Below are 70,970 nucleotides of genomic sequence, written 5' to 3'. Positions count from 1 at the left end.
TTTCATAATACTCATGCTTAGAAGAAGAAGGCTTTATGTAAAGGCAGATCACTTCCCAGTGAACATGAGAAACCACTTCACTGTTCCCCAGCATGGATAAAGAATATCAGTATTTTGAATGCTGTTAACAACCACAATAGAGCCCTGTCTCTAGACAGTGAAGCTGATCTGAAGGCTGGGGTGAGGAGGCTGGATGTTTACCTTGTAACATTTAAACTGGAAACTTACACCCTTTTCTTCCCTGGCCTTTGCTAGCATAAGATATGGAAATCTATTTTTGGCACCAATCTCAGGAGAATTGAGTTGAAAAAATAAAATGTGATTGATAAAAGCATAAAGGCACTTGGGCCAGATTCTCATCCCCTCCAGCAGCCACATACCTGAGCCTACATACAAATGTCTTCAGCATCAAAGGCCCTTTGGATTTATATGCCTCTGTAAATGATTTAAAATCGGTCCAATTTTATCCAATGCCCAGGCTGAATGGTGTGCCCTGAGGACAGTCTGGCTGGAGGATGCAATGTAATGAACTTGTACAAAATCACCCCTGTGGCTCATCCCTCATTAAAACAAGTGTTAGCTGAGGGAGGCAGCCTGTTTTGTACTCAGGGGAAGGCAATAAAGCTGTCTGAAAGAGCCCCACTCAACATTTCCGTTACTGCTCACTTTGTCTTGACAACCTTTTAAGAAACTTGTCTTCTTAAACATGATAAAGCCTCTGTTAGATGTTAAAAGGGCACCTTACTTAGCTAAATTGAGTTTTAAGAGGAAAATGGAACAGACTACAAAGTAACAGCCTGTGCATGGCCTAAGGCAGTGCATTCTTTAATCCTGTACTTTGTGTAGCATCTTTCTCCAGAGAAGAATTTTAGACATGCATTTGTATATTAATTCAAAATACATCCATTCCCAAGACACAAACAGCAGTGAAAAATATTCACTTCATTTGTCAGCTTCAAGTTCAGCTCATGTCAAATACTCCTATGCTTGCGAATAAGAGGGAAGGTTTTTCCTGAAATCTTTGAGACCCCCTCAGCCCTTTAGGAGAGCTCCATACAGCCAGCTCTTCCCTCAGGACTCTCCAGCCAAATGGCACACTACTGATTCCCAGAGGCCAGGACAAAAGAACTGTCACACAATGAGCTGTGTCAGAGGCTTGGAAACCACCTGAGCAATGTTCAGATGCCTGACAAAGGTTTCTGCAGATGGGCTAAGTGTTGGCCAGCTCAATTCCAGCAGGGAATTTGCTAGGTTTATATGGCGACCTGGATAAAACTGCATGGCTTTGTAATGGTCTCTCTCTTATGTCAGAAGACGTGATCCCATAATTATTTATCCATCCAATTAATCTTGGCTCCAGAGAGTGGTCCTATTCTTCAGTGAGTGTTCTTCAAAAGACCGTGACAACATGAAATAAAATGTCTGATTGCTCCAGCAGCACCCAGCTTTCCTGTATCCGGATGTGATTTCTCCTGTGGCTGAAGCCAAATCCACCCGGACTCTCCACTGTCCAGTGTGTATTGGAAGGTGATTTATGGGCTTCACACCCAAAATAAAATTATTGACCAAACACACTTGAAGCTCAGCTAAGAAGAAAACAGAGGATGTGTATTGCAGGCTTTTCACAGGGGAGTGATTATCTGGTCCAGTTGGAGGATTTGCCATTCCCCCTTTGTCGTGCAAACAAGAAAAAGTCAGGAATTTTATAATGGCTCTTTCTGTGTAATGTGTATTAGAACCTGCATGGCACTTTTGAAACGTCAAACAGAGGATTCAAAGAGGCTGCAAGGGGTGAAGTATGAGCAACTCCCAGTTTTAATAAAAATCAGTACTTTGTGGAGAGAGAATCTCTATATTTAAGCTTTTAATTTTCTTACAAGCACTTCTGTAAGACATTTTCTGGGCACATCCATGCAATGATTTTTGGTAAATAAGTCCAATGGGATCAAAGAGAAAGTGTGAAAGGCTTACCCTAATTATGTAGCTATTATCCTGGGAAACAAGACTGTCTGAAATGTATTTGCAGTATTTGAGGATCTGAATATTAAACTACTGAAGATCTAATTGCCATGGACATAACCCTTTTGTATTACAGCTGGGCCCATATTAAAACAGCTCGTGCTTGAGTGATGGGAAAGGCAAGAGTTTTTGTGTGCTCCAAGAAGTGCCCATGTTTGTGCAATATGTTTGTCTTACCAAGATGGGAATACAGCTCTGGGTAGATTTTTGCTCTGTTTTTCCATAAAGTCAGTGCCTTCTGAATCTAGAAGTGTAGAAGTTAAAAATAGTGGTTAAGATGCAGGTGTATATATATGACAAGTTAAAAAAGAATTCAAGTACAAGTTCTGTTTCACATGCTTTTTCAGCTTCAAACACACCAAGTTTTACACAGCTAACAAAACACTGCAGAAGAAGCTGGACATGTTTAGAGGCTTCAAAATTGGAAGTAAACTGCAGGCTATGAATGAAGGCATTCCCCCCTCAAACTGCCTCACCAATGCACCCACCAGCCACCCAACAGTGCTCCAAACTGAATATTCCCGGCAGCAAACCCAGGCTACACACCTTAAAGTGTGATTTCACAGGAATCTTTAGCCTCTTTCTAGGTTGTCATGGCCTGTGCTGGTGGTGGGGCCTCTATTCCTCTGCAGGGACTGGCCCTGAACCAAACAGCTCTAGACAGAGAGTGTGGAGCTCACCAAACCTGCTCAAAGCACTGTTCAACCTGGTCTTGAACATTTCTGGGGACGGGGCAGCCAGAGCTTCTCTGGGCAACCTGTTCCAGTGCCTCACCATCCTCACAGTAAAGGATTTCCTCTTAGCATCTAAGCTAAGCCTCTCTTCTATCACTTTGAAGCCATTCCCCCTTGTTCTGTCACTACATGCCCTCTCCAGCTCCCTTGTAAGCCCCTTTTAGGTACTGGAAGGTGCTCTAAGGTGTTTCCAGAGCCTTTCCCTTCTCTAGGCTAAACAGCCCTATCTCAGCCTTCATAGGAGAGCATGAATAGCTTGCTCAGTATACAAAGACAGAATAGAAGCACCTAGGACTTCTGTAAGCCAGTACAGCTCACTGGAGTTTGCTCCCTGTGGCCTCAGCTTGTTCTGCAAGTATCTGACATGGAAAAGTTTCCAGAAGGTAAGGCCTGATAACACAAGACACCTGGATGTCTCCCAGGGCTAGACTGAAAACAGCAGAGCTACTCAATGCAGTTGTATTGATCTTTCTGCTGATTATAATTTGTTGTAAAAATTTGACCTTGTTAATTTTTGTACCAAAAGGATTTATGCTCAGTCAGGTATCACCTGACTTACCTGCCCCCCATGTATTCCCTTTCCCCTTCCAGTGGGTATAAAGTCATAAAAGGAACATTAGATTTGTGTTGTGAGCTCTGGCTAACTTGACTCTGAGAAATAGAACTTCCTGTCCCGTGTCTGAGATGAATCGTGGTTGCTCTGAGTGCACACATCTCATTCTAAAGATGCTGCAACCTCAGCCTCAGTCCCTAATGTTTATTCTCCTGCTGAGGAGCCAGTTTCTGTAGCAACTCTTGTGGTTCAAACAAACACCTGCTTCAGCTATACAGAAGTCGTCCAGCTCATTTAATCTAGGCAAGGACATGAGACTGTTTTTCCTCATCACCTCATCGCCAGACTGAGCTGACCATTTCCAATGGAAATATCTGAAAGATCACATCCTATTGGGTTCTTCTCTTCTGGTGCTGTGTATCCCAGATTGCACTGACATAAGCACATCTTCCATAGGCAGCTTCTGCTTTTACTCATGAGCTTGTTTTGGTCAGATGGCCAGGACAATAGGCTGTCTGTCTGAGGAGCAATGGATAAAATGTCCAAAGTTCCCTCATGTCCTTGGTCAGCTGATGTCAGCTGGCTCGCCCACAGGGGTTTGTGTTGGCAGTGTTTGCAAAGTGCCAGTGTTCTGGCAGAAAGGAGATCTTCAAGATTTTTTTTTTTTTTTAACAGAAAAGCAAACACAACTGTTTAAATACAGCATTTTCTATGCCTTCAGCAATCTCCTCCCCACCACCCTAGTCTGTTCCTTGTTTGTAGCTGAGGAAGCAGGACTCATCACCCCTCTGATGGCTGCAGCATAGGCTGCTGGCAAAAACACTGACATTTAGCTAATGTAGCTGAATCAGATAAATAAGCATACAGCCCTGAATTGCTTGCTTTACATCACAGTCCACTACATTAAGGAATATTCTAATTGCTGAGAAATACTGAATTCTGTAGGAGCATCACTTAATTTCTAATCAGACGCCATTTATCAGCTAGTTAAAGTGCTGCTTTTCCCTTGCAACTGTATATATAGTGTAGAAATTTATCAGCTTTTTTTTAAAAGTATGTTTTTTCTGCCTTAATGTGCAGAATCAATGTCCCAAAGCCATTACTGATTCTGTGCCAAGTTTGTGTGTCATTTGACATTCCAAAAACTGAGTGATGTCCCCATTTTCCTCTCATGCTAATACAGTTGGAATACTATTCGTACTGCATCTATGGCACTGAGTAACCTGGCTTAATTATGGATTGTATTTCCTCCAGTTAATTTTAGCTCTAATAACTTTTGCTTCACTGAACAGAGCGTCCTCTTTTGCTAAGAAAGAGAGAAAATGAATCACTTTTCCCCAGCTCAGATAGAGAAAGAATAACACTATATTCTAGCAGCTGTAGTTTATTTCTATTACCAGGAGAAGCTGTAAAGGCAGAAAGATTATGAAATGCATGTTAATGAAATTTGAATAATTTGCATTACTAACTTTGCTGGGAGATTTTTTTTCTACAGGCCAAAAATAAAGATAAAAGGCCAAGATGAGTGAGAGCTAAAAAGCAACCTTTTCTGATAAAAATGATGAGTTGCTGTGCAAAACAGTAATTTGTTAGTGGAGTGCAAAAAAACTGTAAAAAGGGCTGCTACTTGCACAGAAAATCACAAAACCTAATGCAAGATTGTAGAAGGCAAAATTAAATGATAACACACAGATGACAAGACAGAATTGATAGTGTCGACTTCTGGTACGCCACAGAGTGAAGAGCAGCTGCCCAAAGGCTTCTGCTAGTCCTCACTAAGATATTCAAAATTAGCTTGGGCAGTGCCTTAGCAAATCTACTGATTGGCAAAAAGGTACCTGCAACAATAGGAAAATGAGCTAAACTACTCACATGGTTGTTTTCCATCTGTCACATCTGCTGCTGAAGTGACTCTGGGTGTATTGCATGTCTGTGGGCTTTACACCATGGAACTTAGATGTATTCAGTTTCAAAAACAATTACTTGCACATAGCTTTTGTCCTTGATCTTAACAGCACATTAGTGCTGTGATCAAACGAATGATGAGGTAGAGCTCGGAATGGGTCCAGCAATAACACCAGGCCTGGCTGGCTGAGCTCTGGGCAAGCTGGGCTCATACAGAGAGAACATGTCTGAGAGGCTTCCAGGAAGCTGGGAGTTTCAAGAGGTACAAAACCATCTTGGAAATCATGATCTGGATCAGACTATACTCCCTCATCCTGGTGTTTGATGCTCATTAGTTTTAAACAGAAAGAGGCTGTAAGCATTGCACTGAACTTTTGCAGGAAGATTTTCTTTGTCTTCAGAATGCTGATGTCTCTTCTGAGAATGGTCTTAAAAGCCTGTAGATTATTTGAAATGCATTGTAAAAGATTTTAGATCTGTTAATAAAATTTCAAATCACTAACTCATTTTTAAAATATAGTGAGCTGGTTACTATTACTGGTGATTTATTATTTATCCTCTTCATTCCATTCCCCTTCTGTCTAGATTGGGTAGTTTGTCATACCTTTGAGAATTGCACAACAACAAATATCAAAATAGCAGCCTAATTTACTTTTGTTTTCAAATAATGCTGCAACATTCAGAAAGAAGGATGTGTGGATAGACTGCTCCTACTCAAGCAGTTACTACGAAGCTGTTTTCACTTATTTATATTACCATGGTATTGATTTTTAACATTTTTGAATGTTATTACCATTTAATTTAAAAGAATTCAGAAGAAAAGGACTGTTAAAAACACCATTTTTTTGTGTGTAGTTGACGCCAAAACAGAACATAAAAGGATATTTTACTTCATGGCACAGGAAATTATGTAATTTCCTGCCATGCACTCATATCTATGTAAAAAAGGAGTATAAGGTCTCGGATATAACATGGCCCTTAAAAGAGCAAAACATAAAGCTCTGTGATCTGACCAGTTTTAATCCTTTTAGCATTCATACTGCAGCACCATGGGAGATGCATCATGGTCATTTGATTTTAAAAGGGAATTTAGCCACACTTGGTCAGGTCACTTGAAGCGTGAAACACAAACTTCAGTTGTTTGGTGTTTTTTTTTCTTTTTCTTACCTTACCATTTGCTTATTCAAAACCATTAATCCAGGAATGGCCAACATTTCCACATAGCAACTAAACGCATTTCTGAACCTTAATTTTGACTTTGACACGTGATTCTGCAGGAAATGCCATGAATTTGAAGCTGGCATCTGTCAGCTTTCCAGGCTGAATAACTAAAGACATGGATACTAAAATTTAGTTTATCTATGCAGCATGGCTCTTAGCTTCAGCAGTTGCCAGTGCAGAATCCAGGGTCTTTTGAAAAAATCATACACATGGAGAAGATTTTTCAAAGGTACAAGAAGGAATTTAGACTCCATTTCTCACTGAGCAAAACTTGGGTGCTTAGTCCCTTTTCTCTGCTCTGATTCTAAAATAGAGCAAGGAATATTTTGACTTGTGACAGCAAAGCTAGAAATAATTACTACAATTTGAGCAGAGACATAGATAACCTGAGAATAAATTTGAAATGCTTGATCATTTTGACCAGCTCTGTTGGAAAACCTAGGAAGCAGAGTACAGGAAAACAATGTTTTCAAGGAAGTTCAGTTTCTGCAAATCCAATGGGAAGAATCTGAAAATCATTACATGAAGCAGATTTGGAAAACTGTCTCGTAAAACTCTTTGAAGGTTTCACTGTTTGATTTGTTTGCAGTCCCTTATGGTAGGAAAGCTTAACTCTGGTCTTCACCGTGTTTCCAGGCTGGTAAACTGTTGAACATTTGCTGTAAATGAGAAAATTCTGTGATTCATAACAGAACATGAAAATATACTGTTGCTTGGGTTGCCTTGAAAAGGATCTAGAAACCACAGAAATAACAGAACACAGTGGTCTTGTTTCCTAAGTAGAAGTGGTTCCTTAACACAATTTCATGTCCATTGAGAAATACTCTCACTATGATAATTTGAATAATAAGTTCAAGTTCTTACACTGATGTATGAAACTCTTGTAATCTTCACAGGAACTATGGCGCAAAGAATTTACAATCACCCTGGCTCACTGTTGCCCAGAGCAGTTGGCAATTTGGGGCCTTAAACCTCAGTTCTGCTCATACCAGGGCTCTGCATACAGCACCTGCTCTCTTAGCTGTGCCTGTACAGCCCCAGGAGCTGACCCAGACAGGGTGCAAAAGAAAAGGTGCACCATGTTGTGAAGGCAGGAAAAGTTTGCCTAGGTGCTCCCATGTAACACTGATCTTTTCTTCCATCCTGGACTTTATCTCATTCCAAAAAACCATAACACTTTACAGGACCTGCTCCTCTCCCAGATTAATTCTGGCCACTCACTCTATCACTATCTAATATATAACTGAATATATAAACAACTAATTCAGTGAATCTAAATATAAACAACTGCTTTACTGAAACTGTGCATAATATCAGTAGGAAAGGAGAGCTGAAAACATCTGGGCTCTCTTCCCAGTTCTGTCCCTGAGTCAGGACTATGACCTTGAGCAAACTGCCTTGTCCAAAATTTTCAAGTCTGTATTTAGACATGAAAATAAATAAGCTGATTTTCAAAGGCACCAGCCAAGCACAGCTTCTATCAACAAAACTCTAATCACCTCTACTAACTCTAGCAATTACTGTACTTAAAGTATCTTAGTAAAACAAGCCATGTCCCTCTTGCCATCTGTTACAGGGAAGAAAGTTTTCCATTGATCCATAGATCACCTGTGTCTAAGCTGCTCAGTTTGCAGTGACTACATTACTTTCCCTTTTTACACAGATTAGGCCACAGTCATGAGGCCATGTCAAACATGCCAAGTCCAGCTAGAAGAGATGTGAGGAAATACCTTTATATCCTTTGCATACCTTGGAAAGGAGAAAGATGAAGCAGAAATAAAACTGATTTAGAGAGAGTAAAAAAAAAAACCACAGGAAAGGAAGTATGCAAAAGGATGAATGGGGGGAGGAAATAATACTACAGATAGAGGGAGGAAAGAGTGGACAGGGAGGGACAGGAATGGGAATATCAGAATGTATGGTGATAATATGTCCAATGGGTAATCACACACTAAGGAATGAACAGAAGCAATTCTGCCTCCCTAAAGTGGAGGTGCCAGAAAGCACACAGCAAGGATCCACGTGCCTGTGGTGTGCCTCAAGCAGCAGTCATGCACTTGGAACTGGTTGGATGCTGCTGCTCCCCACAATTTCCAGTGGTGTTTTACAAAAGCCATGCTCCATCAGGTTCAGGAGCTTCCTTGCTGGAAAAGGCCTCACTGCCCTTGGTCGTGGCTGTTTGCTATGGCCACAGCTCATCACATCTTCCTGTGTAAGCCACTTTGCATCCTGACACCAAGTCAGCCCAGGCACTTGCCCTGCATCCCTGGCACCTGACCCCCTGCTTGGGCTCACCAGGATCATCCTGCTGTCATTAGTGCCCCCCCCGTGCTCTCCTGCTCTGTCTGCAAAGGAGTCAAGTCACTGCTGCTGTGGAAATTGTAACTCAGACCTTGCCAGCTCTTTGAAAACCCCACAGTTTGAACACTGAATTCTTTTCATCTGTAAGTGGAAAGGGGGAATTCCTGCCCAACAGAAGAAAAAAAAAAGACTGCTCATTATGAAAGTCCTTAAAAAAACTATTTAATCTATAAACTTATAAATTATCAAGCAGCGTGTTTGATGCTGACATTTTAAGGGAAATCAAGCCAGTAAACCAGGAAGTGTTGTCACCAAGGCCTTGGAACAGGGTTTTTATGTCTAAAAGCTGGGAATCTCCCTGGACTCTCTGCAAAGAGCGTGGACAAAGCAGATCAACCATGAGTAGTTTCTTCAAAGCTGTCAAACTGAGCGGTGTTTGGAACAAAAAAATAAAAAAGGAAAAACTAGTGTTCTTCTTCTGACCCATTTGGATTAAAACCAGGATTTCAGATCTAGCTTCACAAAAATTTAGTCTCAATCCAAGGTTGCAGCAAACCCAGCTGAATTGACCCACCAATGGTTTAGACTGCAAGATCTCCTGGAGCATTTTGTGGCTCCTGCACAAACAACTACTCATCTTTGTGCTCCAGGGAAAGCAGAACCTGAGGCAAGGATACTAAATTTTGTCCAGGGCTCACCTCAGTACTGTTGCAAAAGGAGTCACTGTGTACAGTGAGGACACCTGTGGAGCAGAGAGGCTCTCAAGGACACTGGAGTTGTTCAGTAAAACCAATGTGTGTTGTATCTGGAAATGGGAAAACTTTACAAGCTCTGAATGGTTTGATATTTCATACTGGTAAGAAGCACACCTGGTGCCTGATAAATCCAATAGCTCCTGTGGCCAGGTGCCCTCCTCGTCAGTGGGACAAACCAGATTGTGCCAGATGGTTTCTCCATCTCTCTCTTTCTCTCAGCAAGCTGACTTAATTATGGTTAGTGCTGTGCCACCTATGCATTAAGTCCCTTCAGCTTCTATACACAGGGGGTAAATGCACGGATAAGCATTAAGATAATGTGTACATTCAGGTAACAATGAAGTCACTCACGTTGCAGGCCACCTTGCCCTACTTTTGTACCAAACTGTGTCACACTAACAGTGGTTGCATTGCGACAAGCAAACAATAACCTAACAATCCTATACATCAGCAAGGGATTCTCCACACCTGCGACTACTCCAGAAAAACCCAAGGTTTAAAACCTCACCCTGCCCAGAGGCGAGTGATGAGGAAGCTCATGGATTCACCACTTCATAAATCAAGTTATGCAAAGTATGTTGCAATAAGCCTACTTTTTCCTCCCGTGCTTTTCAGCATTGCTATTTTAGACTGCAGTTTCCTGTGTGTTTTAATAAAATCCAGTTTTCATCCAAGTATAACTTGATGAAGATGACAAGAAAAATGAATCATGCTCAAGCATCAATACCAATGCTGCATTCACCATTTCCTATCTGACATAAAAAGGAAAAGAAAAGAAAAGCAAATTTCTATCAAATACCAGTAGATACGTTTGGTTAAATACATTGTATAATAATCTGTTGTATTGATTAATGAAAATATATTCCAACTTTAATGCAAGGATATTTCTACCTTGAAAGTCAACATATTACCTATGAATGAGAAGCAACATGACAAAAACCATTAAAAGAATAGAAAGAAAAGAAGGGTAAATTGTCAATTTAAATCACGACTTGCTGCCTGCTGATTTGTACTATGACATTTAAATCTGTGTATCTGTCTAGATTTTTCTATTTGTTTTTATTATAAACATTTTAATGCTCAGACCTTACAAAGGAAAATCCCATAATGCCCACACTGCGTCCTGTGGAGTATTGAGGCTCGTAAACAGATTGCCAGATGAAGGCAAAGATTAAAAGATAGCAAAGGGCTGCCAGGCTGGAAGCCTGAATTAAATCCATTAAGGTGTATTTGAATAGGCAGATAAGTAAGGAACAGCAAGCTGGGCTGATGAGTTTCTTCAGAGAGAAGAAACCACGGCGGGAGTTGCCATGCATGGCAAAGCTCAGGCCACCTGCTACTCACCTCCAGAGACTATTGAAGTCCTGTTGGGAGTTCACCCATCAAGGGATGTCCTGCTGTGATAAATCAAACTAAAGTGACAAGGGAGTTCTTCAGCAATAATAATGGCTTAAGAATAATCATTTAATAAAGTCAGGGCAGAGTCACACGTGGAAGTGTAAATACCCTGCACACTTGTTCAACCTGGTGCTAAAGAGCTGTTGAAGTAGATATGGAGAAAGCAAAATGAAAGAAAGACGGAAGGATTTCAGAGTCTATTGACCTGCTCCCTAGGTCCTGAGGGTGGTTTCCCATCTGCTCTAGCAACGTAATTAAACGTTTGTGAACTAATGACAGTATGTGGCTTTTGTCACCAAAAGAACAGACAGTGGTAAACAAAACCCTATTTACAAGAGGTAGGGAGGAGGGAAATGTGACTCTGATGTTGAAATTAGAGATAAACAAAATCACACCACTTAGCTAAAGAGCCTGTCTAGACAGAGGAAGAACAAAAACAAACGACAAAAGCTCGATGTTATTCTTGTGAGAGAGGGAAAAATTATTTTGTAGCTAGGCAAAAGTCATCACACTGAAGAATGTCAAGACTACAATGCTGAGATCACTGAATATTACCTATTTTACACTACAGAATAAGATAATCAAACCAGAGCAAGGTCTTCTTAATTTTGAAAAACCTGGTAAGAATCAAGAGTACAAACATCTTAGGAAATCAGTGAGAAAACCAGCCAAACAGATTTTGATCCTAGAAGTGCAAGATCTGCAAGCATACACTGAGGCTTCACCTACATGGTAGATCTAGTCTGCTGCACCTACATCAGTAAAACTTAATTTAAAAGAAAGTGATTATAATTATTCCACTGTGAAATCTTGTTCTGAAGTAAGTTGTCCACAGGAAGAGTTGTTCCAGAAAGGGCAGAATGGAAGAATAACTCTGAGACACTCATGCCAAACAACTTTCCCACCAACACAGCGCTAGAGAGGAGAGTGTGTTTAAAGGTAAAACAACTAACATCCTTCAACAACAGCAGGATTTCTTTGTTCCAGCAGTGAATCTGAACCACTCTGAACCGAGAATTTTTATGTCATTTTCTAACTAGCATAATTGTTACAGCAAATTTAAAATCACAGATTATCTACAATGCATCTTCTATGTAAATGATGAAATTCTGTCTTGAAATGTCTCAGTGACTGCAGATAACCAGGACTTTTCTCTTTCTGTGGGATGAGCTGGGAGAAGGCAGATAGCACACGTACAGCCAGATGCTGCTCTCCACTGAACAGGCACTTCTGAAAAGTGAATCAAGGATTTGGCAGAGCAAAACAATTGTGGATGAATAAAATGGCAGGGAGCAGGACAGCAGCTATGCATGCAGGGCCATAAGTAATTCACAGAGTCTGAATATTCAGGAATACAAGGAGTTAAAGGTGGAGAGGCAGGATCAGGACTGTCAAATGGAGCAGATAGTGGCTTCTTGGCAGCTGGGACATTAATTCCTTTCAAACATAAAAGTCAGCAGATAACCAAGGTTTTGATCAATGTAACATCAGAGTGAACCTTGCAATGTTCTAATTATTTTTGGTTGGTTTTACAGTGGGTTGCTGTTCTAAGACATCACTGCTGCTTCATCCATGAGATTGCTGGTAGGGGTGCAAACCATTGAAGGCAAGTGGTCCCTGGCTCCTTTTGAACAGTTAAGTTTTCATTATTACCATAATCATCTTCTTCCTCATATGCCTGCTGCTCATTGAGGTCAGTCCTGCCAGTCAGGGGCAAAGGATGAAGGCACAGGAGGATGAGGATGGTTGGCAATTCTGGGTATCAAATGGCTGTGGAGGGAACACTAACATAAAGGGTAGAGAAGAGGTGGACAGCAGGGACCTGCTATACAGTGCTCGTGGCCTGTAGTCTGGAAGCAATGAACCCCTTAAAAGATGGGCTGTCCTTATGGATATCTGGGAATTGGTCTTATCCCAGCTCTGTCATAGACTCATTAACTTAAACTCCCTAGGTCTTGGGGTTGGGTTTTTTCCAATTCACAACATATCAGTGTGTGGAGTGTGTGGAGACAAGGGGCTATGAAACATTCATGTTACTACCATTAATTTACTTCAGAGCTACCTGTCAAAAGAGGTTTGGCCAGCAGGGCAATGAAGGTGATTCTCCCCCTCTACTCTGCCCTCTTGAGACCCCACTCAGAGTGTGGAATCTGGGGCCCCCAGCATAAGAAAGATGTGGAGCTGCTGGAGCAAGTCCAGAGGAGACCATGAAGATGCTTAAAGAGCGGGAGCACCTCTCCTACAAAGGCAGGCTGAGAGAGCTGGGATTATTCAGCCCAGAGGAGAGAAGGCTCCATGGAGACCTTAGAGCACCTTCCAGTACCTGAAGGGGGCTACAGGAGAGCTGGAGAGGGACTTTTACAAGGGCATATAGTGATAAGACAAAGGTGAATGGATTTAAACCAAAAGAGGGTAGGTTTAAATTCAATAATAGGAAAAACTTTTCACCGAGGGTGGTGGGGCACTGGCAGAGGCTGCACAGAGAAGCTGTGGCTGCCCCATCCCTGGAAGTGTTCAAAACCAGGTCGGATGGGGCTCCGAGCAACCTGCTCTCATAGAAGGTATCCCTGCCTGTGGTGGGGGGTTGAAATGAATGGAATTTCAGGTCCCTTCCAAACCACTCCATTCCATGATTCCATGATCTCAGTGTGTGGCCTGCTCCACTTCTACCTGCGTGCTTGCCCACTTCACCAGACCTGAAACTGTGAAATCTCTCTGGAAATCGTATCTCACATTTCTTGGGGGTTGGTTTGATTTTTTTTCCTGTGCTATAAAATGTTCTGCTCGGTTCTAAACACCAGTAGGCGCTATAAGGTCTCCCCGGAGCCTTCTCCAGAATGGACAGTAGCAGCAGCTTTCCCTCGGTTCCCTGAGGGGAGGCGCGGGGCAGACACTATCCCGGCGGGGGCGACACTCTCCCGGTCGGAGGGGCCCTGTCCCCGCCGGAGCGGCCCTGTCCCGGCGGGAGCGGCCCTGTCCCGGTCGGAGCGGCCCTGTCCCGGCGGGGGCGGCCCTGTCCCGGCGGGGGCGGCCCTGTCCCGGCGGGGGCGGCCCTGTCCCGGCGGGGGCGGCTCTGTCCCGGCGGGAGCGGCCCTGTCCCGGTCGGAGCGGCCCTGTCCCGGCGGGGGCGGCCCTGTCCCGCCGGAGCGGCCCTGTCCCGGCGGGGGCGGCCCTGTCCCGGTCGGAGCGGCCCTGTCCCGGTCGGAGCGGCCCTGTCCCGGCGGGGGCGGCCCTGTCCCGGCGGGGGCGGCCCTGTGCAGCCGCGCCCCCGCGGGAAGCGAGGAGCGCGCTCCAGGGGCGGAGGAGCGCTGACCGCGGGCCGCGCGCGCATGCGCAGGTCCCGGGACTTGTTGCCGGCGCTCGTAACGCCGGGGCCGGGACTGCTCGTGAGGTGACGAGACGAGAGGGCAAGGGAGGGAAAGGCAGAGAAGGGAAGGGAGGGGGTAGGAGAAGCCGCCTCTGCGCAGGTAAGGGTGGGCGGGAGCGGCGCCGTGCGAGGCCGCGGGGAGGGGAGCGGTGAGGCGAGCGTGGCCCCCCTTCTCAGCGGGACCCCCGCCTCAGCGGGTCGGGGCGGGCAGCGCCGGGAGCAGCGTCCCCTCCCCGCGGGGAGCTGAGCCAGCCCACCCTGCTCTGGAGCGGAGGGACCCGCTCCCCGCGCCAGGGGCGAGCCTGGCGCTTTCCAATGTGCTCCTGGGGAAGCCGGCCCCGCCCGCCGTGGCTCCGGGTCCCTGCCGGAGCCGGGAGCGCAGCCGGGCTCCCAGCGCCACGCCGGAGCCCGCTCCCATTTCTGGAGCCCGGCGCTTCCTGGGTTCCTGCGGCGCAGCCCCACCTGTGGGAGATCTTCCCCTGCCCTTTATCTTCCTGGCAGCTGGCTTGTTTAAAAAGAGTAGCTTTGGAGAGTTGGAAGCAGTGTCTGATAAACTCCAGTGTGTTGCTTAGAGTTTAGAGTGCAGGCTTGTGCTGAAGATTCCCGAAGGCTCTTCAAATATGCTTTATTTTCCGTCAGCACTAAATTTCAGTCTGTAGAAAGCAAGGATAGAGTCACGGCACAACTTTTGTGGCCGTTGTTGGGTGGTTTTTTTCTTTCTCTTTTTTTTTTTTTCTTCCCTGTGATTAAACACATCAGCTGACACAAAATTTCTTCCTCACCGTGTCACGCTGTCCAACATTTAGCAAATGCTGTTATGGGAGGAGAATTCTCCATGCTGTTTTCCCGCTACTTAAAAGGAGACTATTTAGTTATTTGTATTTTTTTGTTTGTTTTTTTTCTGTTTCATTTTCAGCATCCAGAGTAGTGCTGTCATCAGAGACATGTGCATTCCTCTTAGAGGCACGACATCCCAAAAGTAGTGTCCCTGGACCTGTGTGATGAGGACCTACAATATTTGCTTTTGAAGGATTTTTTTTTTCCGGGGAGTGGTTTCTTTGTGAATTTATCAGTCAGAAGTGTGTTCTGCATGAAGCAGAAATACTTGGGAATCAGCAAGTTAGTAAGATCCACGAAAGGAAATGTTTGAAGTGGAAAGCCCCAAAATAAACGAGCAGTTGCCTGCACTGATAAAAAGAACTTTGTATCAATAGCCAAATCTTGTGCGTTCTTGTATGGTACTACGTTATCTGATCAGGTCAGTTGACTAAAATGAAGGAGATATCTGTTCTCTGAGAAGCTCTTTGTTTTTTCTTGTTTATGACATATGATAATTGCTGTGCCAGCCTTTCAGTTGAATTATTTTGAAAAAGGAAATTCACACAATATTCCAAGAAGAGAAGGGTGTGTGTGTATTTATGTAGTAGTTCTTTTCTTTGGAATTAATGGTGAATTTGTTAATGATCTCAAGATTGTGACATTTAAATACGAAGTTCACAAGCTGGAGTGTTCACACATGCTCATCAACTAGGAACAAAGTCTTCAACCTGCTGTTGTTGGAATATGTAATGCCCTGTGTGATTCCTAGAATCACAGTCCAGGCTGGAATATATAGTTTGATGTCATAGATTAAATTATAGGGAAGGTTTTTTTGGGTGGGGTCTTCTGTAGATCTCTGTAGAGTTCACTAGATGTCTGAAATTCTTGTCTGGGCACTGCTGCTAGCTGAACCTGTCAGTTATTCAGTTATTGCAAAATATTTCACATGTGAAGGGAAGAGATTGCCAAAGGCACCTTCTTTTCCACCTCAGTTTTCTGATTGCATCTTTCTGCACTTTTTATACTTGTAAAGTAGTATAGCTCACAAATACCAACCAGGCTTTTCACAAGTTGGTTTCACCTTTTCTTTTTTTTCTTTTTTTATTTTTTTTGTCTTTTAAAGGGATAGACAAAATGAATCCTTTCTATTTTCTGGGTTTTGGACATTCTCATCTAGGCTTCTTCGGGAACAGGAGTGGACCTTTCAACAGAACAAATGAAACTTACTGCTACAGTACTGCCCAGGGCAGCACAGTGCTCCAAGGAGTAACTTTTGGTGGAATCCCAACTGTCCTGCTGCTCGATGTAACCTTCTTTTTTGTAAGCCCAGTTTTCTGTTTCTATATTGAAAGTAGTTCTGGCCTCTCAAAAGTTAGATTGTTCAGAATTCTCTTTTTTTTTGGGGTTGGAATTTGATTTCTGGGAATGTTCAGAATAAGAAATGAGTTGAGGCCATCCTTCTCTTTTCAAGTGTCGATAAGTGTTTGCGTACAGATGGGATGGTGGAGTCACTTTAAGTTGGATGTGTAGATGTAGGGAGAGCGCAGTTTTACAGGTTCTGTGTATGAAATCAGTGAATTTTGTGGTTGTAGCTCAAATTTTCATATTTTATCTTAACTGCAAGAACATTTGGGTGTAAGTACTGGGTACATTTTCAGGAAGGGGACACCATTACTAACTCGGTTGTGAAATGACAGATTTTCCATATTGTATTGCCTTTTGAAAAACCAACTTTTTAAAAATTAAATTTCTTGAAGCTGTAGATGAATATGAAATAATGTACTGACCAGTCCTGACAAAAGGTGGTTAGCAGGTAGGTTAGGTTGATAGCAACTAATATGATAAGTTGCTACCTGGGGGCTGCAGTACAGGCCTGAAACTGCACTAAAACTTGTGGTTATTTTCGTAAGCTTGGTCTAGTGTGGTCTTCAGCCACCAGAAACAGGGCTGCAGACCTGCAAATTGGCCTGAGAATAGGGTATGTGGTAGTAAAATAGACTAAAGGGGTAACAGTTTCTGAGTTCTAGGAATCTGCTTTAAAGAAACTTGAAGTACCTGTGGACTGAGCTGGTCATTCTGTGGGAATGTAGAGGATACTCCTCAAAGTTATATAGTGACATTCTTTGCTGTTGATTTGATGTATGCTACCATAAATCCATTTTCCTGAGGATGTAAGGTATTTACAGCTCTCTGTGACCAATGGCACAGCATTTAATAAGATTTAGTTGAAGTGTTTGCCTGTTTTTTTTTAAAGCTGTGGCTCAATTTTAAGATGGTGAGTTTGCTTTTGAGTTCCTTGCTGTTGAACTCTACACTCAAGCAGGGTTAGATAGAGAGCTGGGTGCAGTGCAGGAGGCTCCTCTCTTCTTCAAATCCAAGAACTGAAAATTATTTATAAAATTATTTATAAACTCCTGTATTCTTAGCTTTGATTTTTTAATATATATTTTTATTGCATATCCTTTTACTGACTGCCAGTTGATGGGTTTCTGATATGTCTGATATTTCTAGGCTGGTTTCCAGAGAAAGTGAGGTTTATGTATTTGTCTTCCCATTTTTATCTGGCAGTCCTTCCTAATAACTGTAGAATACTGTAGCCAATTTCAGCCAAAGTTGTGAAGAATGTAGAGAACTTTCCTGCTTGCACCAAGTTTATTGACCAGATGAAGGAGGAAGATCTAAATTAATCATCCCAGTTAGGAGGAAGGCTCTCATAAGATTGTTATATTCATTGTGAAATGTGGAAATTGGCTGTGTAATCTTGACACAGAGATAATCTGGATATGTATCCCGGCTGGCTAGTCAGTATTTGATCCCAGTACTAACACCACTTTCCAGCCAAACAGGTATGGGATGGAGGAGGAACTGGAAAGTGAGGGTGTATGGTTACATATGCATAGAAAACAGGCCTTGATACATCATTGCTTTCCGTAGAGGAAGTTATTTCTTTAAAAAAAAAAAAAAAAATTAATCTATGAAATACTCAGTGATGGAGCTTTTTTCTTGTTCTCTTCTACTCCTTCAAAAAGGGAAAATACAGGGGGCAGATTAAAAATACATTGCAGAGATCAGAGATAGGTAGTGTTGGTCTGTGGTACGGCCACCACGGAGTTTATATTATGATACAATGATAATTGATTTAGGAGCTCAGACAGCATTTTTTGTCAGTTCTTAAACACCTAAGAATGATTATTATGGAATGGGAAAAATAAATATTTTAATATCTTCTTTTTTCTTTTCTAGATTTTAATATTACTGTTTTCCATTATAAGAAAGAGATTCTGGGACTATGGTCGTGTTGCTCTGGTGTCAGAAGTTGAAAGGTAAAAAAGATATGCAATCAGACTGACTTGTTGAAACCATGTGGGGAGAAAAGTACAGTAAATGTGGCTTTTATAAGGTGAATTTGTATCAATTAGATACGTTTGTTATCACATGGACTTGTGTGCTAAAAATGCTCTCACACTGCTTTGTGTGAAATACAGCCCCCTCAGAGAGTTACTGCCTGTGGTTTCAGCCGTAAGTCCTGTGTTTCCATTGCCGTGAATTTCATCTTACAGCTGTGAGTTAAGGAAGTGGAGGTAAGGAAATAGGCTGCTTGTCTCTGACATGCTGCACACTGATGTTTGCAGTGTGCTTCTGTACAGCGGGATATTAACCATTTTGTTTATCTTGGCTGAAACCCAGTGTATTCCCAGAGCTCCCTGCACAGCCTGTGCCACAAAAATTCCCAGGGGTTCAAAAATAAAAACTTACTGTCACAGGTTTCTAAAATTCTTCACTGGTTTTTAGTAGTATTTCAAATGAGCTTTTGATTTTATTTTTTTTTCTGTAGGATGATGTGTTGGGATGTTTAAAATCTAAGCTGTCTGTATGGAAATGGGGGAACTTTAACAGTGAACCCCTTCCTGGTGCAATCAAGTTATGGTAAATTCACAAATGAGCAACAGGAAAGAACTCAAACCCTGTTTTTAGGTGTAATCTATGGACAGTTGTGAAAGATAGATGATGTAAAATAAAATGGGCAGTAACTGAGAAGACTTTAATCCAGCTGGCTGAGGCAGCAATCATGAAGGTGCTCTGGGACTGGGCTCATGGGTCCAGCAGCCTAGAGCAGTCAGACATCCAGGAGCCTGTGTTTTTGCCCTGTTGGACTGTGAGCTGAGCCTGCTGGCCAAAATTACAGACACCTAGGAACACAATCCATTCTAACAGGTGTCTTCCTCTAATTACCATTGCAACATTTCTTTTTAGGGACAAACTGAATATAGGCACTCTGCTACATTTGAGTGCTACAGAGTTTCTAAATGTTTCTAGCCTTGCTACAGGACTGTTTGTGTGAGAAGGTGACTTTGCCGGGATTTAGTTGTGAGGGGAAATTCTGAGCAGTGACTATACAATAAAGGAAGAAAGATGCAAAGAAAAGAAGTGATGTCTTGTGGGGAATATCCAAACAGGAAGCCAGCTTGCAAATCTGATGCTGCCTAGGCTCCCAAACCTGTGTTGCATTCTGTTAGATCACTGTGGTTTTAATAGCCTGATAAAATGTTATTTTCTTTCAAGTTCAGTTGTGTGCTCTCCTGTTGGGAGCTCACGTGTCCTCTCTGGTCAACACCAGACATGCACAAGTTACTGTAATCAGGCAAGTGCTACAGGGTGAAAGTCACATAAGTGAAAAAGTGTGCTTCTACTACATCCCTTAGTCAGAATTGTTAAAGTTGAAATAATTCTGTAGAACTCCATCATCTGTTGTTAAAGATACTTAAAAGCATCATTTAATGTGTTTTAGTGAATCAAGATATAACCGGTTGTCAACATCATCATCAGTACCTGAAGATCTTGAATATGATAAGGTAAGTATTCTAGAGTTCTGATAATACTTTCTGAATGGAATCTGCTGTAATTTGCCATTCCGTATAGTCCAATGAACCGTCATTAAACTGGAGGCTCATCTCTATGCAAAAATCAATAATGCATTGTTAACCGTGTTTTTATAGAACAATGCATAATCTCTGTTTCCTGACAAACTACTGTCATACCATAAAACCAGTATCTTGTGTCATCGTTTCTAAGTCTGGTTTGTTTTTGTTTTTTTTTTAAATTTAAAGAGGGACTATGTTAGTGTTTCAAAATGAGAGGGGAGAGTGAAAAAAAGACTGGTAAATAATTTGTTCTGGGATAATAGTTCAAAAAGTTACATTGTGTTCACATTGCAAATAATACCTGGTTGCTTTTTACAGTACATTGTTTTCCTCACAGTGTTGAGAAAACTGATTGCAAGTGCAAGGCTAATAATAGTGTTATGCACTCTTAATAATCAAATTGGTTTGGAGTGGAGGGTAGTATTTTGGCCAGACTTATAACTGGCTCCCTCCATGGTCTTTCTGAAGTCCTTGAATTGGTACACCTCTATAATTTTGTGTTGCAACTTCAGAATGAACCATGCAAAAGTTGTCCCATAGTGGCATCCTAAGTTTTCATCATTTTATATATGCATGCATCAACTTAATATCTAGCCTTGCAATTAATTATTTGTGTGAGCATCAAAAGCATACAAGTGTTTGATCAGGATTGCTCTGCTATTTGTGTTCTTTACTTCATCTTTTTAAAACCCTAAAGCAACTTTAGCCATTGAGTAACACGTGTCCATTTGGTTGGATAATGTTCACTTGAAAGAAGAGCCCTTTTGAGAGAGAAGGGTTTTTTGAACCATAGTGGGATGCTCAGTGAGATCTGAGTTCTGCTATCCAGTTACATTGGGAGATTTGTAATCCTACATAAGAAGCCTTTCTGTTAATGTAATCACAGCAGTGTTTTCAGCAAGCATTTAACTGATCAACTTGTATTAGACCCTTGTATTTCAGAGCAACAAACGACCAGTTTTTTAGCTAAGAGAAATACTTGTCTTAATTGGATTTTTGTACATTAGCTCCTAAAAACTTCTTTTTTTTTTATCTATAGGGGTTTTGTTCTTGGATTACAGCTGCTTTTCGGATGCAGTAAGTATATGAAACAGAAATAGTGAGGAGCTGTGGTTTGCTTAGATCTTTTTTAATGTAGAAAGGTGGTTTTCATTCAAAAATGTTGGGGGTTATTTTCACCTTTGAGCAGATAGAATTTTAATACAAGCACTGATACAGGTGTCTCTGGTTGGTTGAAAAAAGGAAGTGAAAACAAGGTTAATTTACAGGAATACTTTTTCAGGATACAGCTGTCCTGCTAGCAGCCCAGGGACTTCCCAATCTTAGGACAGAGTGTGAATCTGAGTGAATCTATAGCATTTAGATGGATTCAGAGCTAATAATTACACTCTAGGATTTTACTCTTCAAAGAGTACCTTGTGGGTGTTCCCTTGTTTGAGGCCAGGCAGGCACTGGGATTTCTCTGCAAGGGTTTCTGTGGAGAACAAGTGGTTTAGCTGGGGCTGGAATTGACTAACTAGGGAAAGTCCATCCCAGTGTTTCCCAGAAACAGAATGTTAGACATGTGGTGTGTGTTCTTTATGTGTCTTGGGGCTTAGTAGCTCATGACTTTGAAAATAAATGTCTAGCTTGGATACACTGAAACATGAAAGAGGTGGGGGTTAAGCCTGTGTTTCTCCATTTTTGCTAGTTCAGTTCCTTCCTTTTCCAAGTTCTCCTTTCTAAGGATCTAATCTGCTGAAAGTGGAGAGATGGTGAGACTTTATTCCAAAGCCTTTTATTTCCTATTACCTGGGTGTCATAAGAGTGAGGTGGTTTTGTTGTAATTTGCCTCACAGGGAGCCTTTATGGAGATGAGTGAATACTGTCACTGATCTTAAATTTGTAGAGCTAGGCTTGTGACTGGCATAAAGCAGGTCTCAGCAAAGGACTTTGTCATCTTCTAGACCAAAAGGATTTGGATTCATATTTGCTTTTCAGATTATTGTTGCAATCCTAAATTCCCTAGTGTTAAGTTTTGTATGGTGGTATTGCACAAAAAAAATACACTTTTGTTACCATAATTTGCACGTGAAAGAACACAGCCATTTTGAAAGCCAATAGGGATTGATGGGAATGAGGATGTCACCGAATAGACTGAAGATTTAATGTGCGTTCATAAACCGCTACCAAGAAGACTAAAAGACATGTTCTTTTCTGTCTGATGCAGTGATGATGAGATTCACGAGAGGTGTGGTGAAGATGCCATACATTACCTCGCCTTCCAGCGTCACATCATCTGCTTGCTGATTGCTATCAGCATTTTGTCCGTGTGTGTGATACTGCCTGTCAATCTGTCGGGTGATCTGCTTGGTAAGAATTTATTTTCTTGTATTCTTAGAAGAATTCTTTAGTTTATATAATACTAAAACTCTTCAGATTTTTTTTTTTGGTAAAGCTTATAAGGTGATGTTTTAACCACTGCAGTGGGTTGACTCTGGCTGGATACCATCTTCACAAACTGCTGCACCATAAGTCACTTGTCTACAGGATGCAGTCCCTCATGCACAGCGTGGGTCCCCCACAGGGTCACAAGTCCCACCTGCTCCAGCATGGGCTCCTCTCTCCATGGGATCACAGGTCTCTGCCAGGACCTCCTCTAGCACAATCCTCCCACAAGATTACAGCTTCCTCTCAGGCATCCACCTTCTCCAGTGTGGGTCTTCTCCACAGGCTGCAGGTGGATGTCTGCATCCCCATGGTTCTCCACCATGGGCTGCAGGAGAACATCAGTTCTGGTGCCTGAAGCACCTCCTGCCCCTCCTTCTGTACCGACCTTGGTGTCTGCAGAGTTGTTTCTCTCATATTCTCACTCTGCTCTTCTCTGTCTGCAGTTAGAGCTCCACAATAACTTTTCTCTCCTTCTAAAATATGTTATCATGGAAGTGTTACTATCATTCCTAATTGCCTTGGTCTTGGCCAGCAGTGGGTCTGTCCTGGAGCTGGCTGGAATTGGCTGTCTTGGACATGGGGGAAGTTGGTAGCTTCTCACAGAATCTACCCCTGAACCCCTCTGTTACCTAAACCTGGCCACACAAACCCAACACAGCCCCTCAGTCTGATGTCAAATTTGTGTGATTGTAGTGGGCTCTTTAAACTGTTGTCAGAAACAAGATTGCAGACCTGCAGACACAGATGACAAGACTGGTATTGATCATTATGTTTTTTATTGGTGGTGATTGTCAATGGAAAACATCTTCACAGATGAGAAATATTTTTCTAGTATCCAGTCTGAATCTCTTTTGCTTCAATTAATTTCAAATCAATATTTTTGATCTGTCACTGGAGATTATAGATTATTCTTTTCCTCTTTAAAAAATCCTTGTAGCTGCTTAAGAATAATAAACATTTTTTATCTGCTTTTTCCTCTTTCTCATAAACAAAGCAGTTAATTTGGTCTTTAATGAGAAATGTTCTCCATTTGGCTGATCATAAAATGATCAGCCATGCCTTGAATTTTTGTTTTAATCTAGCTACACTGTCTCTGGTTGTTCTTTTATGTCTTGGTTTGTGTCTCAAAATTGGACATATCTTGCAGAGATTTTGTCAATGCTGAGTAGATAAAGTTCATTTCATGTTTCTTGCAGTCTAGTCCTGATTATGTCTTCCAGTGTGGCACCTACAAATACAATAATGATGTCCTCTAGTCTGCCATTCAGTTTGCTGGTGGGAAACCTGAGTTCTTTGAGTGAGATCTCACTATAAATTCTTCCATTTTTATAAATTCTTATAAATTCTTCCATTTATAAATTCTTCCATTTTTGATTATGAGTGCTTACAATCCCATTTTGTACCTGGCTTTGTATCAGTCTCTTCAAGATCATGTTTAAGGTATTGTTCATGGTTTTAAGAACATTGTGACATAGCTCTTGTCTGTAATAGGATACACTGTACCTTTTTCTTTTTGTATTGTTTCGCTGTGGAACTTCCATCTCTGACCTCCCTTTTATGAGCACTTTCTTGGCAATTCTCTGTTTATATTAATATCAGCTTTTTATTAAAGCAGGACAATATAGTTTCTGTTTTTCTGCTTTAGCCTTTGTGAGTCTAGGAAATACAGCAGAAACCAAAGCTTTAGTATTCTCTCCCCTTCTTCCTCCTCTTCCACTGTAAGCTGATTTTGTGCATTTGAAGTTCTTTCAGTTGTGATGACTTAACTTGCAATGTGGTTTAACAGTCTGGGCTAGAAGGATTGTTTAGCTTTCTAGATACACTTAACTCCTTTTCCTTTGTGATTGTTTACTCAGTTTTCCCTCACTTGCATTATAATTTTTTTAAATACTTGACAGTCTAGAGAAATTATGTCATGTAAACCTATTTTTGACCTTACCAAGGCTGTCAACACTGTTTTGTCAACACAATTAATGCAGCTTAAAAGCCTGAGATAAGAAATCAATTAAGATGAAAGAAAAATGTGAAGGAAATTGTGTTCAATCCCTAATCAATGTTGTTAGTGGACATGATGGGAGATTGGAGGGAGAAAGGGAACTGCTTCAAAGATCTAGTGTTTAGATTTTCAGAACACTTTACTGTTTTTCTTGATTTCTTGAATGTGGTTATAATCTAGGGGTGTTTTTTTCCAACTTTAAAATGCAGGACAGAGTAAACCAGCATTGATTATGATTCTAAATCTTTTTATCAATTAACTTGCTCAACATTAAAAAGAAATGTAACAACTTCTTTAAAAAGTAGAGTAAAAGCTGACTTTCTGGCAGTAAGTGTTGCGCCAGTTAATTTTCCTACTTGTTATTATTCTTCCTAGATAAAGATCCCTATAGTTTTGGAAGAACAACTATAGTAAACTTACAGACTAGGTAAGTCAGTCTTGCAAAGTCCCTCTATGCTGATGTGTGTCTCCTGCCATGGTCTCTAAACACAAGAATTGATATTTGCAGCATGGCTCATGGGGTTGGAGTAACTTAATCCCTGTACATCAGCTGAAACTGGGATATGTTCTGCTGTGCACTTACAGTGCTGATAAGAAATCCTGAGACTGGGCTTCTACTCTCTCAGCTCTCACTTCTTACACCACGTGTTTCTCATGGCTAATGACTGCACACCCAGTGATATTATTTTCAGAAATTTCCCCGTTAAGGGAAACCATGCTTCAGAAGGAAGGTAAAGGTGATAGCTTTACTGGAATGTGTAGCTGGGATGATTTAAATTCCCTTACGTTAGATTTATGTGTGTGCATATCTCTCCCATCTGAGATTACAATTAAAATGACTTCTATGTGTTTTAAAAAGTCTGCAAAATAGTTGAAGTACAAAGCTACACAGATCTGCTGATTTTTTTTCTTGATCAATCCACATCCTTCCCTGACACTGTGTCCAGTAGAATTTCCGTTTTGTTTAACCATGTTATGAAACCAATTAACTAATGGGGATTTTTTTTTACTTTGTTGGATTTTTTTATCTGCAAAATAGGTTCTTGTTCTGAATTTTAGTTCAATTGCAATTATTAATGCTCTTTACAAAACTGAAGAGCTCTTCACAGAACAGAACTTCTGTAAGCTTTGAAGAAGGAGCTGCTAGAAAAGCAGAATTTACTCCCTGTATGAGACTGTTTTCAATTTGAATAAGGATTGCAATCAAGGAGAGTTCAATTATGCACTCAGCCCAGTAAATAATAAAGTAAATAAGAAACATTTTAGCAAATAGCATCATATGTGCTGGAGGTTGCCTGAATGAGAAAGTGAAAGCTAATCACTGCCTAAATATGTTCATGTCATAGAGTATCTTTTTCTTTTCACCTATATGACACATAGAATTTTATGATTGATTCATTTTATGAATGAGAAGCAAATAATCCTGTTGGCTGCCCAAGGCATCTGCATAGGTGTGACTGACTACCAGTGATTGCCTTTTTTTTCTTGTTTTGTGTTCAGGGAGTGGTTTTGATCTGATTATTGTTTTGATAGCTGCTTGTATCAGTTGGACAATTGGTTCTTCCTATTTCTCATATTCCTAACATTTTGTCTGACAGCAATAATCTTCTTTGGCTGCACACAGTTTTTGCTGTTGTTTACCTGATTCTGACTGTTGTCTTCATGAGACATCACATGAAGTATGTCACATATAAAGAAGAAAACATAGTAAGTGTCTGTATTGGAGAGAAAAAGTGTATTTGCCAATGCGTAATGCTAAAAAAGCAAATTGCTAAGACGCCTCCTGCATGCTAGAATGGCATGAATGCTAGTGACATAAATGTGAAGGAATTGACTGAAAGCAATGCTTTACTGAGTAAATTGTGAAAATGGATGGAGAGGAGGGGGTTGGGGAGGGATTTGTAAAATTTTGCTGTAACCGGTTACCAGTATAGAAAGTTCTGTCTTAAATAGATGAGCTTCCACCAAAATCAAAATTACCTACCTTTTTTCCTGCTCTACTGCACAGCTAATTGTGATGTGTTTTGGCCTTCTTTATATTCTTGTTTTCTCTTTTGTAAGGTGGTTTATCAAAATGTAACTTGTGTTTTCTTTCCTAGGTTAAGTGCACATTGTTCATAACTGGTCTTCCAAAAAATGCAAGTGAAGAGACAGTACAAAACCATTTCACGTAAGTTCCATACTTGAGAAATAATATTAGAGTCATAGAATGGTTTGGGTTGGAAGGGACCTTAAAGATCATCCAGTTCCAATTCCCTGCCATGGGCAAGAACACCTCCCACTACACCAGGCTGCTTAGAGCTCCATCCAACATAACCCTGAACACTTCCAAGTATGGGGCATCCACAGCTTCTCTGGGCAACCTGTGCCAGTGCCTCACCACCCTCACAGTAAAGAAGTTCCTCCTAATATCTAATCTAAACCTATGCTCTTTCAGTTTGAAGTAATTCCCCCTTATTCTGTCTCTACAGGCCCTTGTAAAAAGTTTCTTTCCATCTTTGTTTAGGAATAGGAGATGTAAAATTTTCCTGGTAGTTCTCCCTGCCCAAGTAGATAAGTATTTTGAATTTTGCGCTGTTTAAAATTGAGAAAACACTAGATTTCAATGAAGTTAGTTAGCTGATCTTAAAATCAAAGTTTAAGAAAGTGCCTGTGTATCCACACTTTCCATTCATACCCCCATACTGCATTTACTCAGAATAAAGCTGTGCATGTCATATTAAAATAACTTCCAACAGCTGTCTGTGGAAGTCTCTGCTCTCTGATAATTCATTCAGAAATTAAATGAGTGATGAGATGTCAGTTAGATACCAGTGCTGCTCTTTGAAACAGTTTCTTCATGCTTCTCTTTGAAACAATTTCTTCACTGTACTTTCTGTTCTTACTGTTCTCATGTGCTGCTTCGTTTCAGGGATGCCTACCCAACCTGCACTGTGCTGGAGGTCCAGCTGTGTTACGATGTAGCCAAGCTTATTAAGCTGTTCAAAAAAAGGTACTTGTTTTTGTTACCCACATGAGTTTTGCTTAATTTTATGGATGTTTTGCTAGTCCTTAATCAACATGTACCTGTGGTACTAACCTGGTGTATCCTAAGGATGGATTCTGCTCTTCAAGTTGTGGTCTGGACTTCAGTTAGATTCAGCTGTGTTTTAAAGGGTTCAGCCCATCTCTTGTGGGTTTGATATGTTGTGTTTTGCCTAAGTTAAGTTTTGACTTGCTGATTATTTATGTATGTATGTACTTGGTTATTTATAGACAGGCAATGCAAAGTGAAAAACTGAACTATTGAATTAATAACTCTGTTAACCCTGCTTCTTTGGCCAGAGGTGCTGATCACAGGAGAGGCAAGTGTTATCTTCTGGGCTCTCAAGAGTAACGTTGGGTTGTTCTTTTCCTAGAACCTTATTACAAGTGTAGGCTGTATAATGATGTTATGGACTTGCAAGTAAATCATATAAGTAACCAAAATAAACTGCATGTAAATATCTTTGATGACTGATTAATTTGCCATCAGTCCTTGGCATAATTTTTTCTTCTCAGGGATTATAATCTTTTTAAGATTGATGTTGATACTGTTTTCTTGAAAAATTTTATGGATGCATTTTTCTGTGCAGAAAACAGGCAGAAAAAAGCCTGATTTACTATGAACACCTGCATCAGAAATATGGCAAGAGGGTCAAAATCAACCCTAAGCCATGTGGTCAATTCTGCTGCTGCGAAATGGGAGGATGTGAAAGGGTAAGAGGTTGTGTTCTTTTTTAGTTATGGCCAAGTAGGTTATTAGAGTAGAAAACAGTTTTTGTGTCATGTTTCATTGACCTTCAGAAAATTCTTCATTGCCCATAGCTCATATGCCATGTTCTTATACTGCATAGAAAAGGAATTCCCTGAAACTTTTGAAATGTAATCGTAGTGCACTAGCTGAAGTACAAGAAAATCTTCTTGTTTGTCTTTGCCTTGTGACATGATTTGTAATTTGTGGGAGTGGCATGAGGAAGGGTGATTATGGTTTGTGTAAGCTGTGTGTTAATGAGGATATTGGCCATCTGGTACCTGCATGTAACAACCATCAATTTCCCCACAGGAGGATGCTGTAGATTATTATACCAAAGTTAGAAATGAACTTGAGGAAGAATATTTGAAAGAGGAACAAGCTGTTCATAATAACCCACTGGGAATGGCTTTTGTAACATTTCAAGAGAAATCCATGGCAACCTAGTAAGTTTTGTCTGTTGTCTTGTTTGTTCTCTTTTTACTAAAATAGTACAACTGATCTCTTGTTTGTGTCCCTTGTTTGCTTATGTTGGTTCTTCCTTTCTTCTTTTTCACCATTCTGGATTTGCTCTGCTTTGCTTTCTGGTAAGTTTTCCCATAAATGTGTTTTAGCCTCTTTGGTTTGAATGAAGAAATTATCTAAGGGACTGAAAGGCTTGGGACAGTTAATGGGATAAAGAGCCTTTCTCTTCTGTGTGGGATCCATCAGTGTAGGTTAAGGAGGCCAGACTAACTGGTTCTTGAATATGAGTTACTGACATCTCCATTTCCTACTGTGCAAATGGTCCAATTACCAACTGGTCAGAGTGGGTACAAATTACACTGCCAGTTAAGTCATCTCAGCAGTGTGGGGACCTGGCCACAGGCGATAGATACACATATTCTGTATATCTCTTACTTGTTGTTATAGATATATGTTGGGCCTAATAGCAGAAGTTTTTCTGTGCTTTGATTCAGTCATTTGCAGAGAAAAATGTGTGTAGCCTCTCATGTTCTGTTGGCACTTTGTGAGCATCTTTTGCTAACGCAAAGTATAATAGAAGAATAGAATACGTTATAGAAGAATATTATAGAATATTATATATTATTCTATTATAGAATATAATAGAAGCAGCAGAATAATATTCATATTACATAATGCTTTGTTCTGAGCCTCTGTGATTTAAATCATCTACATTCTTTTGGCCTTCAAGACATGTTAGAGACAGTTTTTCAGACCATTTTTCAAGGAAGTCCAGGATGTAGGATTTCTTGCAAGAATTTGGTATATTGGAGAAAGTTTTGCTTGCTGCTCTTTCACTGAGTAGTGACTGTGATGAAATCTGCCTCCTCTCCCAATTTTGTAGTGAAATAACGTTTTGAGATGTGAAAATGGAAGAAGGAACGACCACTGAAGTTCCTTCCCTAGCTACTGATGTGTTGTGTACAATTTTGATGGGATAGTTCCTCCTTGAGCAAGCATTCTGAGTTACACTGCAGGCATCTCTGAGTTGAATCATCAAGACCTTAAAATATTTTAGTTTGTTTAGCTTGGAATTAATGTGGTAGACTCCACTCCCTGAGAAATTAGATTAAATTATGTGTGAAGCTGAGGCTCCCATCAAATTAGAAAGTTATTTGGTGGCCTTAGGATGCTCTGCTCTGCAGAGCCCTGAAATAGGATGAGAGAAATAGGACGTCATAAGTGAGGTTCTGGGGGCTTAGGTGGTTGTAGAAGATTTTTAATGATGGCTAAAACTTGTTCTGTATGTATTTCTAAAAATAAACTATCTAAGAATAATCAACTGTCTTAAATGCTTGCTGCTGCAAGATGCTGGCAATCTGACATCACTGCTTGAATTCTGGTAAGGAAAAGATCTGGGGGGTTGAGGGTTATGTTTGTTAGTTTGGTGTTTGTGTGTGTGGTTCTCTGTCGTCTGTGTTAAGACCACAACTGAGAAACGAGCATGTTCACAGATTTTAGAATCTCCCCATTTAAATAAAATATATATTGTTTCTATGCTACTGTAACAAAATAGTCTCTGAATGTGTGCCTTGCCCTTTTACTGCTGTCCTTTGAGAGATCTTTGAAAGCATTTATTTTGGGCATGTTTAAATTTTCTTTAAATATTTTGAATGTCAGTAAACTCATAATATTGGAAGATAGAATTAAGCACTGTGATTATTTTAGGAGTGGGTGAAAGAGGCTAATATTTTGAATTGTGAGAATACCAGCATGCATAAATTCTTCTGAGAATTGGTACTCAAGGCAAAATTGGCTGGCTTTGATACCAGTGTAAAGCATTAGTCTGCAGTCTCATTTCATTAGTCTACTTTGATTTGAAAACAGCTGTATTATGTAAAGATGTGTTTAGGAAACTGTCTTTAATTTTTTTTCCAATGCTCTCAGGCTTTGATTTTTTTTTTTAATATGACTCATTGCTGTTGTTCATGTTGGTAGAAGCAGTAAACAATTTAAACCAAAGTTGCTTTTATTTCCAACAAAACGGAGCTCAAGCCTGTGGTAGCAACTGTTTATATAAAGGTCATTATTGCATAATATGTTACATTGTTGTTTAAGTTCTATCTTGATCACAGGTTACTAAAATTAAGAAAAAAAACCAAAACCTTTATCACTAATCCCAGACTTTCTCCTTACATATTTAACATTTTCTGGTGTAAAAAAAATTGGAAAAATCTTCCTCTTCTTCCTTACAGCATCCTTAAGGACTTCAATGCTTGCAAATGTCAGAGCATTAAATGTAAAAGAGAACCCCAGCCATCACCCTACAGCAGGGAGCTATGTGTATCCAACTGGGAGGTTACATATGCTCCTTATCCTGAGAATATTTGTTGGTATGATTCCTGTTTTACATCCATTTTTTGGTGATAATGTAGGTTTAAAATGGGCCCAGGACAAATAGGGATGAGACTAAACTAAAACTAAAGCTTTATGTAGTGTTGGAATGTAGCTGATCTGCCTCTTTATTTTCATTACTGGTGTTCTTCATTGACCTTGGGATGTGTGGACATTACGTGGGGTAATGGACTAGAATTTTTCCACCCCAAAATTTAAAAGTAAACCTAATCCTGTTTATGTCTGTCCCTCAGTGCTTCCATTTCTTGAGGCGAGTGTGTATCTACTCTTGAGATCTGAGGAAAGCAACTTGCTGTTAGTGCTGAGTATCCTCAGAATATGTATATATTTTTCTGAGTTGCCACGTGATGAGCATAACTTTATCCACTCTGTAAACTCTGGTCTGTCTTCTTCCTGTTCTTTTCCTTTTCTACCCGCCAACCTTGAAGAAGAAGGACCACAGGGATATGCCAAGTTCACAAGAAGACGTCATAATTTGGGACGTTACTGAGCCTCTGCATCCCTGTTTTGTTTGTTCTGAATATTTGGCTTTTCCTGGCATTCAAATCATTCTAGTCCTTTTGGCAACCATCTCAAATAACATTTAAGAACTTTACTTGTTTAAAATCTATAATTGCTCTTTTAATATAGCAGGAATAGATGCAGTGAAATAAAATTTGAAATTTTATTTCAAATCACAGTTTTTTGGTATATTCTGCCTCTGTTAGATGTTCTCCTTGCAGAAATTGTGTCTTTTATCTCTGTCTCTTCTTGTTCCATTTCTGTTTAGTATTTCTGTGTTAATGAACAATGGAAGTGTTTCATCCCAAACCTTAACTAGATTAGACATTATGTTTGTGTAATGAAAGATTAAATAAGTTCTTCTGCAAGCGCAATTTATGGTATCATTCAAAAGAGGTTGCACAGTTCTCTTCATTTGTAATAGCAACTGGAACTTGTGTAGTGCTTTGTTATATAACTTTGAAAGCTCAGTTTAGAAAAAGCAATGCCACCTGTTACTTGACAGATAGTGTATATATATTTTTTAACAGCAAATGCTTGCTGCTTGTTTTAATGTCTTTTTTATTTTTACTTCTTTCTCCAGGAAGAATCTTTCAGTGCATGGATTGAAATGGTGGTTTAGATGGGCTTGCATTAATCTGCTGCTTTTTATTGTGCTCTTTTTTCTTACTACTCCTTCCATAATCATCTCAACCATGGACAAGTTCAATGTCACTAAACCTATTCACTACCTTAATGTGAGTATTGCCATATGTTTGGATGTAGCTGTGGATCAGGGCAAAATTTTCGTAAACTGATAGTGTTTCATTGTAATACCTTCAGTTTAAATTTCTACCTGACACCTTCAGTTGAAATTCTCAGGACTGTTTTATGTAGCTGCTGATTAAAACCATAAGTCCAGAATCAGGTCTTTAACCATCTTTTTTTTTTTCCTGGATAATCTGAAGTAATTTTTATCTGAGGCTTTATATTATTATAACATATTTATGTATTTGTGGTAAAAATTTGCAATCCAAACTTAAGTAATTCGAAATTTTATAATCAAAAAATCTTTGCAAAAAATGGAATTTTAAGTCAAACTTGTATTTTGATTTTTATGATAAGAAGGGGAGAATCAGATTTTTAACTCTAAGGTAAAATGCTGTTTTTATTTTGCTTATAGGGTTCAAAGCAAGATGGCATATATATCTGATCCTAGTTTGACTGCAGCTAAAGCAACTTGCAAGCAGTTCTTTTTAAATATTTCCCTAAGCTAGTGTAAACTACATAAAAACTACTTGTGAGACTGCACTCTCATGGAATTTAATTCCCAGTCTTACTTTTTTGTCTTGCATGCCAGTGCTAAGCACTCACTACTTAATTTAAGACTATCTGAATATAATTTCTCCAGTTCATCCTGCTGTAATTTACAAAAAGCAAAATATTAGCATCTGTGTTCCACCACAACTGCATTAAAGTGTTCTTAATATTTATTCTTATTTTCTCCCCCACTAGAATCCTGTCATCAGTCAGTTTTTCCCAACACTCTTGCTCTGGTCCTTCTCAGCTTTGCTACCAACAATTGTCTATTACTCAACTTTGCTGGAGTCCCACTGGACAAAGTAAGCAACCTTTTCCTCTGTTTTTTACCTTATCAGCTGAACTACTAAAATAAATGAAAGTGCTGATCTTCCATAGAGCTCTCAAATCCGCAGACCTCTTGTAGCAGGGAATTTCCTGTTCTTGTCTCTTTCTGGTTTTATAACCACACTTCAGGGGTTGGGTAATTTGTAACCCACACAGCAAGTGTAATATGACCACATGATTTGCTTATGCTTTCCCCTGCTTCCCACCTCGCTCCTCTTTGTGTTTAATCAGAAAAAAGGTGTATGAGCAGACTCAGGAGGTGTAGCTTCAACAAGAGCATGGGAAGTGCCTCTAATCCCATAATTAACTTGCTCCCTGGGAAGACAGTCCATTTGGTTTGGATCCTCTCCAGGCTGACAACTTATAAAAAGGGCATCCATCTTTTTGTTGTTTGACATTACAAAATGGTCTGGATGTAACTCCTGGTGCACAGCTCAGATCTGTTGGATATGATGCCTAGAGAGGCTGATCTGGAACAGTGGCTAGGCAGAGTGAGAGGAATAAAGTAGGTATTTATTAAAAGGCCTTAAAGGTTACACCTTGGGCAGTACCAGAGCCTGGCCAGGGCTGCACCCAACACGGACCAAGATGGTTGCAAGATGGATGACCAGTCCCAAGTTTTGACACTTTCATGAAAGTTTTGGTTCATTTACATATCGGGGTTAATTGTCCAATTACAGCTTCAGGTTATGAAGTCCCATCCTCCTTGTTTGCTCTCTTCAATTCCCCTTTGTTTATAGTTTTTGGGCCCCAGGCTGCAACAGTTGTCCTTGGTTCTCAAGCTGGAAAAGGATTGTTTTGTCTACCTACCCCATGAAGAGATCTTAGTAACACTTCATATGAAGTTCAGAGTTTACACCAAGGCAGCACAGAATCCTGAAAATATGAAAGCTAAAACTTAAGGCATCATTTCCCCCCTTTAGAGGCTTGACAAGTCCTTTACCTTATCGAGTCTCTATCCTAAATATCTACTAATAATAGCTAGTAATAATTAATAATTCATAATTCAGAACAGATAACAGATGAGTATCTAACAATAGTAGATTATAGTAAACATCTAATAACAGATAAATATGTAATAGTAAATAAATACCTAACAATAGGTAAATTTCTAATAATAGTAAATACCTAACAGTAAACAGAAGTGATCTGAAAAGACTTATGGGGCCAAAGGTCCAGTAGATGTGTTGATGCAAGGTTTTCACACTGAATTGGTGCACCCTAGAGATGTCAAGCCCACTAATACACTGCTGACTTGGAGAGAGAACTCAGAACTCAGCACAGCTTGGTTTGGAGTACCAGATTTGATGCCCTGTTTACCTGATCACAGATAAAAGTGTAGTAGTTCACATTCAATCCCATCTTCACTCAACTTCTCTCAGTCTTTATCCATAAAGCTTGTAGTCATTGTTTGTTTTTATATTCTGAAGTAATTTTGGTGGTTTTCCTTTTGAATTTTTGTACAATTCCTTTCTAAGACACTGTGTCCAGAGTCTACTGTTTATTTGTCACAGTTGTATGCTTTGCATCAACTGTGTTTTGGTAGCTGTGCTACACACATAAGCTTTGAGCCCTTCTCAATCAGTTAAAGTAATTTTTTGAAGTCACTAGAGATCACAGGTCTGATTTCAGGCCTCGATGTAGTTACACTGATAGGTCTCGCAGTGCCCAAGTGTTCCTGTAATAAAACCCCTGTGATTTTAGAGCCCTATCAGATACCACCTCTAAGAGTCTGAAGTGTTCATAGTGCTGCCCTTTTCTGGCAACAGAGTGTCACTGGATCCGTGTCCCTGCTACTGTAGTAGGGGTATAGCATTAGTAGTGTCATGTTGTTCCTCAAGAGTCGACACTTGAGGGAGGTTGTCTAAGTATCTGATTTCTTGGCAGCAGTGCCCTTTTCTGAACTGCTTAATCCTTCCTGGCATGACACTTGAAGAGCTGTTTGTTTACAAGCTGTTGCAAGATTGAGTGTCTTTGGGTGAAAGACCAGCTGTGCTGGTAGCACATCCCCATGTGGTTTGTGCAGACCTGTAGTGATGCTCATCCAGAGTCTGGATTAACATTCAGCAGTATTTTTGTTTCCCAAGAAGATACTGAAAGTCTGCTTGGTCCATATTGGTGAATATCTCAAAGTTGTTTGGTTTTTATCTGGTAGCAATGTGATACAATAGGGAAAACTGGAAGTCTGATACGTGCTGGCACTGTCCAGGAAAGATCCTTCATATGTGGCAGCTTTTTGTGTGAGTTTCTTACTCAGTACCTTTTTATGTTGATAGATCTGCAGAGAACAGAATAATGATGCATAAAGTCTACATATTTTTGATCTTCATGGTATTGATTCTGCCTTCCCTTGGTCTGACCAGGTAAAGAATTGTAGTTTAATGAGATAATGGCTGAGTACTTCTATAATGAGACATCTTGTGTTTTCTAGTTGTGATGTATAGTCCATGTACCCTCTCTCCAGTGTGTGTGGTTATGTTATCATTACATTAGATTTCAATGTTCATTTTACATCTGGGATCCTCAGAGCCCTTAAAAGTTTCTGAAGCCTGTCTTTCCTTTTAACAAAGAAAGTTAAGACCTTGTAAGATCAATGGCTAATTGAAAGTTGCCCATACTCACCATTATAGCTGAGAATCAAGTTTCCTGACTGTCTCTTACACTTCAGTTGGAGTTGTCCTTTTTTTCCACCTTTACAGTTTTTGGTTGTTTCCCTGGGTGTCATGTATTTTTCCTATCTGTATAATTATTGCTAAAAATGAATCATTAAATCTTTCATATGAAATAGATGGTTTAGTTCTGTTTCATTTTGTACCTTTTTTCTTATTTCTAGCTATCTGTAACTTTGATAAAATCTTCAGATTATTTGATTAAATTCTCTCTATCCACTGTCTTGATTTAAGCTACTTAAAAAGAGAAGCAATTTTAGACAGTACTAAGGTGTGGGAGACTGAATTGCATTCACCATCTTCCTTTCAGCCTTGATTTTTTTTTCCGCTGGCTGTTCGACAGAGAATCATCTGATTCTGCAGTTAGGCTGGAGTAAGTATCAGCTAAATAATATTCTCTCTTTGCTATTCCTTTGTAAAGGAATACTTAGGACTTAAAATCTTTTTTGCTGTTTACTGTCATTGGTTATTGTTTATTAAAATTTGCTCAGGGTTGCTACTCTAGGATGATGTTGAGCTTCTGAATAAGGGGAGGAGACAATGAGGTTGGACACTAGAAAGAATTTCTTTACAGAGAGGATGACAAGATATTGGAATTGGATGAGGATTATTGCATATCATGGACAGGGGATCTTCACAAGGATTACAGTGAGACCAAAGAGCTGCAGCAGTTCTCTTTCTGTAATCCAGTGAATCTTGATTTTAAGAAAAATGTATGGTTTTACACACATTACATTGCAAATTTGCAGATATTGCTTATTTTAAGCTCTTGTGCCTGTGCCTTGAGGGAAAGAATAGAATGCAATTATTAGGACATAGATTTCCAAATGCTGTTTCAAAATCAGTAATTGGAAGACAATTAGAATTTACCAAGTTAGGAAAGATGATTATTGTATTGCAGTCTTATCTCATCTTGTGTCAGGTTGCTGTTGCAGACATCAGATGATGCTCTTGTCTGCTCTCAGCCTCCCATCAGGCTGCTGCATCTTTTTGTGAGCAGTTTATTCCTCATCTGAATTGCAATTCTTATATACTACCCTGGCTGCATTCGTAGCTCTGCTCTATTGTTTTACAACAAGGTTAGCAGAAGTTTTGGCCACTTCTTAACATATATAGTGCTTATACTTACAGCAAGAGATTTCCAAAGGCAATAGAGATGAATTGTATACCTCCAATGTTTGCTTGCCTTCCTCCCGGTCAGTGTCTGGTGTCTTTCCTGGCAGATGTGTCTTCCTGCCTGACCAGGGAGCCTTCTTTGTGAACTATGTGATTGCCTCTGCTTTTGTGGGCAATGGGATGGAGCTGCTGCGCCTGCCAGGCCTCATCCTTTACACTATACGCATGATCATGGCCAAGTCCACAGCAGAGAGGAAAAACATCAAACAGGTATTGGAGCCCCTCCTTAGCAGGAGGCATTTCAGTGACTGATCCTTGTGAGAAACAGTGGGAGCAACCATCCTTCATACCATTAACTATCATTTGCTGATGTTTTGTCGGTTTTTTTTTTAGCCTTTGTTTCGCTTGTCCATGACAGGTTCGTATTCCCTTCATTCACAGCACAGATAACAGGGAGGGATTTATTCCAGTCAGAGATGACCAAAAATCAAAACCCAAGCTCTGAGCTTCAGGTATCAATCTCTTCATAGCTCTAAGTCAGAGTTTTATGATTTGGATTTTATAGAATAGTTCTGATTTTATCTTACACTTTGAACTTCAGGGGGTTTTTTTATTCAAATCTGTCTAGAGTTAGTTTCATCTGTCAGCCATCAGGTGTGTAGAACTTGCTTTAAACTGAACATACACCTAGCAAAATATATATTTTTGCCTATATTCTATTTTAAGAGCTGGACTTTCACTTCCAGGTGAAGTGTCATCCTATAGCTTGAAATTCCAGGTGTTACAATAGGAACTTAAGCCTGTATACAGCTGCCACAGTGAGGTGAAGATTCTGAGATGGCAAAATTATTTTCTGTCTTGGGATTTTAAGGAGCTGCTTCTTACAGATGCAGATTCCCTGAGAAATTACTTTAAGCCTAGGAAAGAAACAGCATCTTTTCTGTATGTCCAAGTAATAAAAACACAAAATACTTCATCTAATTACATCATTTCTGCCTCTTAGAGAAATAACTGATCTCTCAGGAGGAGTGAATAAGAGAAGGTGAATTGTTGCTTTAGTGAATCTATTCTTAACTCCTGACACATTGATGGATGACTTGAGAGTTTTGGGTGTTTTGTTTTTGTTCCTAGCAACAGGCATTTGAATATGAATTTGGAGCAATGTATGCCTGGATGCTGTGTGTGTTCACTGTCATCATGGCCTATAGCATCACGTGCCCCATCATTGTCCCTTTTGGTAAGTTTTCCAGGGAGCACTGTGGGAGTGAGATGGGGCATGTGGAAAGTTTGGAAGGCCCAGCTCTGCATTCTTATTCCTGTTCAAATGCTGATAATCCTTAGGACTTGGATCCAAGTTTTTCCTTCCCTTCTTGTGGAAGAACAGTGAAAAAGATTATTAATTACTTAGCTCTTGTACTGCCTTTAGAGGTTGAAAGTACATTTAATGTCTATTAGATGTTTATTTTATTTCTCAAATTTGATAACTGGCTTTGGTGGTGGGGGGTTTAGATCAGACATAAGTAGTAATAAATAATTTTATATAGTTGGTATTTTCATTTTCTAATCCAAAACTTTACAGAGATAATACAAGATAATTATCTAAATTAGATATTGTTCAGAACTGGTTTAATCAACAACCTTATTATTGGGAGAATGTGGCCAATTTTTATGTAACAATGTAATTGATATTTACTTACATTCCATTTTGTATGCAGTTGTAAATATCTGAATGTGCCGCTGCATCCCAGAGCCGTTGCAATTCATAGCTGCCACAGCAGTTGCTGGCTGTTTGTTTGGATAAGGAATAGCTGACTTGAAATCCAGTCATGAATCTGGTGAAGGCTAAGAGAGAGATGTTAAGCCACTGTCAGGTCTTCCTTACCAGCACAGTGGAAGGGGAGTTGGGAAGCCTTCTCTAGCGGCTTGGCCTCATGTGCCAGCACCCAGAAGGAGCTCTGGGCTCTCCCTGGGAGCACTAGAGGCACCAGAGAGAAGTGTGTGGAGAGGGGAGAGATGGAGGTGGAACAAGCTTAGGAGCAGGTGCTGTCTTGCAGCTGTACCCACCTCGTATCTGGGGGGTGAGTATTCACTTGGCTAGTGTAGATCTCCTCACAGAGTTGCTGCTTTTTATCAAACCTCTGACACCCTCTGCATGGCTCTCCTGTTTTCCCTGCCAGGTTTGATCTACATCCTCCTGAAGCATATGGTGGACCGTCACAACCTCTACTATGCCTATCTTCCTGCCAAACTGGAGAAGAAGATGCACTTTGCAGCTGTCAACCAGGCTCTGGCAGCTCCCATCCTCTGCCTTTTCTGGCTCTATTTTTACTCATTTGTACGGCTGGGTAAGTATTACCTGTTTTAACCTGGAAGCTGCTCCCAGTGCTCTTGCCAGCTTCCCTGAATGAGATGTGAATTTTCATAAGCTTTTTGGGCTTTTATTTTTCCTTCTCTAAAGAGTAGATCATGGCGGTTGCCTATGGCACTGAACTACACAAGATTTTCACAAGAGCCTTTGACAGAGATGGCTGATATAGTAAACTATTAGTGTGGGGCTCCATATTCCTTCATTTCAAAGAGATTGTGAATTCCTTAAATCAGTATACCTGGAATTGGCCAGTTGGGCTGCAAAGTGACAGACAGTGAAGATCATTGCATAAAACAAAAATCTATTTGTATTAAGATGGTCACTGGCTTCACTACCTGCATTCATGTAGCCTGGGCATAAGTTTAATTTACCTGGGTGAATTGGCTACTGTCTCTGTTATACTGCCATCACTTAGGGAAAAATGCTAAAATGTTGGCTGATGCTAGTCCTTGTGTATTCTACATCATCCATCAAATTTTACATGGAAAACTGCAGTGAGCTGGTGACCCTCTTCCACACACTGTAGTTTAAAACCTCATGTTTTGTATGTAATTTATCTTTAAAATAGGGACATTCTGTGTTTAGCAAATAATTGGCATTTATAGTATCAGCTGTGCTGTACTAACAGCTTTGATTCCAGAAAAGGTAGGCAACAGCTTACAGATTTTTATCCATGATACAGGAGGAAGCATATGACATGGAATGGGGATTTCACTGATGCTGGAAGGGTTGGGTTTCCCTTCTTTGGAAGGAAGCTCCTGATAGCTAACTCTATCGTGCCCTCATGGCAAATGACCATGTTTGCATTGTATTTCCTAGTGTACCAACCATCAGAAAGGGATTGTTGGCAGGCTGTCATCCAACTTCAGGGAGAGATAAAGTTATAAGGAAAGCTCTCTGTAGATGCAAGAGGCACTTGGAACTATTGCTTTAGAACTTCGCTTTGTCCTTGGATTTGCATAGATGTTCCTGCATTACTTGTATGTTTAAGAACTTGTTTTTTCCTTTGTTTTGCGAGCTGTTTTTTTAACCAGGAAGACCAAAAAATCTGGGTCCTCTAAATTAAGAGGAGAATTTCCAGAACATGCTTTAGAAAAATCAACTCCAAGCACTCGGCATCTGATGCACCTCTTTAATTGTTAGGAAGGAAATCCTAGTGAAGTAAAAATTAAATCTGTATTATAATGTTTTCTAGTTTTGCATGGTAAAACCATCATTTGTCAGGGACCTTAATAATAGAAAACACAGACTAGATTGCTGTGTTTGGCTTGGTCAGTGTAGAGGATCCTGTTTACGGGATGTTGTTCAGTGGTTTGTCAGTGTACAGGGCAGTCTGAGAGGTAGGGATTTGATACTTTGATTTCATTCCCATTGATTTCATTGCTGCTTCTTGTGCCAAAAAGAAGGAAGGAAGAGTTAGAGTGCTTTGCTTCCTTATCTGCAAAATAGATCAGTTTATGGTGTAAAGCTTGGTTGCTTGGTCATTGTCTTGTACAGTTGGCTTGATATGGGTGTTTCAGTCTGATTGCAGAGTCTGGTGACAATACTTTGGCTTCTCATTCCTCATATATTGATGTAAGGCGGGAAAGACCTCTCCCTCAATTCTCAGTCAGGATCAAAAATCGCCTTACTGCATATAGAAGGTGGGAGGCTGTACTCATCTTTTTCCTTCTCAGTGCCTGTGTTCTTTCTCAACTCTTGTGCCATCCATCCATCCATCCATCCATCCATCCATCCATCCATCCCTCCATCCTACACCTGCAGCACTACTGGGCCTCTCACCACAGAGGAGGTGAGGTTCTATCTGCAGTTCAACACTCCGTCTCCTGGGACAATCACTTAAATCCCATGTTCTCCAGAGCTGTTGGCAGGCAGGAGTTCAGAGGACACAGTGCAGGGGAAACTGGTGTAGGAGACTTTTCCTTCCCAAATCTCTGCTGTTTGCCTTGTGGTATGCACCATACATTGGCATTGGTGTAGACACACCTTACCATCTGGTAAATACTCATGTAACCTGTGCTTAGAAAAACAACCTCCTCTGAAGGACACTCCAGAGTACCCCTAGGGAGGTTTTTTCACTTCATTTTTTTTTTTTTGAATAGTGATGTATTTATAGGGCTTTTTTGGTTTCGTTTTTTGCATGTGTGAGGTGTTTTTCCCCTTGTGAACAGACCTGTGCAGGGCTTCTATAACCTGCCAAAGTGTAAAACTTCTCTATTCTGTGCCACTGCACGTGCTGAGGTTACCATAAAAATGTCTGAGGGTTGGTGTTGCCTCTTTTGTCTGGAGAAGCTTGGAAACAGCTAGGGTTTGCGGTAGTGTTTACTTTTTCCTAATATCCTATTCAAGTAATCCTTACTGCAAAATGAGATTAATTTCTTTAGAATATTTCCCTAGTGGATCTGGATAATAAGAAGTCACTGTAATCTTTAATACCTTTTCCATATTAGGCAACCATGTCCTTTCCTATAGTTTATTGCACTCTCTCTGAACTGAAACTTACCTGTCAGCCTAGTTCATATTTACAGTTTCTTCTCTTGATCTTTTTCCTTGGATTCTTCCCAGTTCTGTCCGTATTTTATTGTACACAAGGCTACCCAGCTGAAGGCTTAGTACCACTGAATTATTTTGTGTAGGTGCCAGAGACTTGTCTTTTTTTTTCCATTTTCCCCTTTTCCCATGTTCTTTGATACCATCCCACTACTGACTGCTTTTCAGAAGTGGTAAGCAGCAGTGCTACTGTTATCCTCATATCTGCATTTTATTTTTCCTTCCAAATTGTACTTATTTTCTGTTTTCTATGTACAGTTTTATCTTGCTGCTGCTTTTGGGTGTTTTTTGTTTGTTTGTTGGTTTGGTTTTTTTTTTTTGTTTTGTTTTGATCCTTTAAAGCAGGTGGGGTGGTCTAATCTACCAAGATCATTTTGATTCTCCTCTCCCCCACCTCCATCCCTTTGAGCTGATGGCAAACCATCCAATTTTGTGCCATCATCATAATTAATCAATGTAATTAATATTGTATTTCACAGATCATTAATGAAAGTATTTAAGAAGTGGGTTCAGAATGGATGAATGAGGGAGGAGAAGAATCAGTCTGAGTCTTGTCTATCATTTAAGTATTACAGCAGCATTTTTTGGCCTCTAGGAAAAGTGGGAGAACTTGGTATATGATGACATTATCCTGTTTGTGGCTGGAACTGGGCTGCCCATTCCTCTAAGGAAAAAAAATCCATGAGGCTTCTGAAAATGAGGAGGATAAATAAAGACTTCTTTTGGTTTTGTTGGGTTTTTCTGCAATGCATTTTTATATTGTATTCTCTGGATATTTTTCTAGGTTTTAAAGCACCTACAACCATGTTTACCTTGCTGGTTGTCAACATCACTATTGTTATTTGCTTGGCTTACACTTGTTTTGGCTGTTTCAAGTACCTGAGTCCACTGAATTATAGGGTAAGTGATGGATACCTGACTTTTCAGCACCTATCAGTGTGCTTGATGGAGCACCAGCTATTCTTGCTGGGGGTTGTCCCTGCCTTCCTGCTGGCAGTGTTTGTTCACAAAGGTTCATGATAAGGTGGCTGAAGAAGGCCTGTAGTACAGGTAGGCTGCTTGGCAGAGTGGAAAATCTGTATCTACAGGAACTGAATTTGAGAAAAAAGAGCAGTATGGAAGAAGTATCCTGGGTTGCATCCCCAGCAGTATGGCTGGTTGAGGGAGGGGATTCTGTTCCTCTGCTCTGGAGAGACCCCACCTCTCAGTGCTGCATCCAACTCTGGGCTCCCAGCACAGGAAGGACATAGACCTATTGGAGTGAGTCCAGAGAAGACAACCAAGATGATCAGACGGAAGGAGCACCTCTGCTATGAGTCTGAGAGAATTGGGGGTGTTCAGCCTGGAGAAAAAAAAAGCTCTGGGTTGACCTAATTGCGGCCTTCCAGTACCTGAAGGGAGCCTACAAAAAAAAGGTGAAGACTTTTTACAAGAGCATGTAGTGAGAGGACAAGGGGAAATGGCTTTATACTGACAGTAGGTTTAGATTAGGTAATAGTAATAAATTCTTTGCTGTGGGGTTGCTGAGGCACTGGCACAGGTTACCCAGAGAAGCCGTGGATGCCCCATGCCTGGAAGTGTTCAAGGTGGATGGAACTTGGAGCAACCTGGTCTAGTGGAAGCTGTCCCTGCCCATGGTAGGGGCTTGGAACTAGATGATCTCTAAGGTCCCTTCCAAGCCAAACCTTTCTATGATTCTGTGTAGAAGGATTTGTGGAGAGTGTCAGCACTGCACTGAGATCTGTCTGTGCAGGTTTTGGGTGCTCATGATCGGTGTGTGTTGTTTTCACTCACTGGTTTGATGTTTTCTCTCTCTCTTTCCCCACCTATTGCTGGTTACAGATTGAAGACACACAAGGTGAAAGAGGGAAAGACACAGATGTACCAACAGTCCCAACATCTTCTGTAAGAAGCTAAGAATTACTAATATTCCCTTATGTTTACTAGAAAAACTTAATTTCTCACTCCGCTTACCAAAGAGCTTGTGTAGGACATACTAGTCTGAATGGACTGTGGGATTTCCCACGTGCATGCGGGACCAGAGAGTTCTGCAGCTGGGCTCCTTGACTGCTCCCAGGTGGTGTTCCAGAGGTACCTTCGGCTGCCGTTTTAGGAGTAGCTGAGACACACTGCTTCCAGCAGCTCTGTGCGCTGTGTTCTGTGCCCTGCCCCAGACAGGGCCTCACATCTGGACAGCTGCCAAACACAGTCAGTTGCCACTGCTTTGATTCTGGAAGTTGTGACGTGTAGCAGGTCTTGCTTGCCATGTCACCCAGAAGGATGTAGGATGGAGGTAGAAGGAAAAGCCTTTGGCCTTCGTGCCACAGTCAAGAGGTGCAGGTGGGTGTTGCACCAGGAAGCCTCCAGCAGGGTGCAAAAGGCCTGAGGTGTTAAGGTGAAGAATGGGAAAAGGATGAAAAGAAGAGTGACAAGGGGAAAAATTCTCCTGGGTGAGTTATCCCAGCACTGTGCTTTGAGAGACCACTAAAACCCTTCACTTGTGATTTCAGATGTACGTCCCCCAGGTTTTACGTCCTCATCCTACTGAAAGGACGGTGCTGGCCCCCACGGAGCAGCAGTCATATGGCACCATGGACAACACTTGTTCCCAGGCAGAAGGAATTAGAAGCTACGCCGCTGGACCTGCAGTTGTGGAGCAGGCAGGGGGAGCTTCGCCCTGAGTGCCGAGGACGAACACAAGGTGGAGCGCTTGGCCCAGGTTTAGCAGAACTAATTCCCTGCCACCTCCTACTAAGTATTCGGTGTTACCTATGTATTCCTGCCTGCAGAAGAGGTACAGAAATAATTCATTGTGTGGTCTGCAGCTGTGCTGGGAGATTAAAAAGCAGATGCCTTGGGACTGATTGTTTTCCAGGCTGTCTACACACATTGTGAAACAAACAATTTGAACGTGGAGATGCTGATCCTCAGGGACTTCACTTTTGCTATCTCATCACTTGCCTTATGAAGATAACTTATGCTGCATACAGATAACTAGTCACCAAAGCCAATGCAACTATTAGAGCTGTCATTTATTTATTCAAAATAATTCTTCCCTTTTTAAAAATCCCCAACATTTATTATTTATAAACCTCTTGGGATGTGTTAAATCCTGAGACAATGCCACTTTTGATGAAAATACTGTTTGTGTGGGTGCTGAGAATGGTGTGTGGGAGTCTCTCCTCTTTTCACCCAAAGTAGTCAGCATAGTTTTGATCATGTTACTTTTTTTTTCCTTGAAAGAGATGAGGGAATTACTGTGCACTTGGGTACTAAAAGTACCAAAGCAAAAAGACTGGTGTAAAGAAGGGAGTGATTTATCTGATACTGTTTTTATATGTTTTTGGAGGGCATTTAGGTTGTTAGTTTCTGTTCACTATTTTTAAGGGCCTTCCACAATGAAAGTTCACCTGCCAACAATAAAGGATGTAAACATTTTATCTCTTTTAGTCTTGGGTTTAAATGACAGGTATCTGGGTTTTCTCTATAGTGCCAATTATATGGGTTGTAAGATACTAAGTTTTTAAATTATGTAGTAGGTGCTAATCTATCCCGAAGTGCAATGTGTCAAAGTGTAACTAATAATCATGGAGCAATAAAATACTGAGTTTAGAAAAATTTCAGGCTGTCTTGATTTATTTATTCTTTTCCTTGTGTGTTGAAACAGTCCTTTTGCTGGCTGCCTCACAGCATGGTCATGAACTCTTCATAAAAGCACTGCCACAAGCCTTAGAATGACAGTATGAGGAATTCAAATACTTTTGGATTTCTCTAGGGGATGAATCTTGGTGACCTATGGGTAGGAGAAGCTTTTGGTCCTCTGTTTCTTTGCTTGTTGTTAAACTGTTATTTCCTGAATTTGACCTTTTCTAGCATGTCTGTAAGCAGCAATCTTGAGATTGAAGGAGACCTTGTTCCATAAGTGTGTGCAGATGTTCAGTGTCTTGCAGGACTGCCTCCAGCTTCCCAAGAACAGCACTCAGACAAGTGCTGAGCATGAGACCTGCCCGCTGCAAGAAGGATCCTGTGGACCTCTGAGCCCCATACTCACCCTGTTAGCTGAAGATGCACCTTCTGGTTCTTAAAAGGCAGGTGAGAAGCCTTGTCTAGTGAGGGGGGCATGAATTTGTCAGACTATTCTATACTCTCACTTCAGTGGTGCAGTTTAGTCAGGGTTTTGTGCATGTGTGTGTTTATGCATTTTGATTTTTAGCAATCATGGCATTATGACGTGGTGTGTACCTTGTGCACACACTGCCATTCCAGGTTGGTGTTCAAACCAAGAAGCCAAAAGAACCCAACAGACTCCACATATTTTACTCATCTGTGAGTCTCATGCAGACGTGAGGACACAAGGAGGAGGCAGTTTGTTGTGTTAATTAGATCAGAAGCCTGTGATTGTTCTGACTCATTTCTAGCTGCACTACCCCATCTCATCCAGGTGTCTGCAGCAGCAGTGGATGCTTATGTGCATGCTTATTGAAGAATCAAATAAATCATTCAGCTACCACACTTGACCTGTTTACTGTGCTGGTGCTGTGGGGGTTTTCTGCTCTGTGATATAACACACTTTTTTGGACAGATGACTTTTGATAATCACTGTGAGGTTCTATGTGTTATATTGAGGACAAAACTCCTTTAATGATTTGATTTCCTTTTTATGCCTGGGAGGTTGTTGAACCTGGGTGGTGACATTCCTTGTGGCTGGGACAAGTTCAGCACAGGCAGGGCAATCTCTCCTGTGAACTTGAATAAACCCACCTCCAGTCATGCTGAGGTGCTTCGCATATAGAATATAGAAAACCTCCGAAGTAATGGAAAGTTACGTCTTGCTAAAAAGTCATTGCTGGTATTTGAGGAACCAATTCATGTGTCTGATGGGGAAATCACCCGCATATTTCACTTACTGTGTAGCAGCCATTCCTGTTTGTCACTGTGCTCTGTTGCAGTTAAACTCATAAAAATGTCTATGGTATTAGGACAGGCACCAGTTGGAGAAAAGTTCAGGGTCACCTATTAGTAAATTATCACAAGATCTGTGTACAGCAACACACAAATTATAGGCTGGTTTGGCATCTTTGCTGTATTGTGCTTGCTTCACTATTATCTTTTGGGTCCCTCTCTGAGAACTGGAAGTAATTAGGAAACTGCCCTGGCTCTACTTCATTCCTTCATGCTGGTGGGTATCTGGGAGGGGACAAAATTAGATCAGCAGGAGAAACTCCTTGCATTCCTGACTGAGCCTTAGAGAAAAGCTGAGGGATGGAAGCCTCAACAAATGTGGATATTGGCTGCACTGTATTTGAAATTCATATTTAAAGCCATGGCACATTCTTTACTGTTCTTTTTATAAACCTTTTGGCAGGCAGCCTAAGCAAATGGCCCAGCTGGAGTTGCTGATTGTGGCTCCCAGAAGCCATATTTGTTGAGATCCAGTGCCTGCTGCTTGCCTTGCATTGCTCAGTTGGAGCAGCGCCTCCCCCACCCTGCTCCTTGCTAAGTCCTTCCCGACATTCCAGCAGCCACCTCCAGCAGTGCTCCCGGCTGCAGGAATCCTGGACAATCTGACACTCTCCCTCCACAGGAGGAAGCCCCAGAGCGTGGTCTGTGATGGGATTCTCTGTGACACAGCTGAGGGGGGCAGCCTGACATTTTGAAGGATGGAGCTCATTTGATACTGCACAGGGCACACCTCTGCAAAGACTTCAGGGAAGATGAATTTTTTCCAGAGTGAGGAATATGCTACATGGTTTGCTGAAGCTCAGAATCCTTGGCTTGCTTGAATACATGGAGCTCTGTGCCAGGATTCTGTGTGCCAGGCCCATCTGGCTCACCTCCAGCCCTCTTACAACACATCCTCAACACACAAATTATTGCAATTTCTCATTTGTATTAGGTGCACACGTTCATGCTTTGTTTTCCTCTGGGCTTTTCCCATATCCTGAGCCAAAAGCAGATCTTTGTGCTGGCTAAGTTTTTACAAGTGCTCCAGTGTAGCAGTAGGCCATGTTCTTTCTGGCTCTTTACAGAGGTCCAGTTCCCAGCTCTGCTTGCCCACACATGCTGGCAGCACAACTGAAGCTTTCTTGTATCTGCTCTACAGATAATCTGGTTCTGAGTGTTTGGAAGCCTTTTACTTTTTGAAGCCTTCTCTTCAAGAAAGTGGGCTTGTCCCAGAAGCAACAAACTACAGAGTTTTCACCTGGCTTTTAGTGAAAGTGAGGTGGGAGGCAGAAGATTTGGGGAGAAGAGAGTTTTATCCCAAGTCTATTGATTACAGAGAAAAGACACCCTTTATTGTCTCAAAACTCCAACAATATCATGAAATGCACACTTTTAATTCAAAATTATGGCCAGGGTCACATATCTTATCTGACAGTGGTCTTGCAAATTCCTTATTTGTCTTATCTAGACAAGACTTCTTGAAGGATTCTGCTTGTCACCTGTCTGTAACAGCTGCAAGTGCCTGTTTCAGATATTTCAGAAGTACAGAATTTGTTTTTTTCTCTCTGAGGACAGCTGTCTGAAGGATAAAAACAGAAAGGAAGCAACTAAAAGTGGAGAGACTGAAGACTGGGTCATTATAATGGAACATTCTTCCCTATAATTTTTTGGATCTTGAGTGAAGTCATGGCATTTGCTCTGTATCCCACATCCTGTTGGTTAGAACAGAGCATCTCAGCTGCAGCCAATACAACTTCAAGTGGAAATGGGTGGGACTGTAAATAGCCAAGAAGGAGAGAGAGAAATGTTTGTATCTGCTCCCAGACTGAGTGGTTAACTAAGTGCTGGTTAATAATTAATGAAAGCACTCTTCTCAAAAGTGATGTTGAAGATAAGAGTTCTAGAAATCCAATGTATGGTATGTCATAAGGTGCTCCTAAATAAAACAGGAGCCAGATTTTGTTGCTGTCTCATCATTACTGCTATGTGATTGTGAATCTCCCATTTTTATGCAGTGGCACAAAAGGGTGAAAGTGTGTGATAGAAGTTAGGGGCTGGTTTTGAAAGCTACCTATCTGTTGTGTTTCTTAGATGTTCATTGAAATAAAAAAAAAAAATTGCAGTATAGGAGGAAGACAGAGCTGAAGAAATGCAAGAGAGTTGTATTTTTGTGCACAGCTGGCCTTCCTTCTGTATGAAAATCTTTAATGCATTTGGTGCTGGTTTGTGCTTGGATTTTCAGACTGACTGGTTTTTTATAGCCTGCTCTCCTGAAATGTAAAGCACTGAGTTGCTTCTTTCAAGTGAAGATGATCCATGTCAAAACTTATTTGGAATTCTAAATAGGCTTTTTCCCCTAAGGCAAATTATCAGTATTTTCCCCCTCCATCTACAGACAGAGAGAAATAAAATCAGCAGCTATCTCCACAGATAAAAATGGAAAAAAAACCCAAGTGATTTAAAGAATTGCTAAGTACCATAATTTGGTTGCAGGCATTGAAATTCTTTATGATAAAGTTCTAGATTTAGAGAATGAAGTAGGGTTTTCTTGTCCTTTTATATTTTAAATCTGTAACTTCAAAAATATTCCTAAATTAGGAGGAATTAATTCCCTTTTGAGATGAGGAATCAGAATCTGCTGGCAAGAAAAGGGCAAAAATTGAGAAATACATCACTTGAGCACCTTTAACAGGAATAATTTATTTATCTTCAAAAAGAAAAAGAGTGGAGAAGGTAGGAGAATGACATAACCTTTGTTCTGCAGTGGGTTCTTCTGCTCAGTTTGTGTGAGATACTGCTTAAGAACTGTGGGTTTTTTGACTGGGTGCTTGACTGGAGTTTGTCCCTTCATATTTCTGCTCATCTCTTCCCTGTGCTGCACTCCCTCTGATCACCTGCAGTGGTTTGAACTACTGCTGCAAAGGATTATCTTTCACTTAAGAAGATGATGAAACTCATAATTTAAATATCTTTTATTGCTCATCATATCCTCAAAACCGCAACATTCAGTTATTAAACACGGGGAGGGTACGATCATCCTCAGCATCTTTAAATCCAGTCAGGAAGGTATTTGGAAGCCTGGGGTTTGGACTACACCTAGCCAGGGGAAGGAGCTGTCACTCAGCACAGAACTGTTTATAAATATCTGCTCTCCAGAAGACAACTGACAATTGTAATGGGGCTAATTCTTCTAGCAGCACTGGCATAACACCATCAGGGCTGTCTGGCGCTGCACAGGGTATTTCTTCCATGAAAGAAAACTAATCCTGAGCAAGACAGTTTTAGTGTGACTTATGTTCCTTGAAGTGCTATTACAGCAAGTAAAACAAGCAGCAACATTTCTCAGTGTTTTAAAATAAGCTACACCAAAATCAATATGGATTTATTCCTTGTCTCTTTCCACAGCGCCCAGAAGCTTTCCGCTCCTCTTTGACAAAAATGTATCTTCATTTAGTGCATATTATATATTGCACCTGCTGTAAAACAGAATTGTTAAATCATTAAATGATGGTTTCGCTTCCTTTTTCTTGCAAAAGTGTGATTTCTAATCATATTTTTTTCCATTCACGACCTGAGTAATGCCTGACTTCTTTGTTTAATGTATATGAAGTCCTGTCTTATTGTGTAAAATGTCCAAAGGCTGCATATGGTGACTTGGATTTTTCAGGACATTATGGTTTGCAGTTTAAAAATCAGAACTCAAATTTGGTTGTAGTGGGAGTTTGTTTAGCTGGAGCTGTATGAGAAGATTATGACCTTACTTGTATTTTTCCATACCAGAAGCAGACACTTTCCGAAGCACTTCAGCTGGGGAGGAAGAGTGCAAGTTGTTTATTTTCAGTGGCGTCTCCTTATCGAGACTCTTAATGAGCTATAACTGGATAATTAAAAAGCAGGGTTTAGGTCAGCTACTTCTGGTTTCAGCGTGGGATAAATGCATGTTTTGGAATAACTTAATATGGCATGGCTTTTAGGGCAGCAGTTTCTTTGAGCAGGGACTTTGGGGCAACTTTGGGACAGAAACTGAAGCTTCACTAAGAAATGGCCCTGGAGGAAAATAGAATGTTTTGAGCATCCAAGTGCCACCAGATTCTTTGTTATCCTGAAGGCTGTAGCTACTCTTTCTGAGCCTTGTTCCCAAGAACCAGCTGAGCCAGCCCAAGAGCATCACATTTGGCCTTTTTAGAGAAAATTCCCTGGCTGAATGGCAGGTCCTGGCTGACATAAGTAAGAACAATTGTAACAGAGCAGGGAGTCCTTTTGTACTGCTTATTATTATTACAATAGTCTGATATGCAGTTAGCAGGTAACAGCAATGTTAAAACTATTTCTGGTTATCTGTACCGAATAATTGCCTGTAGCCAGTACCAGAGAGTATCCAAAGTGAATCTGGATTCACTCAAGGTGCTTGTCAAATACAGATCTCAGGGTCCTGGGAGAGTTCCTTGCTACAGGATGAGATGCAGATGCTACCATGGCTCACAGACACTTCATTAGTATTAAACCTTGCCCTACAGGTGCTGGGTTGGCTGTGTTTTGCTAAAACCAGAGGGTTATTTTGAAAAGGGAAGAGGAACTGAGGGCAGGTTTTACAGCTGCTGTACAGCTAATTTCGTACTTTTTCACTTTGTATAGTATTTCACTGCATTTTTATCTAACTGTAGGTAAGTAGGTGATAAGCAACAGCTGCTGAGAGCTCTGGGCTTAAGGTTTGAGAAGTGTGACATTAAAATTCAGAACTCTGCTATATATCAGGTGTTTGGTTATAATTTTCAAACTCCTAAAATCTAGACCTTTTAGGTACAGATTTGTCTCTCTTTCAGGCAGTAGTTTATCAAACCCTGAAGAGCAACCTGGTGTGCAGAGCAGAACAGGACAGACTTGTGCAGGAGGGTGTATTGTGGTGCCTGTAGCAGCTGTTCTTGTCAGAGGTGAGCCAATTCCTCCTGAATAAGGAGCCCTCTTTCACTTCACTGCTCCTGAAACAAGTCTGGGGAGGGTCTTCTCCACAGAGAGTCTGTTTCAAAGGGAATGATTCTGTGTTTTTCTCCTGAGTGACTGGCCTGCATCACTTCAAAATTGTGCATCAATTCAAAATCTGCATCAATTCAAAATTGTGAACACAAATTTTTTGACTAAATGAAAGCATTTACAAGTAAGCATGGAATTAGTGCTCACTGCTATTCTGGAAGCAAATAGCTGTCTTAAAGAACTCAAGGAACAACTTGAGGATCATATCTAGTAGGAAGACCTGAGAGTCCTCTGCCTTACTCTACTGGCACCCAGGTGCAGCAAAGCAGAGGGAGCAAGAGGTCTCATCTCCGCTCAGAAAACTGATCCAGGCTGGTCCACAGCCCATCTGCCCTAACAATTTTCTGTCAGGGTTGCTGGTGGCTTTCAGCACTAGGATTTGAATGTGCTCAGCAGGAGAATCAACTTGCCTTCTGTGAAACAAACTATGTGGTATGCTTATGTCTAACACCTTGTGGGATGGAGTATGGATCTGCTGAGCTTCTGATCTTAGCTTCCATCTCAATATCATGAAATAATACTAATCCATGCAACTGTTATTGATAGATTGTATTTCTTTGTGCTTTCAGAGTAGAGAAAGACATCAGAAGTGACTGGAGAATAAAACCACACTGAAATCAGTCATCTGCAGATGTTTTAAGACCTGTTTGAAGCTCAGCTATACACACTAGGAACAGGAGCTGGTAACGCCATACAGCCTTTCACTTTGCTTTGAGCAGTTTGCCTTCAATCTGACCTTTGTGACAGATGCAGTACAGAATTGATAGGCTCTGAGCTGATGCTTCTCTTTGCTGGTATCTGCAAAATCTCAGTTGTTAAAAGAATTAAAAGAATCACACAGGAGTTATTCAAATATTTAATGCACTTTTACTTTTGAATCAGCCATGTTTTTATTCTTTAGCAAGAGGTATTTACAATACCCTGCCATAGCAGTGCAAAGCCACAGTGTGTTGAGCCTATCTAGGGCTATGGTTTAAGAGTGCAAATTCAGTGCAGAGGTAGCTGGGGCTGTAGTTACTCCTACCCAGCCCCTCCTCCTGGACTGAGCTACAGGCACCTGTGTGTTTCAGCTGCTCCTCACATATCCCAGGAGCATGGCACAGGGCAGTCCAGCTTCTTCACAGCCAGGAAGCTGCTTTACAGCCCAGGCTGGAAGAGAAAGGCAGCCAGCAGAAGGCAGTTTAAAGATTCAATGCTGATTCATGCACTCATGCAAGTTAGGTCCTGCCAGGCTGCTCCCCACTCTTTATGTGAGGAACTTCGTACTCACAGCAACTCAAATTTTACTGCTTCCATGAAAAAAAAAAGCCTTTCATAACAGTTAAACTATTACTAGGTCCATTAGTAGCTGTGAGGTCTATTTTTCAATCTCAAAGAAAGAGTCAAGAATACTACAGAATGTTTTAGAAGATACCCAAGTACTCTTCATGCTACTTTCTTAGCCTAGCTGAACCAAAAAAAAAAAAAAAGCCCAACCCAAAATCCATTGGTCCAGAGATACACTGTGTTTTTCTTTCTGTCCTTGCTCATATCTGGTCAACAGTAAGATCTAATTACAGTAGACTTAGTAAGCCCTGTACGTGTGCTAAGCTAAAAGTAATTACCCTGCTGTTTCTTAGGGAAGTTATTCCCCTTTCTTTTTCCAGAATTGTTCTTTCTCTACTTTGTCAACAAATTGCAGAATATCTTTAGCAAGAAGTTCAGGCTCCTCGAAGGCTGCGAAATGGCCACCTCGAGGCATGAAGTGGAAGGAGATGATGTTGGTGTACTTCTTCTTGGCCCAAGCCTGAGGTGTGTGCAGGATTTCATTAGGGAAGGAGGCAATGCCAGTGGGTACCTGTACTGTGAGCCTGAGAGAGGAGAGAGAATCACTGTCGTCTTCCAAACACTTAAATTTGTAACAAATCAAAAGTCCCGAGGAAATGTTCCTAAACAGTTGGGCACACTCTTGTTAAGCATTAAAATTTTGAGTTCCAGATCCTAAAACCGAAGACAGCCCTCTAATTCATGAGAATTTTTTTGCATACAATGATATTAAAGCAATTTTGCAAGGGCTCCAGGGCATGAGGCTCAGGTGCATGAAAAGGGAGAGGAGAGCCCTAGGAGGTGGAGGGCAGCAAACTTCCTCTTGCTGTACACAGGGCTCAAATTGAGGGGCAGGCACACAATTTGATTAGAGCTGGAGAGAGATTTACAGAGAAGATAACCACTCAAATATACTAAGCCTGGGAGGACAACTGGAGGGTAGGCAGGAGAACAATTGCTTCATATGGGGAGAGAAGAGAGGAATGCTAATAATCTAGACTAGTTCAGAAGCAACATTGCTATATGTGAGACTATACCTTGTAAAATAGCCCTTGCTTTTAACTGGCCCAAAGGAGCACTACAAAACATTCTTCACATTAGGAAGTGTAAACAAGTAACTGGATTCGAGGGGTGTGAATGATCTGTGCTTGTTCTAAGAGCCACATTTTCCAGGTTTAAATATCCCATACACATAAGCTGCACTGTCAGAAGTGAAAGACTTTAAAATGTAGATACAAGAAGTGCTGGGTATGTAGCCACTGGAAGCCTGAGGTCAGAACTTTACACAAGACTTTGAGACTGTCCTCTAGGCACATAGAAGCTCACATGGCTCATCTCATGCAGGCAGAACCAGAGCAAGATACTGCCCACAGCATAGCCACAACCACTTCAGGAACTGAGTCAGCTTCCTGGGAGCATCATTTCACAGCTAAATAAATACCATGGCACTAAGCTGTGGTTGTAAATACCTTGGGGCAGGTTTAAGCCTTCACTCATACTCAAGCTGACACAAGTACATGCAACCAAGCTGCTGTCTGAGCAGCAGCAGCCACATCAGTCTCACTGACTCCTCAGTGATGCAGTTTGGCAGCAGGCTGAAGTTGCTTCCAAAGGAAGGACTCAGGCCTTTTGCTGAAACCGGCAAAGCGTGTCCAGAAAAGTACTAAAAGTACAACCAACTACACTAAACAAAACTGACTGTGTGACTCAGTCACAGGCTGATTTAGTAACTGAAATAAAATCTGGAAGTACATGGATATACCATGAATGGGAGGCCCTCCAGCAGTGCCTCCAGTCAGATCTCCTCACTGATGGCTCAGGATTCCTACCTAAGCACCGTGTTTCCCAAGCACAGCACAGCACACCAAATACCTGAGGAATACTGTGATAGAGCAGTGTTTTTTCTCAGCATTCAGAAATCTATAAGGCATGCAACTATAAAATTAAGCTCAGGGCAAAGTACTTAAAGAGAAGAAGCCACACTTACTTTTCATGCTTCTGTGTGCCTATCCCCTTCTCCATGTTTTCTTTGTAGAAACGCATGGAGGAGACAATGCAGCCTGACACCCAGTAGATCATGATATTGGTGAGCAGATCATCCAGGCTGAACTTCCTGAAGAGGCAAGCACAAGAGACTGCTTAATTAGAACTGAAAACTTACTTGCATCACTTTAGCAGGGGCTTGACTTTGGTTTGGTTTTAAGGAAAAAAAAAAAAAAAAGTAAGAAAAAAATAGTTAATTTGGTTAAGAGAGGAGAGGTGGAGTTATTAATCCCCCTCTGTCTGCCAGTGACCAATTAAGGATGGTAAAGGCTTTCAGACACAAACTGGGAAGTGACTTTTTAACTCCTACATGGAAGACAGATTCCAACAAGCACCTTATGCTCCAGCATGGCAGTCTCTCCTGTCCACAGACTGGGAGGGTGGGAGCAGAGCAGCACATGCAACAGCTTGTGCCATTTATTAATGACAATCTGAAATACTACCATGAGCCTTCAACAGAGGCCTCACACACCAACATGTGCTGTAAACAGTGCATGTTTCATATAAAATTATTAGCTGTGCAAACATTCCATGTAAATCTGCTGCAACTGGGTCTTTCCATAGCATGCCCCCTCTCTCCATTCCTGACAGGTAACTCTTAAAGGGGGTTTCAGCTCTGATTTCTGCTGCACACTGAACATAATCCTTTATTAGAAAATGGTAGGTAGATGAAGCAGTAACAATCAATCCAATGCCAATTCACAGAGAGTTAACTGTCAGTATTACAATGAATCATGAGTTGCCAGCATCTTAATGTGGCTTAAACTTTCAGATTTTGCTTCCTAATGCGATTATTCCCCATAAGTCAGTTTTTAATATCCAGGAGTTGCAGGGTGTATTTCTTTTCTAGGAGATTGAAGTGGGAAGGGAATCCATCAGCCTCCATGGGCTGTTTGCCTCTGTGTGTGCTGGAGTGCAGCCCTGCACCAGCTGTGGTCACTACAGACTCCCAGAGGTGTGAGGTGACCACTTCAGACAGAACTCTTCAGCTGTGACTCTGGGCTTAGTCACCTCATCCAACATGGCAGGAGAGAAAGGGCTCACCTCTCTAGTCCTCCATCCTCTAAATTCTGGAATTCCATATCAGTCCATGAAGAAAACTTCTCCAAGATGTATGCAGCCAGTCCCACAGGAGAGTCATTCAAACCACAGCCTGTATAGGAGGAGGAAAATTTAACTGTAACTGATATCCAACTACTAAACTCAGAGTGTTAGAGAAGCTGCCTTTTATAATACAGGGGATGTAACTTTACAAAGCTGTTCCATCATCTGCTTTCTTAAATAAAGAAAATAGTACAATGAGTTGGAGCCATTTAATGCCAAATCATAAACTAAAAGTATCTGCAAACGAGCAGACTCCACATTAGCTCACATTGAACGTTTTTTGAACTGATGTAACAGTATTGGATTTCTGCTGGCTTTTCTTTTTTTCTGGTAAGCTAATAAGATTAAGCTCTATGTGCCAAGGAGGGTTTGCTTCCATTAATCTGGAAGTTGTCATGTATTAAACAGCATTACAGAGCCAAACCCCACATGCCTACACATGACCAGGAGGATTTGCAGCATTATCTAACAGCAAAAACATTTTAAGGATTATTAGAAAGTCATTAAGGAACAGCAAGGCTCCACTAAACGGTCCATCTTCTGAATTAGCAGTAGCAAACTGCCTTCATGTAGAACAAGCCTCCATATAGATTTTATAGTTTGCTTTTCTTGGACAGAAAGAACACACCTGCACTTGGAACTCTGATCACACATCCTAGAGCTGTGAAATACAAGGGACCCTGAACTGTCCCAGCTTCTCAGTAAAGCATGAGGAAAAGCTGTTCCCAAGGACCAACAACATATTCGAAGTTCCACCCATGAAACCCAGCCTTCCAGGAAGGTGCCTAACACTGCAGCTGGCACAATTTCATCAGTAATTGCTATTTTAAAATGACAGTGGAATTTCAGTCATTAAGCAACTACTATTGATGACTGAAATAGCAAGTGTTTGAAAAAGTTCTGTTGAGCACTTTCCAGATGTGCTGGACATGACAAACAATTGCCTGTTCTCATCTACTCACTGTGAGTAGAGTGCATCTGTTTTACATAGAGAAAAATGGACACTGGTCCTCAGAGCACTTGGAATTCAGGCATTTCTGTCAGAAATTTCTTCAGAGTGTTTTTCTCCTTTCAGGAACCTGCCACTGCCCTGATACTCTCTTTGTCCTTTGGAGAGCTCCAGCTCCCAAATCATGGACTGGCTGCTGGTTCCCAGCACAGACTGCTCTACACAGACCACAGGTGACTGGTAAGGACAAGAATCAGCCAGAATTCTGATTGAGCAGGAGCATGGCATCTTCCAGATATCACCTTCCCTCTCTTTCCTAAAGCACAAAAGACTGGCAATTTTTAGAAACCAAAACTCAACGGAAGCAAAATTATTTTAAATCTATACAATTATCCTTTTGCCTACACATTTTTAGAACATACTTCTGCCTCTGAAGGTAAGCTTATGGAAAACCATTAAGAAATATTTCCCTTAGTTATGTTTTAAATAAAATCCATCAGTGAATTGCTGTTCACCAAACTCAAATGTAGTCAGTACTCTTGACTCAGTTGTCCAATTCAGTCACAAAAGATGTTATTGAAATGGAAACACTTAATTCTCAGAGTTAAACCATGTGAGTAACTAGCTCATCTAGAAAGAACATTCATAGCTACAATTTTTTTTCCGTGAAAGTCTGCAAGTGATTCAGAACAATGAACGAAAATGAAATTTGATTTTATTTCTCAGGTATTACTTATCTCTATAATAAATAAGCTACATTGTGTGCTGCTACAGCTAAAAGCTTCTTGTAGTTTACATTATTTGAATGTGATCCATTCTCTGAGAAAAAATTATCTTTTGCTCTCAGCAGAGCTGCATTTGAAATGGAATTACAGTCCCCAGTGATAGCAGAAGTGGGAAAAATATTAAACAATCTATTTTATTTATGAAAACTGGAAAATGAGGTCAGTGGCACTTGGAGCACACTCAGTTTGGATGTGCAGATACACTGCAAAAAAAAATTCTTTTATGCATATTTTAAGTAGTACATTTTGCTTCTATGAAAGTACAACTAAAGGGAAGAGACTTAAGTATTCCGAGCTCAAAAAAAGGTTGTGGGGGTTTTTTTTGTTTGTTTTACCAACAGTATCCGGCTTTGTAGCCTGTATGTGAGCGTAGCCAAACTCAGACAAGATCTTGTAGAGCCCTTTTTTCAAGAAGGGGAACATCCTCCTGACATCTTCATCCTGGAATCCGAAGAGCCCTGGGAAGTACCGGCCCAGCAGGACGGAGAGCAGCTGAGTGAGTCCCAGCTTCGAAACTAAGACCATATTTAAATGGAGACCTTTCACATGGCTAAAGACAAAAACAGAAAAACCCCACAAGTTAATAAAAGTTTCAAGTTGTTGTGTTTAGAATCATAAACCATCCTGAGTTGGAAGGGACCCACAAGGATCATCAAAGTCCAACTCCTGGCGCTTCACAGGACAGCCCCAAAAATCACACCATGTGCCTGAGAGCATTGTCCAAATGCTTCTTGAACTCTGCCAGGCTTGGTGCTGTGACCTGTAACATTTAAAATGTTATTAACAAAAATGGACATACTTGAATTCCAGCCTGTTAATGACATCATGACCTCAGCTGCCCGTTGTAGTGTGGCTTTTCAAACAAAAATGACAAGTCAAAAGGACAACTGTCAGTAATCAGCACACACTCCAAGGCACAAAGCCACAAATCCTCCTTTTTTTTTTCTTTACAAGTACTTGTCCTACTCCAGACCTCAGCAAGGCCATGACAAAATTACTGCACAACTGTTTGAAAGAAAAAAACATTAAATATAACCTAGAGTATGTAATTCTGGATCTTTGCTTAACACTAAGCACCAAAGAGAGAAACCACACAGCAAGGACTTGGGCAGGAACTCCCAAGTGCACAGGAAATAACTATTCATAGAGTAAAACAGCAGGACCAAGGGGGTACTCACTTGGGAGCTATCTGGGCCAGGTTGGTGCAGATGAGCCAGCCCCAGTCACCACCCTGGGTGTAGAACTCATTGAATCCCAGTCTGAGCATCAATTCATAAAAAACAGAAGCAGCACTCACAGAATTGAAGTCTGCATTAAAAGAACAGAACACTTTTGTTGCATTAATTCCACCCAAACTTCTGGTCCTGCAGTACTGATTCTCCACATCGAGGCAACATTCAAGTTCCTCAAAAGCTGCAAGTCCATTTCTCCTTGCCTGACTCTGTGGAAGCCCTTGCTCAGTATCCAAGCATAGAGAAAAAGCAGAAACCATGAGGAGAACAAACTCCAGCCTTTGTTACAGACCTCTCCACTGCTCTGAACACTGACCATGAAAATCATAGCCAGGGAAGCAGAGAAAAGCAAACCCAACCTCGCCCATGTCATTCACCTGCACATGCAGTTAAATACTAAATTCAGTACCACTTTAAACTCAGAGCACAAGCTGAGCAAGCAGGTATTTGGCTGCAATCTGCCATGTGGATACATGAACTGCCTTGTTTCAACTCTTCCTTCTCACCTACTTGTACAATGCTGTCCAATATGGATGCAAAACAACCAAAAGGAACAGTAACAAATTAAATTTACCCTGCCTGCTCACTCACAGACAATTCATGGATGCAATTACAACTCTTGAGTTGTCAGTTCATAGCTTTTTATGGTTCTTTTCAAATTACCTACACATTGCTCCAGAAACCAGCCAGTGATGTCACCCAAAGTCACCCCCTTATCTCCCTCCTCCCACACCACACTCAGGATCTCTGTTTCCTCACTGGGAAAACAAGAAATATGTAACAGGAGCTGCTGTTCTGCTAACAGAGGCTGCCTTGCTGTGAGACTGGGCTTGTTGGGGCTCAGTTTCTTCTCCTGCATCATACCTTTTTTGTGGGGTGCTTCTGAGAAACCATAACCAGGGATAGATGGGCAAATGACTTCAAAAATGTGCTCATCACCGAGACCGTGGCTTGCAGGATCCGTCAGGAGAGGGATAATTTTGTAAAACTCGTAAAATGAGCCAGGCCAACCATGAACCATTAATAGTGGCTTTGCAGCCTGGCCTTCAGGCAAACGAGGAGGCTTTACATGAACAAAATGGATATCAATGCCTGTAAAAATAAAATCAATAATTAGCATGCCCAAATTTACTGTCACATCACTGAATTACATCACAACACTGAAAGTAGTCACAGAACAGATAACAAATAAAGCTTTTCTCCAGTCCTTTTTCTTGGTGAGTGTGCAAAGACACTGCATCTCTCTGGATGCATTTATCCAAGGACCTTAAAGTACTTTATAATGGGCAATTAAGTGTCACAGCAGCAAAATGAGGTTGGCTACTTCTGTTTTAAAATAGTTTGGCAAATTGAGACACAGAAGTGAAGCAATCTACCAACAGTAACACAGTGACTCACACAGCTTACAGGCAGAGGAGACAATTATATCATTTAGTCCAAGTGCCCTTAAATTTTATCCAAATGTCCCTACATGGCACAGGATAGGCTTCAGTCAGCCACAGATTTTTCTTCCTGAAAGGCCTACAATTGCAGCTTGAAGGCACCAAGAGATAGGGAATCCATCACAACTTGCAGCTGTTTGTTTGGGGGCATGAATCACTTTCCTCATTTTGCGCATGCCTTACTTTCCATTTGAACGTGTCTGGCTTCTGTCCCCAGCCACTGACCCTAAATGCTGCACAAAAGGAATTTGAAAAGCCTTCAGTAAGTATTCTCTGTCTGTGGAAGCTTCCTGTAATCAGGTCACACATCTTATCTGCTGATAAACCAATCAAGCTGAGTTGGGGACTTTATGCCTTGCTAAAAGAGAGTTAAAGCGTTCATTTTTGTAGTTCTTTCCTACCCATTATCCTATGCTTTCAGTATCTCTTTAAGTAAGTAAACAGGGACCTATGTTCTAGTACCGGTCTCCTGCTTGTTCAGTAAAAGGTAAAATCTGCAATGTGGTTTCCATTGTGACTTTTTTTTCCAGCAGGAAAGCTTCACACAGCATTGCACTACCTGCTTCAGGTGAGCTGCTCTTCCTCAAACTAACTCAGGGCTTTGTTTTCCAGGAAACAGGAATTTGTTCTCAGCAGAGCCTGAATGCCTCATTTCTTGATGTATTTAAGTATATTTTACTCACGTCAACTCTACCAGTGATCCCACCGTCTTTCACTGACTTGAGATTTCCCCATCCTTGACACTTCTGTGAATCTCTGTATTCTCTGAAAAGCCTTCAAGTGATGACAGAAGGTAGAAATCTGATACACAGCCTGTTTGACCTTGTCTTTTCATATCTCCTCTCTGTAATCTTTCCCAACACAGAAATTTCCCTTCCCGTTGCTATACATAGAGTATTGTCCTTAGCTGCTTCTCCCTTTCTTGTCTCAGATGGTGCTTTTTTTCTTCTTTTTTAAGGGAAGACTTTCTGTTTTTATCTTTTTCAGCACTAACCATTAAAGCATTTAAATAAATGCTTTGTGCTCTAACCATTATGTAGCACCATTTATCCCAAATCCATTTAAAATATTATGGCAAACCACACCATTTGAAATAACACACAGTTATGGGTGCAAGTAAAAACGGAGAAAAATGCTCTGTTAAGGTTAAATTTTGCCATCTTGTGAGACAATTGCCTGCTGTGCTCTAGATCAAGGACTGCAGCCACAAATGACCCAAGCACCATCCTAAATCAGGCATTTTAAAAAGCCCAGCACCAGCAGACCTTGGCTTGAATGAACTCTGGAGAGGTGCAGTGTGCTTTGATTGAAGAGAAACCATTCCCTCACACCTGGCAGCACATCAACCCCAGGGGAAAGGCATTGTGCATTCCTAGGCCTGGGAATGCCTGAAGAAGTGCAGTGGAGCACATCTGCCCTGTCAGGCAGGGACAACCTGCCCAGCTGAGGAGGGCTGCCAGGCTGATGGCCTCACTGTGACAGCGGCAGCTGGGCAGCTCCAAGGAGCAGGAGGAGACATCTGTGGGAATTTTTGCACGACTGCATGCGAGGCAGGGAACATGTGTATATCTTAAGATCCACTTCTGCTTCCAAACACCCATGCTTGGCTCCTGTTAACACCAGCTGACAGCCCGCTCATGCACAGGAAATTCCACTTGTCATTCCTTGTCCTAAAGGCTTCAGTTACACCGAAGGAGATCCCTGCTCCTTCAGCAGTGATGCCAGAGATCCAGACTATGGCAGCCAGGGAGGGAAGGCCCTGTGACACAACCACAGCCTTCTTCCCACCAAGTTCCCTTGCAGACAAATTTATCTATTGCTGTCTATATTTTAAGGGGAAAAACTACACACCTTGAATCTTTGTTTTGAATTGTGGGTACTTGTTGAGGACTTCAACTTGTTTCTTCCAATTGAACTGGTTTTTCCAGTAGGACACAACCTTCCTGAGATGCACTGAGTTAGTTCCATAATGGAAGCAACTGTTCTCCAGTGGCTCAGTGAATCGAGCCTGGTCAAGTCTCCTAAATAAATCCTACAGCAACAAAGAGAGAAGAGACATTAAAAGCACTAGTGTGTGCTGTCTTGGGCTGTGTATGACTTCTAGTTATTCCCCCATGAAATGAGAACAATGGATATAACATCTCTAATTAGACAACTGTGCCTTTTGCTGATGCTCCGTCACTGTTCCAGTTCTTTTCCTCCTCCAGATGGCCTCCTTCCTCTTCCATTCACAGCTGTTCTCAGCCTTTGTTCTGCAGGGCTGCCTAACCTGTCTGCCAGGCTGAGAACCACAGAGGGCAAGATGCTCTGCTGGCACTGCTGTGGCTTCAAAGAGCCTTTCCAGGGCACTTTCCTCACAGTCAATGCATGGATCTGGCCCAAACCTTTTGCTTTCCTACCCAAACCCAGGGGTAGGAGGTCTTCACCAGGAAACATTCAGAAGGATTTTGGATAAACAGCAAGTTGGAGAAATTAGACTGAAATTAAAGTTTGCCAATCTGGAATAACAATGACAGTCACCTTCCCACTGCACTTCAGGAATACAGGGGATGCTGGTGATACTGCAAGATCACTCAGCAGGGAAGGACAGCCAAGAGCCCCTTCCTACTGCCAACAGAACCACAGAGTAGCTGAAAGGCCGATCTGGAAATCTAATCCTGCTCAACCGAAGTTGGAAATTATCCATCTTAGTGTCTGCGGTGTAAGGGGAAAACATAACGGAGACCAATGTCCCTCAATACTACTAAGAAGGGCAAGCAAAGAGTTAAAAAACCCAGGCCTTGCTGAGAAATTAGGAATCTATTATAAATTAATAATATGAGCAATCCCATGAGTATTGTTTGAACCATGATTCCACAAAGATCTATGAAATCGTTCAATCCCTGTCTTAAACACACACAATCAAAATCTTTCTATCCAACAAATTCTGCAACGTATGTGTTTACTGTAATTACCACGGTAATTTAGTGTTGACCAAAGTAGACTATTAATTACAGAAGAATCAGCATCCAACACAGCTGCAAACATAAAGCAGTCAAGAAAATTAGGTATTTGTAATTGCTTTGGAAAGAAAAGGGGAAAAAAAAAAAGACATTGTTCTTATTCTGGTCTACACAAACTGAGGAAAATGCACAAACAGAAAAACAGAGTTGAGTAATCTGTAATATGATTTTTATGTTTATTAGGCTTTGCAGAGTAGGTTTATTTACCAGCAATCATGCAAGAACCAGCTGAGAACAAAATTATACAGTGAGATCTGCCTATTCATACCTATCTTCTGAAGTACTGAAAAATCCCTTCCCCCAAGGCCTGGACATCACTGGCACTCTGTTGGCTCAATTTAAAAATTACTTCCAAATACATTCTGCATCTATTTGGCCATTTCTTCCTTCCCTCCCCCAGCACAGAGATTTGCTTACACTCAGCTCTTCCTCTGTGGTCTCCACCTTAAATGGCCTAATACTTGAGTCTTCTTTAGTCACAGGCTTTTGTCCCTTGCCCCACCAGCCATCTTTGAAGGGCAGCATCTCTTCCTTCTTCTTGGAAAATAAGAAGTAGATAAGGAGTGTCCCCAGGACCAGGAACACCTCGAGCAGCATGATGCCTGCAAGAGAGGAACAAAATTCTGGTGAGCTCGATCAGCTCAGAGAGACACACATTCTTTGTGAAGACTACAGAGGTTTTCCCATTTTAGACAGGATTCCAGCTACAGGATGTCCTGGCACTCACATGATATTTATACTTCTGTGAAATTTCTGAAATAAAATGTTTTAACCTGCCCAAATGAGGAAAAAATATTTTAAATAAAAGACTCATAATAAAAACAGAACTCAAAGCAAGTAAAGAGACAATGTGGCAATTAAATAGTCATTATAATGTGGCTATAACATAAATATAACTTAATAATTGCAATTATATAATTCACATTTGATGCTTTCTCTTCCTCTGAAGCTCTAGATTCCCCACAAATCCCATGGCAGAGCTTCTCTTCAGCAAGGCTTATACACTTCTACTGCTGTAGATTTGGAGGGAAAGAAAAACAAGACATATATATACAGAATAAAAGGTGAACAGTGTGAGGGCAGCCACCTTGTACCTCCGAGTCAGCCAGGAAGTGGAGCAGGGATATATTTGCACAACCCTTGAACAGCAGTGCAAAGGGTGGTCACACCCTCCCTTTCCTTCTCCCTGTGAACTGTTTTAAAGAGAAAACAGAAGCCCATGCTCTAAAATGTGATCACATTCCCAAGTGATAAAATTCTGTCAAGGTGCAGAGCAACCTGATTTCACAGCACATCTGCATAACCCAGCTGCAGGGCTGCTGTGCTTCAGTCAAACAGAGCATCCCAACAATAACAAAAAAAAATCCATTTTGAATATATTTGAACTGTTTTGTGCTGCAAGTACAAAAAGCCACTACAACTTGTATTTAATAATTAACATTTTCAAGCATGCCTGTAAGTGTAAGAAACATTTGTAAGATGGTTTGGGGAACAGTAGTGTCATCATTTTAATGCATAATTTTAAAGAATGTTGTGCTTCAAACACGCATTTGCTGGGGAATTGCTAAGACATCAAGTATTTCAAAACTTCTGTAGGGCAAGGATTGTTTATGACCCAGAATGTCTTTATTCTCTCTAGAGCCAGAAGGTTTTGTTGGTTTTGCTGCTGCAGAGTAATTTGATGCTCTGGAATGGCTCAAAGAGTCATCAGAATGGACCAAATTTACTCCTGTATCAAAACAGGAATTTTAACACAAGTTAACAGGAATTCACAGGATTAGAGCAGGAATTAAATTGAATGGAATCATTTAAGTGCCTTTATGTGACAGGACAGGTTTTAGTCAGTTTCTTGAGTTTAATTTTCTAGTGGCTGACAATAAATAAATAAATATGTAAGTCAAGGGAAGCACCCATAGAACACTTGTACAGAAGCCAGGCACTCTGCAGATTGAGCAAGCTACAGAAAAAAAAAGCCAAAAAAAACCGCCAAAAACCCCCCAACTATTTTTCACACATGCAAGTGCTACAGCCTTGAAAGTGCCGGAATCCTCAGAGGCTGAAGCTATTGGGAATGATAGGCACTTAAAAGACTTGATTTGTTCATTTGTTTCACTGGTGATTCCATAATTTCTGCCACTTGTTTTTCTTCACAATGTTATCTGGAGTGCAAGACAACACTCTTTCCCCACCTTTACAACACCCAGGCCATAACTCAGCCCAGAATTAAAAAGTTTATCCAATTTCAGCTTGCCTCAGCACACAGACCAATGCAGTTTAGGAGCATCCTGAGCACAATTAAATTTTACTGCAAAGCAGAACTGGAGGGGTTTCTAGAAACCTCAGAGCACTTTACATAGAAATTATACCTACCACAGCATTTTATAACATTTCTACTCCTAAGCCTTCACGGAGAAAAACAGCAACTTCCCCGAAATCACAACACAGCTTGGGCTGTGTCTAGACTAGCAAGGTTCACCACCATAACTATGTAAACACCACACAGAAAAATCCAAACTCTTGGCCAACTCCAATCTGTTTCCAGAGCCCCCCAGCAAACAGAAGCGCTGCTGTCAGCACCAGCCCCGTTGTTCAGGCCGGGCTACCTCCCAAAACAGAGCTCCCTTTCTCCTGCTCCTGCTGCATCAGCACCGCAGCCCCTGCCAGCACCGTGACCGAGGCACAGCACCCAACACGGAGCTGCTCTGCCCAGGAACACAACCTCAGCCCGCTCCTCAGAGAGAAACCCTCGTGTCCTAAGGCACTGGAGTGCCCAGAGCTAGAGAGCCATTTCTGCTCCCCCTCATCTGCTCTCAAGGACACTTGAGAAAGCAGAACTTTTGCAGCAGGAGACCTGGGGAGGGATTGAGTGCGGCTTCACGTCTCACAAGAATCCTGTCTTCTATTGCAGATAGTTGAGGCTGGTGACAAATTGATTTGCAAGAGATGTCATCCTGACTTGGAAGAAGCTGCCTCTGATATGGGTTGGATTATTTTTTGCTAACAGAGATAGTCTGTATTCAATCTCTCCCAGTTCCCTTGAAACTGCCTGTAAAATTCCTGATTATAATGATCACGAGTCCCAAAGCTCCAACTGTGTCACATTTTCTCGTGAGTGCCCAGGAAGGGAAGGACCAAGTGCGTCACCAGTATTTAACTTGCACCAGTTCACTCAACAGGATTGTTTTGTGAGGGATGAGCTGCTGGGATGCAGCATGTTCCCTACCAACAGCTCCAGCCTGGGCCCAGAGGAGGCTGCTCAGAGCAGTGATTTCCCAAGTTCACTATTCAAGTTGCTTCCCTGGAACCCTTGTGTGTTGTTTGAGCAGCACAGAGCAGCCTCAGTTGTGATGCATCTGCACCAGAATTTCCTCAGCTAATCATTACTGAGATCTGTGGTGAAATGGAAGGTATCAGCTCCTTAACACTTATTCCACCATGCAGAAATACAGCACCATGAATGTGGAAGGACAAACAGGTACAATAACAGTTTTCTACCCTCAGTTTTCAGAGATGTCAACAACAAAGTGCGGGTGGTTTTATTGTGTGAAGTCTCTCGATGCAACCACACTGGCACACTGCCTTTATAAATGAGTGCTTCAAAGGGAATCCATGTTTTGGTTTGGCTTTTTCCTCTTTTTATGTGACCAAAGGCAAGATCTTGGAAAGAAGTATTTATATTTATTCCATGGTCCTCTGAGACTCTGCTGTACTTCAGGGTAGATATTGTTTACAGACAACACTTAAATACCTTAGACAGTACTTTTATCCTAAAGAGTTCAAGGAGGAATGCTTTTGGTTTGTTGTTTTAAAAACATGTTTTGAAAGAAAAATGTTGAAATGTAATGGGCCCAGTAAATAGCCTAAAAACAAGCTCCTCCTTGAAGAAGGCCAAGCATGTCTCGAGAAGTATGTTTGCAAGAAACCCCCAAAAGTTCCTTACAGTGTCTTACAGCTCCCTGTTGGAAACACTCCTGGTTTTCAGCACCTTTTTGCATTTTCATTTGTCCTCTGTCTGTGCATTAACATCAGAACTAAGGGGTCCACAGGAATAGAGCAATTATTATTATTTACATCAAAGCTATGTCCTGTGTCTTGCTTTGTCTTCATCAATACACAGGAAGAGATGCCCCAGAGAACAGTGCTCTTTATTTTCAGAGAGGTCATCTATGCAACAGCTTAATGGTAAAATCCCCCTCTCCTTCTACAAGTGCCCATCCATTTCAGCATTTCAGCATTAGAATCCATCTGAAACATGTTTTTGGAGAAATAAGCAACTGTGCAGACCTTCACCTTAATGCTGGAAATGCGTTCTGGCCCAAACACAACCCAGCTGCCATGAATGATGTGCAACAGCCACAGATTTGAGGATGCTACCAAACCCTGTCAGTGCAAAACTAATGCTGCATGGCTGAAGCAAGAACTGTGAGACTCTGCTGCTTCCAGAGTTAATCATGGCTTAGGGTTAGTAACATTTTCTCTACAAGACTGGTTTACCAGCACACTGCAAGGGAGCTCAGAGCACTTGGCACACTCTGAGAGATACAAGGTTTTTGATTAATAATTACTCTGCAGGTGAAATAACAGCTCAATTTAGAAGTGATTTTTCTGTTTATTTTTGTTCTCTTACATAAAGTCCCACATCAGGCTTTACCAAGAAGGCACCTCTTTGCTGCAGCATCTCTGTTTACATGGAGGCTTGCCCAAAGAGCACAATTGCAAGTTTCTCTTCCCTAGAGACCTGAAGGAAAAACAACCCCACTGAAGAACTGTCACAGCACAGCAATAAAAAACTCACAACACTTGTAAAAGGGTCCCTGAGCACTGCCTAAAAGGGACTAAGACATGGCACGGGCCCCACAGCTTCACCCTCAGTCTATGTTCTACCACCTCCAGGCATCACATTTTTGCCATCACGTAGCACCAAAACCAGACAGAAAACCATCAAGTCTCTCAGAGAAGAAAATCTTCCTATTTCTGTAGTTTATGGAGCATTATGACAAGCTTGAAAATAGCTTAGCAACGCAGAAATTGCTTTGCCTACAAGGGATATCATCTCCCAGGTGAGCATGAAATGATACATTAACATTGTAGGGGAGGAGGAGAGGCAGGCATCAGATGAAATAAAGCATCCTACGCAGGAAAGCAAATCAAAGACAGGAAATACAAATCCAATAGAGTTTCTGACTTGTCTCGATAAGAAATTTAGCATTTACATTTTTTATTGCCACAGGGAGGTGGCACACAATGCTATCTCCAAAACAGCAGGAAGAGATTATATCATCCTATTTTACAGGTTTTTTTTTTTTCTCTAGACTGTTCACAATCAGAAATTAGCCAGTACAGAAGGAACTTAATTAGAAGGCTACAAGCAAGGAGTGAGGTCACATTCCAGAAGTAGTGAAACCACATTCCCTCAGGCCTCTCTCAGGATTGGGACATGCTGCTCTCAAGACAGGGTCAGGAGTACCCTGCTGAGGAATACCCCACACCTGCAGCACTGAGGCACTGCTCCCGTGCAGCTCTTCACCTGCAGGAACAAGCAACAGGGCCAGTTTAGGCTCTGGGGGTGCCCCCACGCATCTCCCAGAAGTTGCACTTACAGCACTTATCCTTCGAGCCACGTTATTCCAGGGGAGTGGTTGAGCACCTTACACAACACACTCCCACCTAAACTTCTCCTACAATTATAAGCTGTTGTTAACTCTCTAGTAGTACACTGAAAGCCCACAGGCACTAAGAGCCAAGTCTAGCTAAGCATAAAGGAAAAGTAGTATGGGAATAAGTTCACTGTTACCCACTTTGCCTCACCCAGGGTCAGCTTAATTATGTAACCACTGGCCAGTCAAAGTTCATATCCCAATCATTATTTACAATACTGCATACCACCTTCTAAAGAGGAAAAAACTCAATTTACAAGAACACATATTTAAGCCACATGACTTGCTCTTTCAAAGCCATGCCCCACACATTCTTCTGTGCTGCTTAAAAACATGATTTGTTTCTATCAATTTTCCTTGTTTTGCTTCTATTATGCTTGAACAAACCCACTCCCTTTCAAGATTCTGAAAAAAGCCTTTGGGCTACATAAACTCAAACGGACAGAATCCAGCTTGGTATCTGTGTAATGCCCATTATTGTGATCTAATGACTGTATGCATGATTCAGGAGAAAGGAGATGCACTCTCCATCTGCAATAATTTCTGTTTAAGATTCTGCAGACAGAAAAGCCACAAAAGGATTCTTAAATCAGCATCATTCAGTCATGATAATTAAGAGTGAAAAATTGTTCAAACTACCATAATAATGCATTAAGGTTAGATCATACAAAGATTTTATCCTATTTATCCTATCCAGTATTTATTTAATGACCCTCAAATCCCAGCAAGAACAGATTTTTTGCAGAGGTGCAGAGAAGTGAAAATAGCCTGGCATACAATGGAGGGTGAACACTGCTGAAAGTTCTCTCAAATCCCATCTTCCAGTTTAAAGAGGGAAGGATACCATGCCAGTAACAAGTTTTTTTTTTTAAACAGTTCTTAGCCACTATCCAGCCAACTAAATTACACAGTCCAAAAGAGTCCAAACAACATCTTGAGCTTTACTTCAACATTTCATTCCTAGAGTCTGAAAAGAAATTATGAATGGCACATGGTTCTGTTTTGCCTTCCACCAGTTTTTAGCAATAATGAAGTTCACCTCCTCATCCCATGCCAGCATCTGCATTTTACAGAGAAAGTGGAAATGAACCAAAAAAGTGAGATATTACAGATAAGGAAATGAGATTGAGGTAATTGTTCCTCTGGCCTTAAGGAAAATTTGGGCTCTATTTTTAGCTTCACGAAATCCTCCAGTTTTGAAGAGTAAAAGGTTACCTTCCTTCCATACTGTGGTGTTATTGCCAATGTTTTGCCTGCCCTGATCTCCAGATAAGACTTGTTTTCATCCCAAACTGCTTGGTGGAACAGCACACCATGTCCCCTTCTATTTACTGCAGGATCTTCCATTGGTCTAAGTCTCTTAAGATTCTTCCATGGAATCAGGGATGGAAAGATCTTTTCAGCTAGCAGATTTACAAGCTTTTTGTATTAGCACTGTTAGAAAACTGTGTTATTGAAACCTTTAATTATTAAAACATGCAAAATTGACGTATATGTGGTGCTTTAGAGGGGAAAAAAAAAGAGTGCAAGCAGTTTGAGGTATGCAAGAACAAAGTACATGACAACCATTCCATTAAAAGAAGGTGTGGAGATAG

The 70,970-nt window shown here is 41.1% G+C and overlaps 2 protein-coding genes across 8 annotated transcripts in view; one reads left to right on the top strand and one right to left on the bottom strand.

Annotated features, from left to right (window-relative positions):
* Positions 1-14,116: 14,116 nt before the first annotated feature.
* On the top strand, positions 14,117-45,494 carry TMEM63A (transmembrane protein 63A). 3 transcript variants are annotated; one of them, XM_058835419.1, is made up of 24 exons: positions 14,118-14,277; positions 15,170-15,511; positions 16,196-16,392; positions 18,316-18,395; positions 19,862-19,925; positions 21,034-21,071; positions 22,204-22,346; positions 24,796-24,847; positions 26,019-26,127; positions 26,520-26,590; positions 27,332-27,412; positions 28,035-28,158; positions 28,505-28,638; positions 30,892-31,029; positions 32,136-32,289; positions 33,047-33,153; positions 35,455-35,541; positions 36,158-36,220; positions 37,071-37,233; positions 38,095-38,200; positions 39,141-39,308; positions 42,666-42,781; positions 43,724-43,786; positions 44,392-45,494. In XM_058835419.1, the coding sequence occupies exons 3-24, from the start codon at positions 16,207-16,209 to the stop codon at positions 44,560-44,562; spliced, it is 2,418 nt and encodes an 805-aa protein (XP_058691402.1). In that variant the 5' UTR covers positions 14,118-14,277; positions 15,170-15,511; positions 16,196-16,206; the 3' UTR covers positions 44,563-45,494. The 3 variants fall into 3 exon arrangements, with proteins under 3 accessions (XP_058691404.1, XP_058691402.1, XP_058691403.1); XM_058835420.1 differs by having other exon boundaries at positions 14,220-14,353; XM_058835421.1 differs by lacking the exon at positions 15,170-15,511 and having other exon boundaries at positions 14,117-14,277.
* A 7,114-nt stretch (positions 45,495-52,608) lies between these two features.
* The window catches only part of EPHX1 (epoxide hydrolase 1), a 23,028-nt gene continuing 4,666 nt past the window's right edge, over positions 52,609-70,970 (bottom strand). For 2 of the 5 annotated variants that reach the window (XM_058834803.1, XM_058834805.1), the window contains exons 2-9: positions 64,136-64,320; positions 62,568-62,748; positions 60,139-60,366; positions 59,221-59,350; positions 58,378-58,592; positions 56,249-56,357; positions 55,149-55,274; positions 52,610-53,706 (exon numbers count right to left, since the gene is read on the bottom strand). In XM_058834803.1, coding sequence (XP_058690786.1) covers positions 53,481-53,706; positions 55,149-55,274; positions 56,249-56,357; positions 58,378-58,592; positions 59,221-59,350; positions 60,139-60,366; positions 62,568-62,748; positions 64,136-64,315 — 1,395 coding nt within the window. In that variant the 5' untranslated portion in view covers positions 64,316-64,320 and the 3' untranslated portion in view covers positions 52,610-53,480. Of the gene's footprint in view, positions 53,707-55,148; positions 55,275-56,248; positions 56,358-58,377; positions 58,593-59,220; positions 59,351-60,138; positions 60,367-62,567; positions 62,749-64,135; positions 64,321-64,641; positions 64,760-64,805; positions 64,822-70,970 lie in introns of those variants that run through there. The other 3 variants (XM_058834802.1, XM_058834804.1, XM_058834801.1) reach the window with 3 other exon arrangements.

The sequence above is a fragment of the Poecile atricapillus genome, chromosome 3 (genome assembly GCF_030490865.1).
Source record: "Poecile atricapillus isolate bPoeAtr1 chromosome 3, bPoeAtr1.hap1, whole genome shotgun sequence".
NCBI lineage: Eukaryota > Metazoa > Chordata > Aves > Passeriformes > Paridae > Poecile > Poecile atricapillus.
Note: the sequence above shows the minus strand (reverse complement) of the source record. Positions and strands in the feature narration are given on the sequence as shown.

Bases quoted from the DNA above. Each gene is read 5' to 3' on its own strand.
- TMEM63A (XM_058835421.1), top strand. From the start codon at position 16,207: ATGAATCCTTTCTATTTTCTGGGTTTTGGACATTCTCATCTAGGCTTC. The intron at 28,159-28,504 runs GTAAGAGGTTGT...ATTTCCCCACAG, and splicing joins AAATGGGAGGATGTGAAAGG to GAGGATGCTGTAGATTATTA. The intron at 28,639-30,891 runs GTAAGTTTTGTC...TCTTCCTTACAG, and splicing joins GAGAAATCCATGGCAACCTA to CATCCTTAAGGACTTCAATG.